This window comes from Phragmites australis, chromosome 20, assembly GCF_958298935.1.
Source record: "Phragmites australis chromosome 20, lpPhrAust1.1, whole genome shotgun sequence".
Taxonomy (NCBI): domain Eukaryota; kingdom Viridiplantae; phylum Streptophyta; class Magnoliopsida; order Poales; family Poaceae; genus Phragmites; species Phragmites australis.
In genome coordinates, this window is record NC_084940.1 from 7,182,266 (window position 1) to 7,246,152 (window position 63,887).

The following is a 63,887-nucleotide window of genomic DNA, read 5'->3' on the forward strand; positions in this document are numbered from 1 at the left end:
TTACTTCTGACGTCCATGAGTGTTATTGGTAGTAGCATGTGCAAAACGAAGGGAGCCTAGAAGAAATAAATACTACAAATATGCAAACAGATAAGTCTCCTTGAAAGACAACAGGGATTAAAATAGTTCCTTAAGAATATCTCACCATAGTGATAAAAAAAGGCATGAAAGTATATACCTGCCCTAAAAAATGGCATCTATCTACCCAAGATGAAACTTGGAAATTCTAGTAACATAACATTGGCGTAATGCCCTTACATCGGGAAATGGACTACTTAGGCTGCTTTAACTATGTATAAGCTCAGCAAACACATAGACTGAACTTCAAAGCCAGCATAACATGTCTTGCTTTATTCATCTGAAAACAATGCATTTGATATATTTTTATAAATTTGTTTGAATTAAAAAAGAATATCACATGAAATGATACAAATGCATATAAATGGAGCATCACAAAGGAGCTTACTTTTCCAATAAATAACTTAGGGTTAGAAACATTTTTATAAATTAGTACATCACATGATAAGAATATCAGTGATTTTTTCCTGATTTTTTGGAATTTATTTGAGCATTAAAACTTGCTAGAAGTTATAAAAGTAGGGTTTTTTAGAATTTTAGTTAAATATTGGCCTAGATTTTTTGATCAAGATAATTAAAATGGATCGCTAATGAGCTCTAGTTTGCTTATAAAAAATATTTGAAATTTTTAGACCACTCTTATACTCTCAGATAAAATCGAGAGTTAAATGAAAAAACAAACACACAACTTACTAGCACATAAAGAGGGCAACGTACCAGCACGTACAACTGGACCAAGCTCTTCACATTCAGCAGGCAACACGAAGGTCTCATCCGCTGGAAGGGCGATGTGTAGCCTGATCGTATTTTTTTTGTCTTTTTTAGTCTTTCAACGGTGGGGCTCACAAGATTTTGTTAGATAAACAGACGACTGTAGCCTATTTCTATTATTTTTAAATAGACATGTGTTTTGAAAATATTAAAAGAAAAAATATAAAAAAAAATTCGTTGGTTCCTAACTGCAGAAAAACAACGAATGGAAAATAAAAGATAGCTGAGTAGTTTCCACGACGTATTGGGCTGCGGCCTGGGCATCATGCATGGAGGAAAAACGATCTAGCAAGGCCGACAAGGTTGTCCTTCTATACGTACTATTGGGCAATGCACAAGGTGCCCCTGCATGGGTTGGGCCCGAGGCCAGCGCCATTATCTCCCTGGCCCAGGGTCGGCCCTGGCTGTAAGCTTGCTTACATCAGTTTTTTTTTTCCTTATTTGGCAAGGAGAGTAATGAAAAAAAATTGACTACTACCTAGTAGTCAGTCTGCTCACACCTCCCAATACACATGTCTGTAGAATTCTAATATCGGGATCTCCTGTATCTTCTATCAGTTATTGAATTAAGTAGTTGATAGATATAGTATAACAATTGTAGTATTGTAATTAAATTTCATATATAATTACTAAGGTTTATAGTACCAAAGAGTTACAACACATCCTGTATATTACAAATCTGGCCGAGAGGCTAACAAAACACAGCGAAAAGCAAAAGCCTAAGCCACAAGCAGCTTAAGGTGCGAACACGACTTCTAAAACTATTTTTCATCCTCATCTTCACCTCCGGTGAAGTCGGCATCGATTTACTCATCTAAATGATAGCAAGAATGAGTATAAACAGTACTCAGCAAGCCTTATACTACTTTAAAGTGTTGATAGATGTATAAATAAGGTAATTTAAGGATAAGACTTTATGGTTTAGTTTTAAGCGTAAAACAGGTTTTATGTAGATATCCAGTTATATTCTATACTATTAACCTTTCGAAACAAAGGCAACCTTGTAACAAAGCTTTTGAAACAGTTTTAATTTCAGAAAACAGTAACAAGTTATATATGAGGGTTTTTCGGTTCTAAGATGGGCTACACCTCGCTCCGCAGTCCCTTTCAGCACATCTAATGTACCTCTAGTACCACATAGATCCTAGCAGATGTAGCCAGCAATCTCATCACATGGACATCTAATCCACACACTCACTCATCAAGACACGCATCCAAAGTCTAGTCAATGCGATTGCTGCTTTCGCATGTTCATGACCATGAACACAGCTATTTGAATAGGTTTACACTCTATAGAGGTTGTACACTATACCCACATGATATGCTCAGCCTCCAACTGTTGCAAACAGAAAAACAAATCATATCGTGACACTCCAATCACCTTTCTTGCCGAACTTTTCTACGAGATTTACCCCCCAAGCGCTATACTCCATGTAATGAAGACCAATCCCCTTTTTAAGCCTAGACTGATACTAGCAACCTTCAAACAGAGTGACAGATGACCATTTGATTGCTCGTTGCTCTCAGTCTCCTAGGATGATGTCCAACTTAGTACGGTGAAGGAGAAGTCAAGTCCTAGCCATTCAGGACGTATAGTTGCACGAGGTGGCTAAGAATGATGGCGCAATGACTCGATCCTTAAACAGTTAGAACAGGTATCTTCCGGCAATGAATCCCACATAGGTAACTCAAACCCCTAGGAGCATTCTCATCCAGAGTACTACTCCATCTGCCCCAACCAAATTGTTTTCACCTATTTTTACACATCACCCACCGTATCCCACACGACATCAAGGATTTCACAACCATCAAGGATTCATGGTATATGAGTTATCATTGATAACAGTAAATCTTATCTTCGATGAGAGGTGTTTCAAAAGCGATATCTCCGATGAGACGTATTCAATTCTAAGCATGCTATATATCAAGACATTGTATGTTATATATATATAATCTTATGGTGATATGTATTTTGGATAATAACATTTATGGCATAGCAAGTGTTTAATAGGATCAATTACTACAAGTAGTTTGTAAAACCATAATACATAGCACATGCGATATAAGTTCAGTTTTAGTTGATCATGTAGATTAGTTAAAAATATAGGTTCAATATGATCAAGAAGATAGGACTTGCCTTCTCTGAGGTTTTCTTCAAAATCTTGGTTGTAATTAGAATCTTCCTCGCTCCTGACGCTTCCCGCGCAGCACTCGTAGAATTCTGACAGTTCTGCAATTGTGACTACGATCATTAACGAGCTATACTATGAAAGAATCAAATAAAATCAAATAGAAAGCCAAATAACTCTTAATGGATATCACACTGTGATGGATAGATATATCTCAAATTTAGATGAATTTCAACGAAAAAATCGCTGGAATCAGAGCTAGAACGAAGAAGTTATGACTCCGAGAAGATTTAACCTAAAATTAAATCAAGAATATATAAAACTGCACTATTCATGAGTGGGGCCCATGAGTGGGACCCACTAAATAGTAGCCTGGGCCCACATTAATAGTGACTCAATGTGACCCATATGTACAATACCAACTAGGCTGAAATGGGCTATGATTGGGCCAGGTCCGGGCCTGGATGGGCTAGGCTGAGCTTGGGTTGCACAGTGTTGGGCTACACAGTGCTGGCTCGCTCGGGTTTGGGCCGGTTGGCTTAGCGGGCTGCAAAGGTGGGCCGACCCACTAGGGTGCGTCCTTTGGTGGCTTGGACGGCCTGGCTGGCCAGTCACTACTGTGCCTGGGCCTGGGCCACGTCCTGCTTGGCTAGGCTAAGCGGTAAGCGAATGGTGGCCTGGCCACACGTACACGCGGGCGCGTAGGTGCACGACGCTCGACGTGGCTGAGCGGCGAAAGGGATTGACCGACAACGAGGAATCACAGCGGAGCTGCACTGGCGAGCTTGCCGGATTCACACTCCAGCCAGGGGTTCTTTAAGAGGAGTGGTCGCTGGGCTTCTACACAACACGGCAGACTCGACTAGGGGCTCATCGATGGCGGGTTGGGACCGGGATAGCGCAAGATAGCGGCCAAAGTTGGCGGTGATGGCAGAAGAAATCTGGGTAGCACCTCTCCTGCTCTAGCGTGCTCTAGGCCACCTGCAATCCTATGGCTAGGTCCACGTGACTAACACGATGTGAAGGCTAGCTCAGGAGAGGGCTAAGGGTAACCGACGACGAGGAATTTTGGTGGCGGCGGGGAAAACTCACAGCCGCATGTGACTACGCGAAAAGATGGAACCAGGATGGCTATACAGTAGCTAAGAGGATACTCAAGGGGACGGAGATGCTTACCGAGCTCAAGGTTGGTGAGAATCTGGCTGGCAGCTGGTGATGCGATGGAGCGGTGGCGGCGAAGGCAGCTTGACTACCAGTGCGAGTGGGCTCCTGTCGAGCTTCTGGCCGATGGAGAGTGGCACAGGGATGGCGGCGTCCTCCTCGAGCTCCTGAGCAGCACATTGACGGTGGATCGACAATGGTGAACTGCAATGGCATGTAATGGCGGCGGTGGCAGTGGTGAATTGGGGAAAAGGGGAAGGAGAGGGCCCGTGTTGCGCTACTTATAGAGGAGAAGTGGTGTATTGAGACGGTGGGCGCGTGACGTCGGGCGGACGTTGATGGGCAGCACTGCAGCGAGGTGGTAGGGCGACGCCCACCATTTTTCCCGCGTAGGCGTGGGCACATAAGTCGCACTACGCAGTGGTATGGGCAGCGCAAGCATGGGCAGGGAGAGAGAGAGAGAGTGCAGAAGCGTGGAGGGTGTTATGACGATATTTCTCGAAGAAGGCGACCGGCGTGATGGTAGGGGCAGCGCGACACTGTGTTGCGCTGGAGGAGGGAGGAAGACATCGGAGGCGCGGACGCGGATGGCCGACACGTGGGCAGCTGAGCTCGTGCGTGGGTGCGCGATCGGGCAAGCTGGCACGCGGTGAGGCTGGGCTGGCAGCACGCGCGACGAAGGCCGGGCCGACTGGGTTGAGAAAGAGAGAAGGGATTGGGAGATTGAGCCCGGGAAAAAATGATTGAAATGGAAAAAGGGAAAAAGGGAAAAAAGAAATAGAGGTAGAGTTTTGGAATAAATTCAAAAGAGGGGTTTTGAATTTTTATTTGAGTTTGGTCCAGTCATAAATTCAAATGGGGACATTTGAAGTTGGATTTGGAAGTAACACTCTAGGATTTGGAAGATGATTTGAATTAAATTGGATTTGAGCTGAATATAATCTAAGAATAGATTTGAAATTGCGAGACATTCAATTTCAAATCTCCACATAAAGAACCATAAACCAACACATATGAACCAATTTAATGCAGGGATTATTTTGGAATTGGTATATAGAAAGTTTAAATTTAAATAAATATGTATTAGGTCTTGCTAGGTCAACTTAATGTTAATAAATATAGATAGTACAAACTCAATCAAAATCACCTAAGTAGCGTAACGATTTGTTCAGTCTTACTTGGTGTGGGGCTTGGGTTCGAGTCTCTGCACACGGGCGCGAAGCTAAAACAATTTTTTTCACTCTGCGGTACCAGCAATGAAAGGGGCTTCACTGTTGGTGGACATATTGGGCCAGCAGTGAACTGCCGATGTACTTATTGAGTCGGCAGTGAAAGTAGTTTCACTGCCGGTTGTCCTAGTGAGCCGACCTTCCTTGTGCCATCCGCCAAAACGCCTCCCGACGCCGAGGAGCCCACACCGCCGAAGGTCCACGAGCCCGTGCCTGCTGTCTGCGTCCTCCTCGACATCGTCGTCCTCCTCCGCGCTGTCATCGCTGTCCTCCTATCCGGTGCCATTCCCGTCCTTCTCGACGCCGTCATCCTCCTCCCCACCGCTATCGCCATCCTCCTCCCCGGTGCCATACTTGTCCTCCTTGACACCGTTCCCTATCCTCCTCGACGCCGACCCCGTCCTCAGTCCCCAACATCGCCTTCCTCGAAGTCGCCTGCCTCTACGCCGCCGTCTCGTCCCTGAGGTCGTGTGGACTGTCGCTATCGTCCCCGAGCTCCAATACATCATCGCGGTGAGTACTCCACCGCTCGCTGTCTCCCTCCACCTCCCAGATGGTATTTGTGGTTGTTGCGAAGTGATAGGTACTGTGAGGTTAATGGTTGATTTGGTAATTGAGTTCTGATTTCACCACTGGGTGGTTTAGTCAATTGAAATTGAGTCGAGTGAGCTCGGTTCTGGTGTTTAGAACTTTGGTACTCAGGCAATCGATTGGTGGTGGTGCTGTGTTAGTGGAGGTGCTATGTTGGAGGTGCTTATTGACTGTATTAATTTTTCCTTTAGCCGAATTGCACTGTGAGTATTTCGGTTTTCTCCTCCCTTTCATTCTACTCTCTGGACGGCTTGGTGATATGCTCTGTAATAATTAAATGGAACACTGAGGTTGGGCTAGATGTCTAAGTGCAATAGGTGTTAAATCTGTTTGTTCTCTATTGTTGGATCAGCATAGATTGCCCTGATAGTAGTGGTGCATTCTATTGTTCAGTCCTGTGCTTATTGTTAGTAGTCTGTACATTGTACATTAGCCACATTGATTTCTACTCTCCTTCAAAACGGTAGTCTTCTGTTACATAATCCATGTGGAACCCATTTAATTGGATTACCCAAAAATCCTTTGTATATTTTAAACTAAAATTCTTCAAAAAATGTTACTTTTATAGCTCGTAACAATTGTTAGTGCCTCAAATAAATTTTCAAAAATCTGGAAAAATTCTGCAATATTCTTCTGATGTTATGGACTAATTTTTAAAATTATTTCTAATCCTATGTTATATGATGAAAAAATAAGTTCATTTGTAATGCTCCATTTATGTGTATTTTTATTATTTTATGTGATATTCTTCTTTTAATTCAATTTGAATTCAAACAAAATTCAACTATCTCATTATTTTTATCATGTTGACATGCTAACCTTTTAACTACATTTCTGAAGAACGGTGGGCGAGCTGATGCATCTCTTGAACTATCTCATTATTTTTATCCCCTAGTTTACACCGTTCAAGAGACGCGTTAGCTCGTTCACCGTTCTTCAAAAATATAGTTAAAATGTTAGCATGTCAATGGGATAAAAAGAATGAGATAGTTGAATTTTGTTTGAATTTAAATTGAATTAAAAGAAGAATACCGCATGAAATGATAAAAATGCATATAAGTGTAGCATTACAAAGAAACTTATTTTTTTCATTATATAACCTAGGGTTGAAAATAATTTTAGAAATTAGTCCATCATATAAGAAAAATATTAGTGATTTTTTTTCCAGATTTTTAGGAATTTATTCGAGGCACTAACAATTGTTACAAGTTATAAAAGTCATTTTTTTGAAGAATTTTAGTTTAAAATATACAAAGGATTTTTAGTGAATTCAATTAAAATAGTTTGCACATAGATTATGAAATACGTAAAAAAATTTAGAATTTTTAGAGTAACAGAATACTATTGTTTTGAAGCAGAGTGGAAGCAAAATTTAATCAGCGTGGTTACTGTATATGCACGAGAGTGGACGGAGAGCTAGGCGGTGTCGAATATAGTACTGTTCATCATTTTCAGCAAATGATGTGTAAAATACATATATTAAATTTATAAATATAATAATATATTATTTATTTTGATAAATACGATCGAATATGTTGTCGCTACTTTTGGATTTTTTTCCCCCTCATCCTGAGATACCAATTGCCCGTGTCATGGATAACCGGTGCCCGTCCAGGTTTGCGCGGTCGAACGGGACGTCGACGAGGGAACTAGCTGACCACCCCTTGCTCACGGGCTTCCCGCTCCGGCCGGGGCTAGGCGCCGCGCAATGCCGGTCGGCGCCAGTGCCCTTGCTTCCTTTCCTCACGAAGCTCAGCAGCTTCTTGAGCCCCTTGGAGAAGTCCCTGTGCGAGTCGCCTGCGGCGGCAGCGGCGGAGAACATCGCGGCCGACTTTTCCGGGCTTCCCCACCGCTTCGTTGCCCGCGCCTGCTGTGACGACAGCGCCACGGTGTCGAACGGCAGCTCCGAGACGGTCCGGACGTGGCGCGCCGCATGCGCGGGGGCGAGCTCCTGCTGCAGCTGCCTCGGGGTGCTGGCCACGTTGATCGATTGGAGGTCGTGCACCCTCGGCGTCCGCAGCCTCGCCGAAGCCACCGCGCCGCCGGTGCCGGTGCCACGTTTGAGGAACTGCCTCGGCGTGGCGATGTCGCCGAAGTCTGTGGGGACGCCCAGGCTGTTCTGCCTCTGGTGGTGCGACCGCGCCGGGCTGCCCGTCGCGCCGGCGCCGCCGTTCACGGTCCTGCTCCTCTGCAGCGCCGCACTGTCCCATCTCAAGGTGCTCGGGATGGACACGGTCGGCGTCCTCTTCAGCTGAGCAATGGCAAGTAGCGGCAAGATCAAAACACGGCGAAGGTGCACCACCGAAAAGCATAAGTGAGCGAGCGTACAAGAAAAGGACCGCGTGGCGGCGTGGCGCCTACCTCTTGCGCGTCCCGAGCGGTGCATTTGAGAGCGCGCGGCCTCATCGGCTTGCTGCGCCCCGCGGCGCGCGTGCCCCGGGCCGCCTTCGCCGGCTGCTGCTCCGCCGACGCGGCCACGCGCCTGGCATCGCGCCGGCGCATGTAGGCGTCGTACTGCCTGCCGCGGCAGGTTCGCCCCGGCGCCCCAGCCCCGTCGTCCGCGCGCACGGACGCGCCCGCCTCCTCCCGGCGCGCGGTGCGCAGGAGCTTGTACGCCGCCAGCTGCAGCTCCAGCTCGTGCAGCTTCGCCCACAGCGCGTCGTGGCTCGCCATCATCCCGCGGACAAAAAGTCACAAAACCGGCAACCTCCAACCCGTGCCTGACCAGCTGCCCGCCGCGAGGTCGCTATATATACCTGCCGCGCGTGATCAATTCCCGCCGTCAAGGCGTGGCCGTGTCGGGAGCTGCGGTCTCGCGGGGCAGGCTCAATCAATCCAGGTTTACTGCTGGGCTTTGGTGAGATTTTACTACGAGCCGCTCGTCAGGTCGGTCCATTTGCGAGTGCGTTTGATCTGGTCGCGGCTGATGGGGATGCGGGAGTAGGCTGGTAGCTTGGCATGACCAGGTGGAGGATTGCAACGACGGCGGCGTACTTGGCAGGGCAGAGTCGACCCGGCCAAGTTCCGCCATCTCCAGAAAACTACGGGTTTAGTCAGAAGGACGCAGCAGAATTATGCTGCATAGGGGCCTGTCACAGATTGTGTCCCTGTTGGTCGTCGGGCTTGTCCTCGTTTGAGACCTGTGAATTTTTCCCGGTCCTTGAAGAACTGAACTATTTCCCGCGAAACTTTATCCTTGTTTACATGCTCCGCTATGCGTTCCAATTATATGCTCCGTCGAGTAGCACCATGCCATCATAGGCGAGCCATAGGTGTTGAGTAGACATGTCCTCGTGTGTGTTTGTGTGTGTACATGAACGTGTCTTAGTGATCTGGCGTATGTGTGCGAGAGTCCAAGTCTCTCGGTTAGGTAGTTGAGCTTTAGCAGCAGAGAAAAACTGAGTTCAGTTAAGCAGTCCGAGAGAGGAGGATGGAGTGCGTTGTGGCCAGAGGAATCGGATCACGTACATGTAATCGTGTGTGTAGTGGGCAAGCCAAAGTGCTTAATAAAAACAAAAGACAAAAAGAGGGAATTATACTTGACTCCCCAAAACAAACTCCCAGCGTAATCACTCTCTGATTATTCAGTTTTCTGAATACGCTGATCTCTTCTAGATTACAGTGAAGTAGTGCGGTGAGTGCAGCTGATCGGTGAGGACCTGTTCCAACACTTGGCATCAGAGCCAGTGTAACCGTCGACGATGTCCGACGACGGTTCGCTCTCTCCGCGATCCCCTCCGGCCAGGATACGCACCGAAGGCGATGGTGGTTCTGGCAGCCACATGTCAGGCGGCAATGAAGGCTCAGGCGCACACGGCGCCGAAGGGAGCCAACGGGAGGTGATCCAGCGAGTGGTGAGGGAGTCAAGCGGAGTACTGACGCTGCCCGTGCTAACGCGCACAAACTATGCGGATTGGGCTCTCCTCATGAGAGTCAATCTGCAGGCGCAAGGCACGTGGGAAGCAGTCGACCCTGGCACGGCGGAGTATCACGCAGATCGGCTGGCGTTGGCGGCGATCTTGCGAGCGGTGCCATCGGAGATGTTACAAGTGCTGGCGACGAAGAACTCAGCGAAGGAAGCCTGGGAAGCTATCAAGGTGATGCGCCAGGGGGTGCAACGGGTGCGTGAGGCAAATGCTCAGAAGATCCGGCTCGAATTCGAATCAATTCAGTTCAAGGAGGGAGAAACAATTGATGATTTCGCGATGCGGATCTCTGGGGTGGCAAATCGACTTCGGGAGCTCGGTGACGAGCTACTGGATGAGAAGGTTGTTCGCAAATTCTTACGCGTGGTGCCAGACAAGTATGCGCAGGTGGCGATCTCTGTTGAGATGCTGCTTGACGTCGCCACACTATCGGTTGAAGAGCTGACAGGGCGGCTACGCATCGCCGAGGAGCGGTGCACGCCGACTAAAACATCCTCGGGCAGCAAGTTACTTCTCACTGAGGAGGAGTGGATGGCACGCGCGAAGAAAAAGGAACAAGGCGAAGGGTCACACGGTGGTGACCGGAACGGCGCTGGACGCGGCTATGGCAGGTCGCGTGGGCGAGGGCGCATAGGCGGCCGTGGGCATGGCGTCCAGGATGGTGGTGCGCACGGTGGCGTGCGTGACCGATCCAAGGACAAATGCTACAACTGCAACAAGTTTGGGCATCATGCGAAGGATTGCCGCAAGCCTCGTCGGGAACGGCGAGAGGAGGTGAACATTGCGAAGGTAGACGAAGAGCAGCATACATTGCTTCTGGCTGAGGTGTGCGTTGATGGGCCAGTGAGCGCACCTCCTTGCTCCCAGGTGTTGATGAATGAAGAGGTGAAAGCCGGAAATGACGTGCAAACCGGCCTGTGGTACTTGGACACAGGAGCAAGCAATCACATGACTGGTGATCACGCAGCTTTCACGTCCCTGGACCAATCAGTTGATGGCACCGTGAGGCTCGGTGATGATACCTCAGTGAAGATCTGTGGTAGAGGCATTGTAACACTTCAGTGTAGGAATGAGGATCATCGAGCATTGACAGAGGTTTATTACATACCTCGTCTGAAAAACAACATCATTAGTGTGGGACAATTGGAGGAAGGTGGCTGCAAGGTGGTGATTGAAGATGGGTTCATGGAAATCTATGATCAAGAAAGAAAGTTACTGGCTCGGGTGGCTAGGACCGGCAACAGGATGTACAAGATGAGTTTGAACCTGACATCACCAGTTTGTTTGCTGACAAGAGGAGGTGATCAAGCCTGGACATGGCATGAAAGGTATGGACATTTAAACTTTCGTGCACTTGAAAAGCTAGTAAAGCTGCAAATGGTCCATGATATGCCTAGGATTAAACATGCTGAGCAGTTCTGTCAAAATTGTGTGCTGAGCAAACAGACTAGAACCCCTTTTCCACAGTCTTATGCATTCAGAGCTAAGCAAGAGTTAGAATTGGTGCATGGGGATCTATGTGGTCCAATTACTCCTGAAACTCCAAGTGGTAATAAGTTCTTTCTGCTGATAGTTGATGATTACAGTAGATACATGTGGATTGAGGTGATGAAAACTAAGAGTGAAGCTCTGAAATTTTTCAAGAAAGTAAAAGCTTCAGCAGAAAGGACTGCAAGTGTTAGACTTAGAGCACTGCGCACAGACAGAGGTGGTGAATTCAATTCAATTGATTTTACTAATTTCTGTGATGAGCAAGGAGTTAGGAGGTATACCACAGCACCGTATTCACCTCAACAAAATGGAGTTGTTGAGAGAAGAAACCGCACGGTGGTTGAAATGGCCAGGTGTATGCTGAAATGCAGAGGTGTACCTGGAGAGTTTTGGGGTGAAGCAGTGAAAACTGCAGTATATGTTCTCAATAGAGCACCCACTCGTTCTCTTGAAGGAAGGACTCCATATGAGGCTCTACTGAGGAGGAAACCAAATGTGCATTACTTCAGAATTTTTGGATGTCTGGTGCACATGAAGAAGCTTGGACCTGGACAATCAAAGTTGTCGGACAGGTCAGTCACAACTGTATTACTGGGCTATGAAGATGGATCCAAAGCTTATCGTGTGTTTGATCCGATTGCAAAGAAAGTACATGTAACCAGAGATGTTGTATTTGAAGAAGAAAAGGGTTGGAAGTGGGAAACAACTCTTGAAGATTCACTCCCTGCTGATCCAAACATTTTCACTGTTCATTATATGTATGAAGATGCTGCACCTCTGAACCCAGATAGCAGCAGCAAGGGACAACAGAGGGTGGCTTGTTCTGCTGGTGTGCCAGGCGAGCTACAGCAACCTGCCGGTCTACCAACACTATCTCCACCAGCATCAAGTCTTTCAGCAGCATCTTAGGCTTGGCAACATCTACTGAAGTATCGTAGGCTTGGCAACATCTATGATTACACTGAACCTGTCCAATTGTCGGATGAGTTGAACTTAGAAACTGAAGAACAGGCATATATGTGTCTTGTGGCTACTGAAGAGCCATGGACAGTGGATCAAGCACTCAATGAAGAGGTCTGGAAGAAGGCCATGGAGGAAGAATTGGAGTCCATCAAAGAAAATAAAACTTGGGAGTTAGCTGCACTTCCACAGGGATGTAGAGCAATTGGTCTAAAGTGGGTTTCCAAACTGAAGAAAGACCCAGATGGTAGAGTAATTAGACACAAGGCCAGGTTAGTGGCTAAAGGCTATGCTCAGCGATATGGTGTGGACTTTGAGGATGTGTTTGCACCAGTAGCAAGAATGGAGTCGGTAAGATTATTGATAGCCTTGGCAGCACATGGATGCTGGGAGATTCATCATATGGATGTGAAATCAGCATTCCTAAATGGAGACTTGGCTGAGGAGGTATATGTGCAGCAACCACCCGGTTTTATCAATCCAAGTCACCAAGGTTTAGTACTGAAACTGAGAAAGGCATTGTATGGTCTTCGTCAGGCACCTCGTGCATGGAACTCAAGATTGGATGCATCTCTGAACTCACTTGGTTTTGAGCGCAGCCCAACTGAACATGCCATCTATAGGAGGAAGAAGGATGGTAAGATCTTGCTAGTTGGAGTGTATGTAGATGATCTGATTATTACAGGATCAGACACTGAAAGAATTTCAGAGTTCAAGCAAGAGATGTGCTCAATCTTCAAGATGAGTGACTTGGGATTATTGAGTTTTTATCTGGGAATTGAAGTCAGACAGGAAGCAAATGAGATCACCTTGTGCCAGAGTAACTATGCCAAGAAGATACTGCAAGCTGCTGGAATGGCAAAGTGTAATCCTTCTGCAATTCCCATGGAGGCCAAGCTGAAATTGACAAAAGAAGGTTGTGGCTCACTAGTGGACCCAACAGAATTTAGGAGTATTGTTGGAAGCTTGAGATATCTATTGAATACAAGGCCGGATATAGCTTATGCTGTTGGAATTGTGAGCCGGTATATGGAGAAGCCCACTGATCAGCACAAAGCAGCAGTTAAGCAGATTCTGAGATATATTCAAGGCACTGTCAGGTATGGTTGTTGTCGGTGTATTTAGAACCAGGGGTCCCTAAGTCCCGAGGCCAGGCCGGCCATCCACCACATATCACCGCCCTGCAAGGTAGGTAGAAGCTAAGTCCCGGGAGAAGGTGCTCGGGGCCGCCGCTTCTGGTTCCCGAGCAACCTAGTTCCCCGATGATCCGCAGAGCCCAAATACCAAGAAGGAAGTGCTCGGGAGAGAGTGCTCGAGGCTGCACGTGGCAGCCCCCGAGGACTCGGTGCCCCGAAGGTCCCACCGAAGTGCTCGGGAGAGAGTGCTCGGGGCTGCACGTGGCAGCCCCCGAGGACTCGGTGCCCCGAAGGTCCCACCGAAGTGCTCGGGAGAGAGTGCTCGGGGCTGCACGTGGCAGCCCCCGAGGACTCGGTGCCCCGAAGGTCCCACCGAAGTGCTCGGGAGAGAGTGCTCGGGGCTGCACGTGGCAGCCCCCGAGGACTCGGTGCCCCGAAGGTCCCACCGAAGTGCTCGGGAGAGAGTGCTCGGGGCTGCACGTGGCAGCCCCCGAGGACTCGGTGCCCCGAAGGTCCCACCGAAGTGCTCGGGAGAGAGTGCTCGGGGCTGCACGTGGCAGCCCCCGAGGACTCGGTGCCCCGAAGGTCCCACCGAAGTGCTCGGGAGAGAGTGCTCGGGGCTGCACGTGGCAGCCCCCGAGGACTCGGTGCCCCGAAGGTCCCACCGAAGTGCTCGGGAGAGAGTGCTCGGGGCTGCACGTGGTAGCCCCCGAGGACTCGGTTCCCCGAAGGTTCGCGCAAGATCATTCAACGACCCGAAGGGTCCCGTCGTCAGGGTGTCATCCAGTCAAAGGCCCAATGCCGCATTTAATAGGCACGCGCGGTCTGACATCCTGACATCCTGATATTCTCAGCTGCGCACGCCCCAGTGTCAGACCCTGCCATACACTGGCAGGGGGGCGTGGGTCCATTAAATGCACGGGTCCCGTTCCGTTTTATCCAGGTGCCTCGGGATAACGTTGCCAAAATCGAAGCGCTCGGCCTGCCACCCTGCCCTGGCAGAAGAACAAGACAGGGTGGGCGCACCGGGCACCTCTGAGGCTACCCGGTGGGCCCCTTTCATGGCGCCCCGAGGCTCCCGCAGCGGCTGGTGGTCGAATGCGCGCCGCATCTCTCCACCGCCCCTGTCACTTCGCCAAGATGAAATGATTACGCCTTTCTCCGTGGCACCTTGGCATTCACGTCCCCTCTTTCCCATTCAGGATATGTTGAGGTCGGCGCGCCTATAAAAGGAAAGGATGGAGAACACTAGAAAAGAGAGAGGAAGAGCCCCCGACCACAAGACGACCAAGAGACCAGACAACCAACAATCTCCGGCGAACCAGGCCAAAGATAGATCGACAGACACTCGAACCAGCTCAAGTTAAGCTAGAACAGAAGAGCCTCAAGCTCTTTGTAAACAGTTCTCCCCTTAGAACCAGATATCTCCTTGAAGAATCCCCTTCAAGGATAAATATAGCGCTCATACAGGAGTAGGGTGTTACGCCTCCGTGCGGCCCGAACCTGTCTAAAACCCGGCGTACCCACTTTTCCTTGCATTAGGGTGATCGTCTCCCACCAGCCATCGCATTTATTTCCGTTCCCGATTATTTCCCACACAAGCTTTTCCAGGATCATCCCCCCGGCCGAATCTCTAAAAAGGGGTCTCTCGGGATCCCTGCGACAGGAGTTCACTCTCCGACATCTGGCGCGCCAGGTAGGGGGGAATATCCCTGGATTGTTTGTTTCACTTTTTTCTCCACAGGAAAAGATGGCCGGTGGGCACCGTCTCCAGCGTTCCGGCTCCACTTCCAGTAACGGAACGCTGCCCCACGAAGAAAGCCCCGTCGCTGCTGCGTACCCGCGGCAGCCGCCATCCACGCGTGCGGTTTTTCCCGCCCAAGGGGATCAAGGCGCTGGGCCCATCAGCGCCGCCGCCGCTGCCGACGTACTTTCCGACCCCCAGCAGGTGGTCGGGACCCCGGCCGCCAGGTCTGCCTCTGGACCACGTCGGGTGCCGCCTCGGCGCAGGCTCGCTTTCAGTGAGGCCAGCCCAGGGAGCGCGTTGCTTGCGGCACAAGCTCTCCTCAGACACCCGCCCATTCAGGCCACGCCAAACACTCCGGAAGGCCGGTGGATGCAAGATGTCGTCGCTTTGGTCGGCACTGCTCGTCGCCAGGTGCAAGCCGGGAGTCCTCGCGCCACTTCTCAGCACGGTGCCGCCAGAGCCGGCTCCTCAGCAGGCAACACCCGCACGGGCCGAGGGGTCTCCAGGCGGAGTGCCGTCCCCCTGGCCCTGTCCGGAGCCCGGGACCTTCGTTTGCACCTTGACGAGCAGAGGGGCCACGAAGATGCCCGAGTCATTCTCGAACGTCAGCGGGAGACCCGGCAGGGGGTTGGGGCAGAGGACCAGGCTTCCTCTCTCCCGGCCCACGACCACCGGGGATCCCCGGCTCGCCGCTTCTCGCCACCGAGAACCCCCGCTCGTGCTGCGGGGTACGGCACCGGTTGCCGTGCCTTCACCACCGAGCTCCGCCGGGTGAGGTGGCCTTCCAAGTTCCGCCCCGAGCTGCCGGAGAAGTACGACGGGTCCATCGATCCCGTCGAGTTCCTCCAGATCTACACGACGGCCGTCTAAGCGGCCGGAGGCAGCGAAAAGGTGATGGTAAACTATTTTCATGTTGCCTTGAGGGGTTCCGCCCGCTCTTGGCTTATGAACTTACCCCCAGGATCCATCAGCTCCTGGGATGACCTGTGCCACCAATTCGTGGCCAACTTTCAGGGCACGTTCGCACGTCCCGGTTTGGAGTGCGACCTCCACGCCGTCCAACAGCAGGAAGGGGAGACGCTACGGCGATTTATACAGCGTTTCAGCCAGGTTCGCAACACTATTCCGTGAGTGGCCCCCCATGCTGTTATTGTTGCTTTCCGGCAGGGCGTCCGTGACGAGCGGATGCTCGAGAAGCTAGGTACGCACGAGATCGAGACCCCTGCGGAACTTTTCGCACTGGCCGATAAGTGCGCCAAGGCTGCGGAGGCCAGGGCGTGGCATGCTCCTCGCCCCGCTCCCGATCAGCCAAGTTCTTCCCACTTTGATAAGCGGGAAAAGAAAAAGAGAAGGAAGCGCGAGGCAGCTCCCGTCGAGCCAGCCCAAGTCCCCGCTCACAGGGTACCGCAAGAGCCCGATCACCGGCAAGAGCGTCAGCCGGGTGTCGGTCGGCGCCCCGTCAGGGCCACTGCTCGGGCTCCTCCTCGGGCCTCTGTGCCCGCGAGGGCCCCGGCACCGGCTAGGGCGCCAGCTCCAGCAAGAGCCCCGGCCCCTGGCCGAGCTCCTATTCCAGCAAGGGCCCCCGCTCCCGCGGGGCCCGAGCCAGGTAAATGGTGTCCCATACACCTGACCAGATGGCACGACCTCACGGAGTGTCGTACGGTCAAAGGACTCGTGGAGCAGCGCCAGAGGGAGCGCGACGAGTCCCGCGGAGGAGGCGATACCGAGGTCGTCCCCAACAACGCCGAGCTCGGCTTCCAGGAGCCCGAGCATGCGGTCGCCTTCATCGACGGGGGCGCTTACACACCCTGCTCGCGCCGTGGCATCAAGGTCATGCGGCGCGAAGTATGCTCGGCAACCCCGAGCGAGGAGGCCACAAGACCCCTGAGGTGGTCGGATGCTCCGATCACGTTCAGCATGGCTGATCACCCCGTCAGTACTGCAGCCGTGGGACGGCTACCTCTGGTAGTGTCTCCCACTATCTGCAATGTTAAGGTCGGCAGAGTGCTGATCGACGGTGGTGCCGGCCTCAACCTCCTTTCCAAAGAGGCTTTTGAGAAGCTGCAAGTATCTTCCCGACGCCTAAAGCCGTCCCTCCCCTTCTGTGGAGTAACTCCCGGGCACTCCCTGCCCCTCGGGCAGGTCGAGTTGCCTGTCACATTCGGGAGCCGGGACAACTTCCGCACGGAGTGCGTCCTCTTCGATGTTGCGGAGCTCCCTCTCCCCTACAACGCCATCCTCGGGCGCCCGGCGCTCGCCAAGTTTATGATGGCCGTGCATTATGCATACCTTACAGTTAAGATGCCCGGCCCCGCAGGCTCTATCTCCGTGATCGCGGTCCCCCGGGCAGGTTCTTTCAGGTTGGCGACGGAGGAAGGACAGCCACTCCCGAATCCGTGGAACATCGAGCATCTTCGACGCTTCTACCCGTAGATTGTCGTGTTCACGGTTCAGGTTAGTAAGGCCGGGGGCTTCTCCCTGCCCGAGCAGTATGAAGGCTTCGCCCCGTGGGGTAAGTCGTTGTCGCCCAACCTTGTAAATATTGCACATTAAGTTTTTCAATAAGCAATCGCTATGTCAAAATACTTTTTATGGATTCCGTATGTTTAATCTGTCTGGTGAGGAGCTCGGTTGTGCGAGAAAAAGTTCGCTCTCTTTTTTTTTCCCGCTGACAAAAGAATCCCGATCGGTATGCATGCGAGCAGTCGCCGCTGACTTACGTCCGCCATGGTAGGCTGTGGTGTTCGGTGTCATGACAGGCTCCCGGGCACTACCGAGTTTCGGGGTGCTCCGGGTAATCCCATCGCTCGAGCTGCTCGAGTAGTCCGGAGCTCGGGCCCCCGGAGCGGGCTGTCGGTGCTCGGTCTGGTCTGTCATACCCGGGCGCCACCAAACCATAGGACCTCTGGGTTATGCCTCTGCCCGCTCTTGTCCGCCGGTTTGGGTGTTTGAGAGGTCTCGGGTCGAAAACGAGAGCAGTCTATAACAAGTACCGCACTGGCAGAGCGCACCAGGCAAAGAAATCCTATTTTTTCTCTTAAGTCACAGGCTGGCGATCGCAAGCAGCTCGGCCGCAAGGGCTTTAATGCCCCGGCCTTTGGTCGGCCCCAAGGGTCCTCGGGTGGTCCTACCTCTTAGGCTCGGGTGGTCGAGATCACCCGACCCTAGGAGCCTCGTATGCCTCTGGGCACTCGGGCACTCCGTTGAAAGAATCGAGTCTCCGGGCACCCGAGCTCGGAAGCACATCCCTCCTGGATCGATGAGCTGGAAGGCCGACAGCTGTCCGGTGAGTGGTTATATTCAAACAAGTCTGCTTTAAGTAAATTTATGTCCTCGAGTCACTCTCGGGGGCCCTCGCGGTTTAATCTGTTCGGTGAGGTGGCCTCCTCGCACGCAAAACACTGCCGCGTGACTATTTTTTCCCAGAATGACAGAACGGTTTGCAGAAAAGAGTAGCGTGCTCGCGATAACGTCTGACCGAAGCCCTTCGTGGTGGTCGTGGTGTTCGGTCCGCTTTTAAGGACCCCGAGCACTACCGAGTCCTCGGGTGCCCTGGGTAATCCTATCGCTCGAGCTACTCGGGTAGTCCGGAGCTCAGGTCTCGGGGGCGGGTTGTCAGTGCTCGGCCTGGCCCGTTTAAAGCCCGGGCACCACCGGACCGCGAGGACTCTTGGTCACATTCTCGCCCGCACGCGTCTCCCTTCTACTAACTGAGTGGTCGCAAAGTGAAAAAGTGTTCATCAGGCACGGCGTGTTCCGCGCGGGATCAATCCATCTCCCGGACAAGGAAGTCTCTGTCTTTGTTCTTAACTTAGGCAATACGGATTCGTGAGAGCTTGAAGGCCGACTATGCCAGTAACAGCGATCAAAGACAACTTCATCCTCGGGGACGGGAAGGTCGGGAACGGTCCGACTGAGTACTCCCCGGGGCTTCGAAGTAAAACATCGGAAGAAGCATCGAACACATAGAGAAACTGGAGTTGCGAGCCCAGGGAAAAACAGCCATTTAATATTTACAGGATACTCCCAAGGCATTTTCTAAGGGTTCACTCCTACATCTACAAACAAAAGGAAAGAGGCTACAAAAGATCTAGTCGGCGGCAGAAGCGTCGGCTGAATCCTCTGAGTCATCCCCGGGGGCTGGCGGCGGCGGCACCTCTCGCCTGAAGCCGGCCGCCACCTCAGCGGCGGTGCTCCGGACCGCTGCCCGGGCAACCTCCCCCTCAGCCTCGACCACTCCCTCCCGCGCCGGCTCCAGTGGGAAGTTCGGGTCCCCGCTTCGGTAGCAGGCCAGGACGTGCTCGGCCACGGCACGTGCCAAGCCACGTCCCTCCCGGGCAGCAAGTTCCTGGACTGCCCAGGGCAGGGTCTCGAGGCGCTCGCAGACCTGCTGCAGCCCCAACACTTGTCGTGCGGGGCCGTCGCCCTTCTTGTCGTCGACAAGCCGTCCAAGACCACCCTTCTCCACGGCCCGTCGCATCCGCCAGAGTATGTCCTCCAGCATATGCTCGAGGTTGACCCGCGAGACAAAGGCAGTCTCGATTTTCTCCTTGGCGGCCCGCAGCTGTGCCTCGAGTCCCTGGTCCCCGGCCGGATCGGGAGCACCGCCAGCCACGGTGGGGACGGCAGCCTGCTTCGTCTTGGCCACCATCTCGGACAAAGCGCGTTCGTGCTCGGCTAGTTCCGCCTCGTGCTTCGCATTCTCCTCCGCCCTGGTAGCCGCGGCGGCCGTCACAGCAGCAGCTTCGCCCTCTCGGCGACTCAGTTCGCCTTCTCGGCGACTCAACTCAATCTCCCGCCGATCGCGCGATGTCAGCGATTGCTAGGCGTATTTTCCTCGATCTGCGCGGCAACCTCGCATGCCGCCCGGATGGATATCATACCCTTCGGAAATTGTGTGGACACGCGTCCACTCATTTTCCGGTTGGAACATACTTGAGGTCTAGGTCCGCAAGGGCCACCCCTCGAAAGCTTGCCACATGGCGTCCGCGCCAGCCTTGGCCTCGGTCACGACGAAGGGCCCATTCGCAGTCTCCGTCCCATCGGCTACCAACGGGCCCGGGGGCTACTGTCGGTGTATTTAGAACCAGGGGTCCCTAAGTCCCGAGGCCAGGCCGGCCATCCACCACATATCACCGCCCTGCAAGGTAGGTAGAAGCTAAGTCCCGGGAGAAGGTGCTCGGGGCCGCCGCTTCTGGTTCCTGAGCACCCTAGTTCCCCGATGATCCGCAGAGCCCAAATACCAAGAAGGAAGTGCTCGGGAGAGAGTGCTCGGGGCTGCACGTGGCAGCCCCCGAGGACTCGGTGCCCCGAAGGTCCCACCGAAGTGCTCGGGAGAGAGTGCTCGGGGCTGCACGTGGCAGCCCCCGAGGACTCGGTGCCCCGAAGGTCCCACCGAAGTGCTCGGGAGAGAGTGCTCGGGGCTGCACGTGGCAGCCCCCGAGGACTCGGTGCCCCGAAGGTCCCACCGAAGTGCTCGGGAGAGAGTGCTCGGGGCTGCACGTGGCAGCCCCCGAGGACTCGGTGCCCCGAAGGTCCCACCGAAGTGCTCGGGAGAGAGTGCTCGGGGCTGCACGTGGCAGCCCCCGAGGACTCGGTTCCCCGAAGGTTCGCGCAAGATCATTCAACGACCCGAAGGGTCCCGTCGTCAGGGTGTCATCCAGTCAAAGGCCCAATGCCGCATTTAATAGGCACGCGCGGTCTGACATCCTGACATCCTGATATTCTCAGCTGCCCACGCCCCAGTGTCAGACCCTGCCATACACTGGCAGGGGGGCGTGGGTCCATTAAATGCACGGGTCCCGTTCCGTTTTATCCAGGTGCCTCGGGATAACGTTGCCAAAATCGAAGCGCTCGGCCTGCCACCCTGCCCTGGCAGAAGAACAAGACAGGGTGGGCGCACCGGGCACCTCTGAGGCTGCCCGGTGGGCCCCTTTCATGGCGCCCCGAGGCTCCCGCAGCGGCTGGTGGTCGAATGCGCGCCGCATCTCTCCACCGCCCCTGTCACTTCGCCAAGATGAAATGATTACGCCTTTCTCCGTGGCACCTTGGCATTCACGTCCCCTCTTTCCCATTCAGGATATGTTGAGGTCGGCGCGCCTATAAAAGAAAAGGATGGAGAACACTAGAAAAGAGAGAGGAAGAGCCCCCGACCACAAGACGACCAAGAGACCAGACAACCAACAATCTCCGGCGAACCAGGCCAAAGATAGATCGACAGACACTCGAACCAGCTCAAGTTAAGCTAGAACAGAAGAGCCTCAAGCTCTTTGTAAACAGTTCTCCCCTTAGAACCAGATATCTCCTTGAAGAATCCCCTTCAAGGATAAATATAGCGCTTATACAGGAGTAGGGTGTTACGCCTCCGTGCGGCCCGAACCTGTCTAAAACCCGGCGTACCCACTTTTCCTTGCATTAGGGTGATCGTCTCCCACTAGCCATCGCATTTATTTCCGTTCCCGATTATTTCCCACACAAGCTTTTCCAGGATCATCCCCCCGGCCGAATCTCTAAAAAGGGGTCTCTCGGGATCCCTGCGACAGGAGTTCACTCTCCGACAGTTGTACTTTCAGGAAGAATAGCCGAGAAGTGCTAAATCTTGTGGGGTATAGTGACAGTGATTTGGCTGGTGATCTAGATGATAGAAAGAGCACTAGTGGTTGTGTGTTTTTGCTTGGAGGAAATCTGATCACCTGGAGCTCACAAAAACAGAAAATTGTTGCTTTATCATCATGTGAGGCTGAATATATGGCAGCTGCAATGGCAACCTGTCAAGGGATATGGCTCTCAAGACTGATTTCAGATTTGCTTGGAGCTGATCATGACAAGTTCAAACTGAAGGTGGATAATATGTCTGCAATTGAATTGAGTCGAAATCCTGTGCATCACAGCAGAACCAAACACATCGATACTAAGTTCCATTTCATCAGGGACTATATCACAGAAGGAAGAATGGAAATGGAACATGTGAGCACTGATGGTCAGTTAGCTGACATACTGACAAAGCCCCTTGGGCGTGTGAAGTATGTTGAAATGAGGCAACAACTGAACGTCAGGGAAATTTCAGAGTTTCGGTCTGGCCATGTCTAAGGGGGTGATTTGTTGAGTAGACATGTCCTCGTGTGTGTTTGTGTGTGTACATGAACGTGTCTTAGTGATCTGGCGTATGTGTGCGAGAGTCCAAGTCTCTCGGTTAGGTAGTTGAGCTTTAGCAGCAGAGAAAAACTGAGTTCAGTTAAGCAGTCCGAGAGAGGAGGATGGAGTGCGTTGTGACCAGAGGAATCGGATCACGTACATGTAATCGTGTGTGTAGTGGGCAAGCCAAAGTGCTTAATAAAAACAAAAGACAAAAAGAGGGAATTATACTTGACTCCCCAAAACAAACTCCCAGCGTAATCACTCTCTGATTATTCAGTTTTCTGAATACGCTGATCTCTTCTAGATTACAGTGAAGTAGTGCGGTGAGTGCAGCTGATCGGTGAGGACCTGTTCCAACAATAGGTAAGTCCTGTTACTGTTGAGGTGCAGTGCAGGCCATGTAGACCTCAAGATCAAGTACAGGGTCGGTCCTTCTTCTCTTCGGCACATGTACCTCTCACGACGTCGATTGCTGAACTCTATCTTCTTCTTCGTCGTCTTCTAGAGTTGTGAAACGGTCTTGCAGGTTGCATGGCTCTCAGGAACTCTGACTATTAGAAGCTGGGTCGTCAGAATTGACACGAAATTGGACTCGGGTTCGGTACGGTGCTAGAAAGCATCAGTCTTGGCCGTTGCAGCCAGGATTCCATCAAATCTGTGCCTTATCGCTAGCCAGCCATGACGCACCTTTGCGCACATCAATTGGCTGCCCATGCAGAACTAACACATTTCATATGACCACTTTCACCATGCGAAACCTCTTCGCCAACCCTCTGGCATTATCCACTAATCAATCACCAACCGACCCAATGCTCGCGTGCCCGCCTGTTGATGCAATCTCCCAACCAGTGTCCTTGAAAAATAAAAAAGTCGCTGTCCTCGACCAATCCTGGTGGAAAACGCTGACCACCTGGAACTGAAAGAACAGCTAAACATCAAAACCGAACCCCCACCGACCGGTCAAGCTCACCAAACAACCAAACACGACACATCATAACCCCGAATCAAATCTAAGAAACTCGTCTTATTCCGTATAGCATTTGCACCAAAGTACAGTAGAAGACCTCGACAATTCAAAGATTCCGAACAAGAGCAGCGAAAGATAGGTTTTGGCCTAAATATCAAAATTCCTATTTCACAAGGGCAGCATGCGCTTCGGATTAGGACAGAACAGCCATCACGTCGGATGCCCTGAGCACGATGTACTCGCCGTCCTCACCCTTGAACTCACTTCCTGCATACTTGGTGTACATCACCTTGCTTCCAGGAGCAATCGACAAGGCCTTCCTGCTGCCATCCTCGCCCAAGGGTCCGGGGCCTACGGCTATTACCTGTTCCACGATGTATTAGAGACACGAGAAATGAGCTGGATGCTATAAGAATGTCAGGACTGATTCTGAACGAATCCATGGGGTTGCTGATACACATGTAGTAGTACCAAATGGAAAATGTATACAGTGCATGTTGGGAGTGCAGAAGGATGAAATATAATGTTGTGTGGTTGATCTTTTTCATGTTTTGTGAGGTGGCCAATCTTTAGTTACTCTTAGGCAGCTGCATCAGCTGCATGTTGAACTTTGATGTATTGTTTTTCTCCTAAAAGCTGACTACCGGTGCTGTGCCTAAGATGGTATTTAGTAGTTAAGATCTCACTTTTGTGGCAAACCACAAAAACAGAAGATAAAATAAAGAGTCTTAGGAGACTAAAAACTGCACACACTATGGACATAAGACTACAAATGCAGCATTTCTATAACCCAATTCTGTTCTCCCCTCCTTCCCTTACAGCTTGTAAGAATAACTAAACAATTGAAACTTATAACTTCACCCTTGATAGTTTCTACTCGAACATGCTAAAGGCGCTACTGATGCTCACCAATAAAATTTAAAAAGGGCCAAAATAATTCTGTGAAGTGATGCAACTGTTGTGCAGCTAATGTGTATATAACATGGAAATATAAGCAGTCATAATCAGCAGAATTGAATAAATTACTGCAAACCGTTGTGCACTTGTGCTATATCTATGTCTCAACTGCAATTAGGATATAGTCGCACAAAAAAACTGCAATTAGGATATAAATCTAAATCATTCATAACTCATGTGTAGACTTCTAAGCAAGCATAATATACTAAATTAAAACACTCACAGTTCCAACAGAAGGTTTCTCTTTAGTCGCCTGTGTCAATAGCAAACCGCCAGCAGTTTGTTCTTCAGCCTCAGCAACCTGGTACAAAAGGAAATAATTAAATTCAGTAAGTAAAATGGTATTGAAGATATGCTTGTCACAATTCACACTCAAACAGGAAAGAGCATAGCTGCTGCTTAGCGTGCAATACAATGCAGGTTTCCTCTTGGCTAGAGGGAATCTGCGGAGTTATTGTTCAATTTGATTTTTTGAAGGATAAGCCACGATGGAACACAATGCAAACATGCATTGTCTAATCTGAATCATCAAAGGATAAACTATCACAGGACAACAATCACAATGCATGCATACAGGACTGAAAATGGTGCAAATGTAAGACAAGTGCCAAGGAGATTGGCTCAGAATGGAACAGTGGAGGACTGACTCAAGCTGAAAGGAAGAGTGCTCTGGAGAGTATGGAAAGCACAAAATGAAGGAGTGTCTCAAGCAAGCTATGCTTCTATTGTCCAGACTTGACAAAGTACGTGAAGAAAGAATAAGAATAAACAGAGCATCTGCAAAAGACACCATGGAGCTTTTGGTCTAAGTTGTAACTTTCTTGCTCTGTTGTTAAAGGATGAATATTTTGTCTTCTATGCTTTATTATGCTGAAAAAGGTACAAAAGCACTCTTCTAAGCTTGATATAAATCGTGAGGATTATTTATTAGAGATGCCGCCTTTCACATATGGCCTACACAACTTTTGTGTGAAGTTGCCAAGCTAACTGTTGTATGGGGCAATATTTTCAAAAAATGCTTGCGCGAAATAGGAGTACAGTAACCGATGAGTCAGTATAGTGTCACAATATTATTATTCTTGGTAAACGCACCTTAATGAGAATACGATCATTCAGTGGCTTCAGATCTTTCACACCATCACTTTCGAGAATACCAATGATGTCATCTTCTTTCAAAATGAGATGATTAGTCTCATTGAATTCCAACTCTGTGCCAGCGTATTTAGAGTAGACAACTTGTGCACCAATCTGTAACAGATTATAATTATCACTGACAAATTACTCAATTAGTTCATATAGGACAGTACATCAAACAATACTGGTAATGAGGCCAGGGGGCAAATTGTCTTCAAGAACAGAAAACAATGATTCCGATAATTGAAGAAGATTGGACACAGTACAAAATCTCTCAGGCATGCAAGATATACAGCTACTTTCCTTATCCTTGTACCACGGGTGGCACTCCAGTAAAAGCACTTTTAGGTCATTGGTTATCTTTCATTTTGCTATTTCTAAATGTTCACGTACACAGATATAGAATTGTAAACATGTCTGCCTACACCACATAAACTTAGTTGTGTAAAAGCACATACCGGAACACTAATCTCGATGCTGTTACTTCCAATAGTTCTCCCCTCTCCAGCGGCAACAACTTCCCCTCCTTGTGGTTTCGACTGAACTGACACTGGAAGTAATATCCCTCCATCAGTTTTAGCCTCGGAGGTCTTGATTTTCACAAGTACTCTATCTCCCAATGGTTTTACGGAAGTATACTGCAAATTTCACGCAGATATATTAACACAACTGCAAACTTAAAAAGACAAGAGAATTGTGCAATATATTCTCAGAACTTAAATCTGACACATATAGATGAGCAATAAACGTTTGGTGCCCACAGTGACAAGCAGGTATGCACATGAGATATATAACAGTGTAAACGTTCTTTGCTAAAGCGAAAATGCCTCAAGCTTAAATAGAGTTGAAGTTCCATGAATCATAATAGGAGCATTTTCAGTACCTGCCTAAGGTTTACATAAACCTTGTATTCTTGAATCTTCTATAGGTAAGCTCCACCGAACTAAATACAGCCGACTAAATGCGCCCTGAGACAACAGACCGACAGCAGCAGTTTGTTACCTTGGGCGACACAACCGTGGCGGCCCTCACCACGAGCCCGCGGACCCTCCGCCCCCTCGACGCGGCAAGCGGCGGCGTCAGGCGGAGCCCGTCCAGCGCCTGCTTCGCCACCACCACCCGCGGGCCAGGCAGGTGCACCGACGCCATGGCAGCCGCTGCAAACCACTCCGTGTGCAGTAACGGCAAGCTAGGCTTGCGAAGCAGAGCGGGGCGCACGAGTCACGACACGAGCGCGAGATTGGGAGAGGGGGGAGGGCTTCGAGACGGGGGCTGAGCTGGCGATAAGGGTGGCCTTAGCTTAATAGCTTGTTACCTGCACGCGCCTCGCTGTGATAGTGTGAGACGCGCTTGGATTGTTGCGTTTAGGCGAGGAAGCCGCCGGATTGTTCTGTGATGATCTGAATCATCGGACTTCACCGTCAATTTAAGAGCTGTTGTAATCGACGTTTAAAATTAAATCTCAATTTTATTAAAATTTAATATTTTTCTATTAGTTATATAATATTTTTGGTTTCTTAACTAGCTTAATATTTTTCGATTAACTATACAATATTTTCCGGTTTAAAGTAAAGTCACGTAACTTTAAAGAGGTGAAGAGAGGATGCTGATGCTTTTGTGCTCACGGATTAGTCCCTGGCGATTTTGTGAGGCGAGTGGCTGGCTGACAAGTAGACCTCGCGGCGATTTTTGACCAGTTCTAGCTCTAGACGTTGGCGGGAGATGAGCCGAGGAGAGTGGAGAGATGCATGGGACTATGTGAACGGCCGGAACGAGACGGATGTCCGGTGAATGGTAGTGGCGGCGGCGGACGGAGGAGACGCTTTTGCGGTCACCTACACCGACGGGTGGACCTACGTCATGTGGACCCTTCAGTTGGGCACGGCGCATCCACTCCTTGAGATCCGTGACACGCCTCTGGATATCATTTAACCATTAAATGAAACTTGAGCTGCTCGAACGAACCGAGTCAAAAGAAAACGTAGCCAATGCACTTCAGTACAACAAAATCTACTGAGTCAGTTATAAACAGTCACGCATAGATGGTAAAAAAACTTCCCGTACAGGAATCCAAATCCACAATCGTTGAAAATCCTGACTTACAAGCAGTTCTCGTACAAGTAGATTGCCATTCATCGACGAATGATGTCAACATGCACTCGCATGCATAACGATACAAGAGGTTTACTCGCATGTCGTTCACAACGACGTGCACGGTATCGCCGGTGTCACGTAATAGCTTGGCTGAGGAATTTACTCCTATCATCCAGCATCTCCACGGGTCTGCTAACACTGTATGCACATCCTGGTTCCACATCACAAATTCTAGGCTTCAGAGAGGGAAACCTATAATGCTTCCCCTCCAGTTCTGCAATCCTTGGAGGTTAACTTGGGCGTTCATCCCTTCAATCAGATGATCTCCAAACAGCAGTTTGAGATCGGACCAAGATATTGGAGTAATGGATCTCACTACGTATTTAACAATTGAGACAGCATAGCATCTACGCTCTCAGGGCCGTCATTGTTTACACTGGGGATTATGTGCTCTGGAGATATGAACCTGACAAATTCTTGGAGTTCCGTGAAGCTGCTATGTTCACTGTAGGGCACTTCATATCTGTAGACAACGAAATGGTCGATGAAACTTTAACACAAACACACAGTAATCTATTATCTGGCATACATGCTATGACAGTAATCAACTTACAAGAGTTTTTAGTAAACATCAACCTCTTTTTATCAAATAATCAGGAGAGCTACGTATCATTTTATTAAAATAGAAAATAGCCGAACCAAGTACAAATCCTCAAGGGGAGCCCCTTGAAGCAAGACAGAAAGTGGTAGGAGAGGTTAAGCTACTCATGGTGCGCTACAGAATCCAAAAGAAACAACAGCTGAGGCCTCTATCATGCGTCCTAATCTTGCCACAAGCCACCTAGCCTCTTTGCCCACACCATAATCCACAGTCGTGCCTCATTTGAGATCTCTTGCAGGACTGTTCCAACACAAGATGAGGCACCCTCAAACACACAATTGTTATGGTGCTTCCACAGCCACCATGCGCCTAGGATGATGAGAGAGTTGAGCCCTCTGCGTCTTTCTTTTCCTGCCCTTCGATGTATTTGGCACCACCAGTCCACAAAAAACGTCATCTGTATCGGATAGTGCAAGCTGTTGGAGACCGACTTTGCTAAGGAGCCTGAACCACAAGTCTCACGCAAAAGCACAGGAACAGAGAATATGTTGAATGGTTTCGTCCTCTTGATCACAAAGTGGACATCTTGCCAGATGCGGCATTCCTCTCCGAGCTAGACGATCGGCCGTCCAACATCAATTAAGCACTGCCAACCATAAGAAGATTTTGCATCGTCTCGACGTCCAAGTTTTCCATAGTCTCTTCCAAGGCTTGAAACGAGTATTGCCGGTAAAGAAAGAGAGGTAGGCCAACTTTATGGAGAACTAACTAGAAACCGAGTGTTGCCAGACATGTAGGTCAAGTTCTCCCGACGTAAGCTCAATGTATTGGAGAGTATCCCAAATTTGGAGGTACTAAACCAGGGCCGCTGTTGAAAGGCCCCCCTTGATGTCACGCACCCAGTGACAGTCTAGCAGAGCCTCACGGACGGAATGCTGGTTTTGTGCTTGCCAAGGTACGAAGTCGACAAGATCCGGAGCCAAGTCCTTAAGTGACTTGCCATGCAACCACCTGTCAACCCAAAAGGAGGTGGAAGAACTGTCACCTACTAGGGAGGTGACCGAGATTGCAAACATGATGTTGGAGTTTGCATGAACATGCATATCAAGCCCTGCCCATGGCCGGTTTGGATCCGTCTTCCGAAACCATAACCAACACATCTGTAAGGCCCATCCCAAAGCTTGTAGATCATGTATTCCCAAGCCGCCCAGCTCTAGTGGTCGACATACCTTTTGCTAAGCAACTGCACAATTCCCTCCATTGGCTTCTTTGCGGCCTTTCCAGAGAAAATTATACCTTATCTTGTCGATGACCTTGATGGCCCATTTGGGAATATCCAAAGCAATGAGATGATAGATAGGGATCACTGTGAGGACCGCCTCAATAAGAATTGCACAGCCTACCTTCGTCATCAACCCCACCTTCCAGCCGAGCATGCAGTCCACTATCCTGTCTAGTCCACTATCTTGTCCAACAGAGGGAGGATATCATCCTTTGAAAGCTTCTTGATAGCAAGAGGGAATCCCAAATATATGCATGGGAACAAAGAGATTTCACAAGGAACTGTTGCTTGTACTTCCTCAATATCTTGTTGTTGGCATTGAATCGGCACAACAGAGCACTTCTGAACATTGGTCCTCAACCCCAATGCGTCACCAAAACGCTCCAAGATGCTCATGATCAAGCCAAGCTCATCTCTGTGACCTTAGAAAAAGAACCACATCATCCGCATAAAGTGAAACGCAATGACGAAGAGGTCGCGAGGCAAGGGGGAGCATGAGGTAGTCCTCACAGGCTTTGACGATTAGGGCATTCAGCACATCCATGACGATAATGAAGACCATTGGGGATAGCGGGTCTCCCTACCGAAGTCCCCTACGGTGGTAGATGACCTCATCGGGCTCCCCATTCATCAAAACTCTAGAGCTTGACATAGATAGAAGAGAGCATAGGAGCTTCCTCCAATGGCTACCAAAACCCACATGGAAGAGGACCTCTAGAAGAAAAGGCCAAAATACGGAATCAAAAGCCTTTGAAAAATCCAGGTTGAGAGTCCTGGGCTTCTTTTGTCGGTGCAAAAACTTCGCTATCTCTTGAACAAGCAAAAAGTTATCGTTGATGCACCGATCGCGTACAATGCACTTTGGTTGGCGGAAACAATTCCACCCAACCGAGGCGCAAGCCGGTTTGCCATTATCTTCACGACAAGTTTGGCGAAACTGTGTATTAAGCTTATTGACCTGTAATCCTTGACTCTGATAGCATCAGTAGATTTCAGTATCAAAATCAGCAGCGTGGAGTTAAGCAACCCCATCTTACATTCGTCTCCAAACTGCAACACTTGTAGAGCCTCGAGCAGATCCATTTTAATGGTTTCCCAGCAGCAGCGGTAAAACCTTCCAGTGAAGCCATCAGGCCCTGGAGCTTTGTCGGGAGGGAGTTGTTTCACCATATACCAAACCTCCTCCTCAGTGAACGGTAGGTCCAGTGAGGACAGATCATGATTCAGCTGATAAAAGGCTCCAAGGTCAAGTGTCCTCGACCAAGGCATAGCCGTACCGAGTAAACCATTGAAAAACTGAAACCGCTTGGTGCTTATCATCCTGGGAGGTGAGAAGGTGATCCTCAACTTGCAACTTTGCAATGAAGTTTTTACGCTTTCGATAGCGAGCATGTAGGTGAAAGAAACTTGTGTTGGTGTCTCCCTCCTTTAGCCAACTGATGCAAGAGTGTAGCAGAGCAATATTACACTCGAGGGACGCCAAACCAAGGCAATGAAGCTTCAGTTTGCAACGCAACCAGTCCTCGTCCTCCAAGAGCGCACGACTGTCCTGAGCAATCTCCAATCTGTGGAGAATCTCCTTGGCAAGTTAAAGTTGCAATTTCACATGCCTAATCTGTTTCTGACCCCAGGCTTGAAGCGTCTTTGACAAACGCTTGAACTTGATTGACAGGCGTTGTAGGGGGCAGGAGACATCCACCGGCGCTGCCCAAGATGCGATCATAGTCTCCTAGAATCCTTCCAATTGAGGCTGGAAACTCTCGAAGTGAAATCTCCGCTTTCCTTGGATATTTTCTTTGAGACCTAACCATAAAGGGCAGTGGTCCGAAGCTACTGAAGCCATACTTTGCAGGAGGCTGTCCGGGAAAATAAGCTCCCAATCCACTGTGCAGAACGCACGGTCAAGTCGCACTAGAGTAGGCGTCTCCCGCTCGTTGGACCATGTATACCACCGGCTAAGTAAGGCAAGCTCCTTGAGTTTCAACTCATCGAGAAGACATTGGAATCAACCCATCAAAGCTCGGTTTAGATTAGCATTTTTTTTATCTTCAACTTGGTAAATCAAGTTGAAGTCTCCCCCAATCAACCATGGTCCAGCACAAGCCACTCAGATGTCTCGCAACTCCTGCATGAAGAGGCCTTTTTTGCTGTCACAAGAAGGCCCGTATACGCCTATGAACCACCAATCTGGGTCGTCATTGCCAGTGAAGAGAACGGAGACAAAGAAGGTGTTTACCATTGTACTCACCGCCCGGCAAACAGCCCCCTTCCAAGCTACAAAGACACCACCGTGAGTACCATCGATCGAGAGGAACTCAAACTGGTTGAACTCAGACCCCAATAATGAAAGGATTACGTGGTGAGTGAGCTGCTGCAACTTAGTCTCTTGAAAGCATATGATGTCCGGCCCAGCAGACTCGACCATGTCCCGAACAGAGCTTTGACGTGCGGGCTTATTGAGCCCCGCACATTCCACACCCAGATATTCGACGACATCATTGACAACAAGAGATAACGACATAGCACCAACAACTGCACACTGTCAACATATGGCGGTGGCAAGATCTGTTGTCATCCTCCTATCCTCATCCGGCACAGCCCAGCCAAAAAGGGCGGCCAGAGCCTCCAGGTGAGAACGACTGAAGGGGTTCTGGAAAAGTTAGGCATAAGAGTCTAGAGCTTCTTGATTTGCATGTTCTTATTCTCCCAGTACACCTAGGCAGCGCATTATTCTAGTGGAGGCTTGGTGCTTCAAGGACGCGGGGTTTCTTCTAGTAGCCACGCGTGTGCTGCGCAGAGGAATGAAATCCGGCGGTAGCATGTTTAACCTCTGAAATATTGAAGTAAAAATGTACTTCATGTTTAACTAGGATGCATGCTGATGCCTATGGTTGTAAATGTAACGTCATGTCCGATTTTCTAAAGTTAACCCTTTAACGCAATAACTGAAGAAGGAAAATGAACTTAAGCTCTTTTTTGGGACAAATATAGAAGTGAGATAATAAGTTGAAGAGCATAGCTCAGTCAGTTAGGGTCCTTGTGGTGGAACCTGCCCACGGGTGCTCACATTTATAAAATAGCTATATATATCATTGATGTCCTTTTGATATAGAGGCCGGAAGTTGTACCTCATCTTTAAAAAAAGTTGAAGAGTAGGTACACTCTACTCTAGGAAAAAAAGTGTGAATACTAAACAAAATACTTCTGTTAGTATTTCTTTAGGTTTTCAGGACAAACATGAAGACTATTAGTTAAACACTTCCAAGATAGATTAACAAAAGAAAAAAGGAACAATTCCAGGATGTACCTGATGATTGATCCTTGTTGCCACCTTTTGCCTGGCGTCCTCTTCCTCCCTTTACCAAATGCCCAACCAGTAGGACAAAATGCCACTATGAGGTCAAACCGGCCCTGAAAGTAAAGTAATATCAGAAAATAAGAAAAAAATAACAGCCTTAGAAACAAAAGGAAAAATTGCACTAAGATCTGGTCTCTCGATGGGTGGCAACTGGTTGGAGTTTCGAACAATAAAGTTAGAAGCTTTAGCCAATGCACTCAAAAGAAAAGCTAAGCATAATGGAAGTAGTATAGAAATTTGTATGAGTCCTGAATCTATATGGTTAAGGAACCAGAATATAATTTCAAGCTCACCTTTTTAGTTTATTTTTTTCTAACTGGATTAGGTCATAGCAACATTTAGATATGAGCATCCATGAACAGTGATAAAGGTTTTGGATGTCATCTTCATAACAGCCATATATACTGTGCATGAATTGCAACTTGTATAATGACCAGTTAGAGTTATAGGCCTGCGGACAATATATTTGGGACTGAGCAACCAGCATACTCAGTACCTCCAGTACACCTGGTATGCTGGAAATGGCTGGCAGGAACACCAGAAAATGACTAATAATTAATAGAGATGATTCAAATACTCATGAGTCATGAATTGGTTTGAGATGCTAAAGCTGATGGGACTATGGGAGTGCTCCATCAGGAATTTCTGCAGTTAGTTGAAAGTTTTAACTAAATCCTAAGGATTTTCCCCCCAAATTCACCCGGTCTCTCCGCCCACACACGAAAAAAGAAAAAACTCAAAACAGGCCCTTAAGGAAAGATACATGCTGTCATAGGAGAGAATACTTCGCCTTACAGCATATTGGTTGCATAAAAATTTCATCCGCTTGAAGCTTGCTAGAGTCCACATGGGGACAACATGTATATGACTTTCTGCTTCATTGGCTGTAAACCAGTGCATGATTTCCTGAGGAAGCTCTAAGTGTTTCAATATTTGCAACTTTGCAGCTCCAACATATATTTTCTTATGAAGCAGACGAGCAACCTCCATAAACAGTCTTTCTTTCCCTGCGTACAGTAACAAATCATAAATCATGATGCCTGACTAAGGGAAACACTGAAATATCCAAAATAGCAAAGATGAGACAATACCAATTGTGTAGCTGCCAATCAAAAACAATGTTTTTGGATTGAATGCCTCTGCTTGGATGGCCTCGATGACAAATTGTATAACAATCTCTTGACTTGGGAAGTCATACTGCAAAACAATTTTATTCATGGCAGATTAGCCATGTCCAAAATTCGACTCTGAACTTTAGAGAAGTTGTAATATTTCTAGGAAAGGGCATACTCGTGGATTGCAGTAGGTTGTGTCAAGTATTAGAGTGTGGATATGAGAAGACTGCAAAACAGGATTGTTGGCCATCTCAGAAGAAAACCGAAAGTCTCCAGTGTGCAAAACAGCCTAAAATGAAGTGAAGAAAAATAACATTTTGAATAGTTGTGCCAGGTAGATGAGAGAGCATCTCAGGACAACACTTACTTTACCGTTCGGAGGCTCAAAGAGAATAATGATTGATCCGGGGCAATGGTTGGCATCAAAACATGTCAAATTAACTCCTGCAATAGTAATCTTTTCGTTCAGTGACAATACATGCAGTCTATCCCATGGGATACCAATCTTATGATGCACAAGACTTGCTGTAATTGATGAACAGTATATCTTCCCGTGACAAAAGCTTCTAGTCAAGCCTTGGTAATCTGATGACAACAAAGAAATCTGTGTTAGACACGGAACACAAAAAAGAGCTGCCTAGCACCATTGAAGAAAAAGCACCCATCTCATTAAACAAATACAATCAGTGATAGTGAGGACAACCAAAGACAATAAAAGGTATGTGCCAGTATAAAAGGTCAAAGTTAATAATTCAATAGCAACTCAGGTCGATAAAACACCTCTTAGATTAGCCTGGATGTTAGCACCCATTTGCTCCATAAGAGGCTGTTGGCGATTCCTTTTGCATGTGCGATTCCAAGTTCCGAATCACAAATGAAACTGGTAAACTAAGCCCCGCGTCTTGTTAATTGTTGCCTAGAATGCATCATTATACGTTTTTACATAAATTTGAAAGCAGTGTACAGTTTCCATCACTGCCACTGCTTAAGCACCAACAGCAGCAAAACACAAAACACTCCATAAATGTATGTTGATCCAAATAGTGCAGAACAGGTGCAACAAGGTCAGACCAAATGAATGTTCACACTGATGTTATAATGCCATACGGGATACGGCCAACAGTTACCCATTTACAAAACAGGATGAGGAGATAGTATTTCTGCTAGATAGCAGCAAACTATATTTAAGAAGCATTATGGGTTGAGAATTTTCATTACACCGAACTCAGAATTTTAATTTGATTAAATGAAGTACTCGACAGGAAGCTCTTATACTTGCTCAAGGTTTGATGACAACTCTTTCTGGATAAACATGCCAAAAGGACTAGTACAGAACACAAAACAGAAGTACAAAAACATTTATGATAAACCTTCTTTCAAACAGAGAAAACATGTATTCAGGAAGTTAGCCAATACTTAGATAACTTTCTGTATCAGTTGGCACTTGACACAGTTGGACAACAAAGTACTTGTACTTACGGTCTATGTGGAAATGTGTGAGAAACCAGTGGCAACAGTCGCCTCTTAAGTAGCGAAATGCATCCTGCAGCAACATATTAAGTTACGGAACATGCTGACATATGAAGGATAAACATTCCCTTCACTTGTGGAAAGAGATATCATACCACTCGAAACGGGGTCCCCGGGATGCAACACCAAAGAGGCATATCTTTTACCTTTCCTTTACCAGCATGAGTTCTTTTTGTGGTTATTTTAGCACTAGAATTTCTCTGCTCATTCAGATTAGAAGGCTTGTTGACTTTGCAGAACGTTCCTTGTCTTTGATCAGATGAAGACCATCGAAAGTATTCCGTAATTAACTTATTCCCATTCATTGGAAGTTTAGTCTTCTTAGTATTTTCTGAATGTAACACATCAGCTTCCATATCATTGGCATGATCATGTTTCTTCCGTAACTCACCTAGAGCATGGGTAATTTTCTTTCTTGGTCCAAGAGAGGTGATCCCCATACCGAGAAGGTCCTGCAGTCCATAGGCAGCAAATGTAAGTTCTTTTACTGAAAATAGAAGAGCCATTGAATCTCGTATACCAACCAACCAGTTCTCTCAAAAACGTAGATTGTTGAAAGAGGTAGGCCCTCAACAAGAACAAGCAAGAATGGCATGAAGCGTATGCAGAGAGAGAAAAAGAATCCAATTTACAAGAGATAGGTCCCATAACTTAAGAAATTATGTGTGTATGCTCTACACTTAAAAGATAAACTTCATCTAAAAATACTACAGAAAGTACCTCTTCCGTGAGCCACTGCAAGGTCTCCCAGTCAACTTCTTCTCTGACAAAAACTTCCTCATACTTGGATAACCCAAGTTTCCTTAACCATTCAAGAACACGGCTGTTTTCAACATTTTCTCCAGTGCAGGGTTCTCTTTCATGATTGGAATTGCATTCCTGGAACAGAGGTAACTCAAACATATGAATATCTTATAATATGTTGATTTTTTTACACCTCTCAATTGGGTACAGCTGTAGTATCTGAATATATGCACACACACACACCAACCACCCCACCCCCCTCCCACCCCCGCACACACTCTCACACCCATGCACACACACCAGACCTACACACTACACACAGTTTAGGCAACCGCGTCCCTAGTAAGATCGACGGAACCATCCAAGGCTCCACAAGCGACGGGCACGTCGCATTCCCATTGTGGCATCACGTGTGAGAGGCAACGATTTTTATTTTTGGGGGCATGCCCTAGTGAGACACGAGGGTTGAGCCTGGGGCTTGAACGCTCGTGGGTAGGGAAGGATCGACCGTTCCTACCACTGGGCTATCAGCCTGTTCTCATAATATGTTGATTTGATAGTAAAGAGAAACAACTACTAGGGATGCTATATGAATATCACATTTTCTCTGTATCCACACTCCAGGAACTTCATCAGTGGTTGATGTTACTCGGTAACCAGTAACTAGATAATAACAAGAATGTCTTCACTAACGATTGAGGTAATTCAAATAAAAAAGGCCCATTGCTCCAGTTGAGTCTTATATAATATATTTTCATGTTATTATGATAGGGAAGCCTGCATATTGTGGACACCATTCCACTCCACAATAAATACATTATCAGTAAGATATACTCTTTATAATCCCAGATAGGCAGGTAACGATGTACAACAGCAAATCATTGTGACAAAGATTAACACTCAGAAAACAAGCATACTAACAAGACCATCAAACAGAGGATTAACAGAAGAACAATGGTACCTTAAAGCTTCCTAACAGCAGCAACAATTTAACATGAATGTTTAATACAAACACTACACTAGCACAAAAAATGTGTAATTTGAGAATATATTGAAGCATGACCTTAGCAAGTTCATCTTCATCAAGACAATTGTTAGTATGCTGCTGGCGGAGCTCCTCACTCAAATCAGAGATATCCGATCCACATAGAGGGCACTGCACTTGATTATCTGACTCAAACCTCTTGGAATCAAATGTATTCTCTTCAATGGGAGATGCCCTGCAGTCCGAATGACCCTCCATACAACCCTCTATGCACAAGTTTATGAGCTCATTAAGCTGTGTCCCAATCTCAAAATCATCATAGCCATCACCTTCGAAATCATGGATCGTATGTGAATCCACAAGCTTTAATTCAGATGAATTCGAGCTGCAATGCCCCTTAAAAGCCTCAGGTCCACTTGATTTATTTTCCATGGTCTCATTTTCAGGGGTTGCGCAATGTCCTATTGTTACTTTCCTCTCTTGAGAAACCAAGTTGCAGACTCCCGCACCAAGCTCCTGGGCTTCATTGCAATTGCCACCGCCAGAATCATGGTTTGGTTTAGACATTGGAAGCTTTGACTCTAGAGAATCCAAGTGGTTATTCCCGTTATGAAGTGACTGAAGTCCATATCCACAATCAGATAACAGGCTAGCTTCTCTATTCACGTTCCACTCGTTGATGACAGAGCCAAGAATCCGTGAACCAGGTCCTTTTGAATCATTGGAACCTGCAAGTCTAAATTCACAGTTTGCATCTGATTCAAGATGCAATGGCCTAATCAACATTGAGCTGTCACCCCCCTCACGAGCATCAGAGCCACTCAGTTCCTTTCTCATGGTCGGAGGATCAGACTCAGAATTTCCTACCTCCATCATGGCATGCTCCTCAGGAACTGAGGCACAATGCCTGGAGCGAACAGCTTGCGCCTCCTCGCAATGCCCATCTCCCAAATCACATGCTGCACCACGCACTATAACCCTCGATTCCACCGGATTGGGGAAGGAACTGGAACCACCCTTGCAATCCCCATACCCATCCACTACTTTCTTCTCATTACGGTCTAATTTGAAGCCATCAGATCCGGACCTCGAGAGGCCGCAAATCTCTCCACCCACCAGTACCTCGGCATCGGGAACGCCGCCAGTAACCCTTGAACTGGCCGCTAGGGTTTCGGCGCCCGCCGGGGCCGTCGCAGCGACCCTCTTCGCGGGAGCCGTGCCACCGGAGAGGGGACGGTTCTCCTTCCCGGAGGACGAAGAGGGCTTGAGCTTCTTACGTGGGCGGCGGGAGGCGGCGCCGATGCCATTGCAGGGCGTCAAGGGGCGGGCGCGGCTCGCGTGGGGAGGGCTCTGGAAGTCGTCGTCGTCATCGCGGTCTCCGACGAGGGTGAAGGATGTGGCTGTGGCTTTGGGGCGTGAGGCGGAAGGTGCCGGTGGGGAGGGTTTCGCCGAGAGCTTGCGATTCGCCGGCATCTGCTCGTGGAGTCGTGGCCTTGGAAGGGTGGGGGAGAGGCGAAGTGGGGGAAATTTTCGAGGATTTTGAAAGGGGAGTGGAAAAGTGCGCGCGTCTGTCTGTGCGTTGAAACACGAAAGCATTTTTGGGCTTTGAGTATGGGCCGTGGGCCTTTGAGGCCGTGTCAGCGTGTCACCCGTCATCATGGGCTTGACGCTCGAGCGACTTCCACTGAGGCCCATGTAAAGTCTCATGAATTTTGGTAGGATGGACCCATCAATTTTCGGCTTGGTTGTCCATATACACTATTACAGCTTGGCTGAATATAAATGTACGGTTGTAGTTTGATTCGATAAATGTAAGTTCTTTGTATTTATTTATATATGTAGATCTATTTATTAATATTATAAAATTATTTTTATACTAATAAATAATCACAAATTTAACTCTTACAATCGCTCATACAGTCTCAGATTCGATTAATGAGACAAAAATCAGCTCAATCTATCCAAATAAATATAACCAACTAAATATTTTTTTAATAAATATAATTTCATTTAATTTTTTTTTAATATATATATATATATATATGATCCATATAAACAAGACACATACTGACATACAATCACACCCTTATTTTATACTAACATTGTACTCGCGTTTACGCACTACCGTGGACAAGATGGTCGCAGACCAACTCGCTGCATTTCTCAAATCAAGCAAAACAGGATGAAGTCATCAACCAAAAAAAAAAAATGTACCGAGTAATTTATTTTTAAAATAGCGCTGCTTTGTGAACCTAAGACCATCCTAAACGAGTCCTTTTCGTGATACGAAGAGATTCTCTTCCTTCCGTGTTTTAATATTTTTTTTTACACTTGTCGTTATGAATGGATTTCTAAGTTTATTTTTTAAAATAAAATTTTCTTTTTTTCTTTATAATTTTTTTTAAAAAAAACTATCAAAGATAAAATAAATAAAAATGAGAAAGAAAATTTAAAAAATAAAATGAAGAGAATATGATTAATGGTCTAACTGACTCCCTGTGAGACTTCAGACTTTGGTTCACTGCAATAAATAGGATGCGCCGAACCTTCTTCAGCGGCCCCGCGCATCACGAGTCTCACGTGGCAACTAGATATTTCTTTGCATTCGCCGGCTGTAATGAGAGGACAGCCACTTCGGACATCAGATATTTTTGTAGATGATGCAGTTTGTCAACTGTGTGCTTCCATGCGCTCTCAATGGTACGGTGATCCTAACTTGCATGTGCGGAATAGATATGTCCTTTTTCCAAACACCAGTATAAATTGCATGATCATACAATATTTGTTAAAGACTATATATACGAAGTTTGAATATTGACGAAGTCATTATATATATTTTATTATTGATAGAAATGCATATATCTTACTGTTGATAGAAATGTTACCTATTATTAAAAAAAATTCGCTTTTGCAAAACATATCAGAGCAAATATAACGTTTGATCCCTGAATGTTTGATCCCTGATAGCACGGAGTAAACCACTGAGACTAGGCTTGGTTCTCAAATATATAGGTCCTTTTGTCCTAATCAAACTCCTAATGGATATGTTCTTTTGATTAGGAACAACTAGCAAGATAGCCTAGGTTAATAGGGTAGCTAGTCTTGCTAAAATATTTTATCAAATAATCTTTAATTAAAAATTAGTCACTTTAGTTTTTTTATGAGATTAGTGTCATTTAGTTATAAAATGAATAAAATTAGAAGATAAAATAAAAAATATGTTAGTGGAAAATAAAATTATTTATGCTCTAAACTTGTATCCTATACGTATTGATTTGATTCGTATATGTTTTAATCAATTCTCAAAATCGTGCATAAGTTTGTCTACCCAACCAAAATTGAATAGGTTTGACTTGCCTATGTGCTGTGTCTGGCCTGCTGTCTACTTGATGTGATGACCTTGAGTTACACGGTGCTTCTTAATCTATTATCGTAGTAAGAATTTTGAAAAAAATTATTTTTTTATGAATTTTAGCTATTGATTATTTGTTTTACCTGGACTCTTTATTCATGTATTTAATTTTTATAATAATTTGTTTTTTATAAGACTATATTTGATATGTGTCCTTATTTTTTCTATTCTAATCCCAATTTAAATTATTATTAGTGTTATTTTATTTGGACTCTTTATTTAGATGTGTTACTTCCTAAACAGTATGTAAATCAAACTGCTACTCTTCTATATTTTTTAATTCCGAATTTAGGTATTTATTAATTGTATTTGATACAGACTCTTTAGTTTCCTAATTTAGCTATTTATTAATCGTATTTGATATGCTCATAGCAATGAGTAATCTATATCTTTTTTCTGATTAACATGTTAATTTCATGACCTTAAAAAGAACGTGTGGTTCCTTTTTCTTCTTAAATGATAATATATTGTGAGCAGCAAAATTTTGTTTTCTTTTTCTTTTTTGGAAATCCAAGGAAACTTCTGTTATATTCATATTTTAGTTACTGTTAATCTAAATGTCGTAGTTTAGAGACATAGTATACAATCAATAGGCTACGCTGTGTCAAAACATCTGTTTGCAAAATAAAAAACAGACTCCAGAAAATAGATATTATCTATTCTAGAAAGCAGGAGCGTTGGGATTCGAATTACAGACTTTCAGGGCATCAAGTCAGGCAAGGTTCTATTTTCATCTTCACTGTATCTCTTGAGGCCAAAAAAGCGAGGTTAGACTTGCAGTGACCTCCCAAACAAAGTCTCCATATAATTCCAAAAACAATTGCATGCATGTGCTTGGCGTTCTCACAAAGTTAGGCGCCAACGGCGGGTCAGGACTCCTGGCATTTGGCAGGAGTCGCACAGAAACGTCCGACGCCAACCGCAGACCTGCAGGCAGTCTCAGCGTCGTACTGTAGCACGGGAAAGAAACCGTGTTCGGCGCGACCGCGAAGCTTTACCTTTCGCTCCGGCCAGGTCCGCTGGTTTTCTATACCCGAACCGACGCGAGATCGACGGCGAGATCGCCGGACAGACAGAGATGCATGCCGAATCGCCCGTTGTCGCCGAGGAGCAGTGCGCCAAAGGGTCGCGACACGCCGAGGCGTGCAGGGACGGCAACGGCGAGTGGGCGCGCGCGGACGTTTCCTACACGAGCCGTGCCCCCTCGCTTTCACGCACGTCTTTTGCTCGCTTTCCTCCCAGGCTTGTGCTCTGAGCCCGGCCAAACTCGTACGCATCGTGTGCGCTGCCTATTTCCCGGTTCCGCCTCAGATCTTGTGCTGCGGTATGGGTATAATACTGTACAAGAGACGATAAAGTTTGGACCTTGACTGTAGGGAAACAATACAAATCCTCCAAAAAATAGAAAGCCATTTTGCTCTCTGAAACGAGCGCTCCTAGTCTTTCAACAAAGACCGAATCCCTAGAGGTTCTTTTTAGAGAACTTGCTTCCGAAATCAATCACGGACTGCTTGGCTGAAAGCCTGGAACTAGCCTGCCTTCATATTTTTCCCTGTCGCTTATCCAGGGAATCAAGGGAACCATAGTCCCGTTATGGAACTGATTCCTGTGAAATCACTGCAAAATTCATGCATTCCAAACATGGCCTAAGATTACAACGAACTATTTCAAACGACTGGTAATCAGCTCAGAACAGAGAGATACAGGAAAGCTTCAGACGCACTGGTCCTCAAGCTAAAGATGGAAAGAGGACTTACTGCAATACCACAATACATTACATAAATATATCTATGTTCATTCAATTAAACGGACCAAACATGTTCCGCTGAACATACAAATCCGCAACCATGGAGGAGACAGTGTAAATATATAGGAGAAGACAATGAAATAAAACAGTCACATAGAGTTTCAGTGCACTACACACACAATGTTCCATAACATGTCGAGGAAGGCAACCATCCGTTGCAATACAATGCAGTCACAGACCCAAACAGCGAAACTGCTGTGAGCACACAACTCCAGCAGCAAACAATCTTGCGACGAACGAACGGCTGCATGTATGTATCAATGTATGCTAATGGCCAAGAAGAATCACCACCAGCCACGTAATTCCTAACTTCTTACTAGTAAAACTGTGTAACCGACAGTGAATTATTCTTTCCTTAAGCTGAAACTACGAGCACCATCCATGAATCTCTACTGATCTTGTTATCTTTATTTGCTGCCTGGCTCATATCTCCTGCTTAGTTTTCACTTCCTGGCCTAGCCCGAGCCAAGATTTCTCACCGTTCGCTTGCTTGGACGCCTCCACAGAGTTGTTAACTTGATAAGGCGCCTTTGCGATGATCCTGTAATTGACGAGCACGAAAATGTCAGAATGCAAAAAGAACTTGAGGCCACAACAAATTCTGAAAACAATTATTTGGTTTCCGTTCGAGAAAATTCTAAACGCAACTCAGTTACCTGCCCTTTCTCTTCTCAAGGAACCTGTGAAGCGAATTCCTCCTCGCTATCGGCAGGTCTGTTACACAGCAAAAACATTTGTCACCGACACTGCAATATTTCAGATGGAAGCTACTTAGAATTTTGAGCTAACTTCTTGATCTGCATTTTTCGAATACAGTGTAGTTTGCATAACAAAAGTTCATGTATCCTTGAATAAGTTTTTTTTTTCTTTTCGAAAGACCTGGAACTAGTCCAGCTTATGTAATAATAAGAACAGGAGAGTTACAAAACATGCGCCAGCGCAAGTTGGAACCGGTCAGCAGGACAACTGATGCCGGTTTGAGTACTCATAGAGCAGCGATAAAAAGGAACTAGGCTAAGATGCAGTTAAAGTTGGGACAACTAAGCTTGCAAGGTCTATTGCTCATGCCGCGCTCCATGTACGCACTTCATCTTGAATCTCAGAGATGAGCCGATCAGCCGGTTTTTCGCGAGGTTGTGAAACCAATCTGCCACATTGTCAGTTGGCTGTATCCTTGAATAAGTTGCCGATTCGCAGTCTCATGTATGGTAGAACTGCAGAAGGAAGAGGGATTACCGGAGAGACTGTTCTGTGAAGGCGTAGGCAGGTTCTGTGGTGCTGCGCTGCCGCTGGCCTTGTTCACGCCGTCTCCAGTGTGCACGATTTGCAGCAAATCCTTGACCTTGGTGGGCGGGAAGTTGTCAAAGACGACCACTTTCCCACCGTAGAAGATGGTCAATTGCTGCGTCTCGTCTCCGACTACCTCCCTAGAAGAATCAAAAGTTGATACCAAAATCACTACCAAATTCCCTTTGACAAAAATAGTCCGATTGTATTTGTGAACATTAGTAACAATAAAGTTGTTCTTTCTTGTTGGGTGAACTGAACAGGGCCACTTGCTTTCTTCAGTTTACAAGTGTACGCCTGTACGGGCGGTTACGGATTTTATTTACCTTGGTTGTTCGCCGTTCTGTTGAGCGGTCGGGGCCACGAGTACATGCGGCTCCGTGGTGGCTTTCTCCAGGGATAGCTCGACAGAGTCTGAAGGGCGCGGCTCGGCCGTGGTCTTTGCGGCGTCGTTTGGCTCCTCGGCCGGCGAGTCGAGCGATGACAGCAGGTTCATGGTGGTCGGCGGCCGGAAAACTCCTGCAAAGACGGGTGGATACCTCTGATAAGCAAAACAGTGTTGCCGATTGCTCTGTTCCGTCATGTGTTTGTGGAACAGATTTTTCTTTGAGCTGCCGGCGCTTCGCTAGTAAGAGTACTAGTGCTCACTGAAACTAGCTTATGTGATGTACTGGGTTTTAAACCATAAGCCAAAATGAATGGCACGCATAAGGAGAGGATTGCATGGAAGAGTTAAACCATGAGAATAGCGTCGCCTCACCTGCTGAAGCCGGCGGTGCCACGCCAAGGCCGAGGCCCTGCAGGCCGCACTTCTTCTCCTTGAGGTACTGGCTCAGCAAGCTGCATGTGACGGCGAAGCTGGACTTCTCCCTCGCCGCCGCCGCCGCCGCCGCACGTCCAGCCATGGCAGCGCCGTGCTCCTCCCCCTCCCTTCCCATCCGATTCAACTCCCCAGCTCACCAGAAACAATGGCCAAAGGCGTCTCTCACTGACTCCCTCCAACTCCAAGTCCAAGCCTTTGCCCTTCCTCGGCTTACCCTCGCGTAGTTTTCCTCCCCTCGCGAATGGCCTTTGCCCTTTAATAGCGCGTGCCAAGCAAACGGCGAGTGGGACGAGGCGTGGTGGGGCAACAACAAGAGCAGCCGGGCGGGGGCGGGGGCGGGGGCGGAGGGGCGGAGGCTCGCATGAAACACGTGAGGAAACGGGCGGTCCCCGGGACGGGGGAGAGCGACGGGACCGGACGGCCGGGGCCGCGCGGGTCGTCTACGCTACGTCCGTGACGGCCCCTATCGGGCAAAAGGCGTGTCGACAACACGTGATTCGGGCGCGATCCTGGGGCCCGGCGCGCGGGATTTGACCCGATAGAGACAGTGAGCTCTCCGCGCGGCCCCGAGGGGCGAGACGGGACCGGAGGAGGACGTACTGGGCGACGTGCGACCTAACATAAGGGCGTGCGGTGCACCGTGCAGGGGAGTAGTGTACCGTCTATGCCCCGTGACGGATCAGGCACAAAATTTTAGAAGGGGCTGACCGACCCACGTCGCCCGTCCAGCCGCCTGAGTCGTTCAGCTCTTTAATAACCCGTCAATTTTTTTTATATTATTTGGTTAAATAGCGAGATATGATATAATAATTTTATTTATATATTTAAGATCAAATGATTTTACTTTTAGGTAGATGTTTATTTAGTGGGTAAGATGTAGTAATGTATATATTTTAGTATTTTAGGTCATCGTCAGTGTTACGAACGAAGTGAGATGATTTTGTTTTACTATTTTTTTAACAATTCTGTTTTGAATCTTTAAAAAATATTATCTGATTTCGAATCATTATATTCATTACTCTCTATTTAAACAGTTAAAAATAAAATAAATCCACTCCACCGTATCTCATCTCACAAATCAAACGCTGACCCTAGCGTATCGGCGTAAGTAGGAGAGCTCGCCTCTGAATCATTGGGATTTGCAGTTCGGGTTCTTTCTCTCCGTGGACTGTGCAAAGCTGCCGGCAAACCCCTTCTTCGGTAAAGCGAGGCTGCCGACGCGAAGGTGGTTTGTTCGGCACCGCAACACACGGTGTCACGGTGCATAGGCGGCATAGCGAACGCTGTGTTTGTCACGCTTATCACCTGGGAGATGAGAGACGAGCGCCGTGGCTGTCGGCAGCGACGTCGTCCGGCGGAGCCATGTGTAGTGCCGGTGTGCCACGACGCACCACCTCATCTGTCCCCTGTCGGTAGTCACACCATCTGACCTCCGACCGCTCTCCCGTCGACGGTGATGGCTCGCTAGACACGCACGCCTCACCTTGGAGCCGCTAAGCCGGTAGGCCGGACGGTCTCTTTCCAATGAAAGCGTCACGAGATTCATATGACCCGGCTCTCGGGATTATCCTGAGCTCCCAAATTTCCTGCCAGCCGGACCGGCTGGAGTACCTTAATTCGGCTGCCCAATCGGAGATATGCATTTCGTCAACTTCTTGTCCTGCGCCTAACCAAGGCTGCTTGTCGTTTCCTCGAGTCGAGTACTACCATTTAAATATTCGTCCTGAAGACACAAGTGTCAATTTAGATGTATGATCAGCGATCACGAGCATGGGAAGGAAATTATATAAAGGCGGGTCCTCGGCGTAGACCCCTGTCGCTACTCGACACGCGTCCCTCGTGCGTAGCCCGCGCGTGCTGTTCAATCGCGGCGTGAAAGACACGGATGAGGGTCTCGCGCAGGTTACGTTGAAAATGGATCTCATATAATTTTCTTCTATAAGTATGAACATCAGTCCAACAATACGTTAATCTAATCAGATAAAAAAATAATTACAAAGGAAAAAGAGCAGCATAAGAACTAAAGGAAACGGTATGTTCACAAGAAAGCAATACTGCTCCTTAATTTCAGAATGGAACAGACAGAGTAGTAAAGCGTGCATTACTACAGCGAAGTCACATGTTCCATGAGGAATTGAGGACAGCAATAGATCATTCCAGGGGGTCCCTTCCAGAAACCAATAGAGATAAGATTTCCGCTTGCTTGGCACTTGCAGTTGAAATCACATGCTACATGGTCCAATCGGTCGCTCTAAAGTTCATGTGTAGTTTCGTAATGGCTAAGTATCAGGTGCGATCTATTGCAAAATAATGCAATGAAAATTAGGCTAAAAGGCATTCACAATTTCAGATTCACACTTTGCAATATAACTGAAAAGATAATCAATAAAATAGTTCTGCATATCACAAGAATAATAAAAGACCTGTGCACATAATTACAATTCACATGAGAGTGCCTCATACAGTCGGCTTGCAAGAATAATCCACTAACGCAAGCATTCCTATTGCAACCATGAAACAACACCAGAAGATATACTAATTATCAACTTATGCCCACAAAAATTTAACTGCACAAAACATGGTGCACTATGTTAACAGTGCAGAGCTAAGGAGCTATTGTATCAGTAAAATCAGTAGAAACTCTGTTAAACAGTAATTTTTTTTTTTTTTAGCTCTTAGAGTGATTATCTGAAATTGGAGCTGAAAATACCAGTTTTTCATCACTCATTTTCGTCACAGAATCACTTACTCTATAGAATTTACACTGTAAAATTATTTTCAGCCACAAAATCACTTACTTAAACAATTTAGATTAAATAAGCTCTATCAAACAAACCATAAATCCCCTGCTCTCAATTCTTAGTGACAACTAAAAGTTAAAGAATCATAAATCCAGAGAACACCCACTGAAAATGCAGGACATCACGTATTGCTTAACAAATGGGAAAGTAAAAGACTACCTATTCACTGATGAGGATATTATTCAACTTGTCAAGAACGAACCAAAGAACAGAGATTCTTTAACATTCTACTGTCTACTCAACACAGTAAAGCAGAGTTAACTAAAACTGGCAGCCTAGCACTAGAAAGAAACGGACTCGCATGTCAGAAACACATCAGAATGACCCTTCCCCTTTCAGCATCTATCTTAGTTCTGAAAAACAAATGTGCTGCCAGATCCGAGCATAATACGACTATGACCAGAAGAACTGCTCAGCACATCAACCAGATCAAGACTAAAGACTTCGCAAGGCCTCTGTACCATGAGCTAGCACTGAAAACTCTGAGCAATTGAACCAGTACAAGATCAAGCATTCGTGCAGTACAGAGAGAAAGGCAGGGGTGGAGTCAGGATTGAATGGTAGGAGAGCCAAATTGTAAATATGAAAACAGTCATTATCTGATAATAAGTATGACATGATATATATGTACATACACTGACTCACTTGAAGCATATATAACAAGTATAACAACATATGTTTTTTGACACAAAAGAAAGCCAATTATTCTATCTACTAATTAGCTAACAAGTATCTCAAATTTGAAGGCGTGACTCCTCTCAAATTCTTGCTTATTTATATTGTGGTGGTGTATAATTATTCTGTTTAGAAATTTGCATATCAACTGATTCAATAATTTGATCGATAATCGTATTAGGATTTTCAGCACAACATAAACTTGAAACAACTAGCTTACAAAAACCATCGATGGTGCTTAGCCTGTTTATCGTGACTAAACAAGTCAATATGTAAAGGCTATCAAAACATATTAAAATTGGAATTTGTGATGTACCTTTCTAAAGTTCGTGGCTTCGCAACCCTAATACTAAATCAATGGCTAGTAGCGAGCAAAGCACATGCATGAGCGATCTATGGGCGGCAACAATACGAAGAAATAGAGAAAATAGAATATGCAGTACAGAATGAGCATAAATTGCTGACGATGGATAAAAGCCTTGTTTGATTAGGCTTAGAAGTGTAGCACATAGCGACATACTTAATTAAATACTTGATTAAATATTTAATTAATATGGAAAATAATGGAGGCTCTTATTGGTTAGTGGGGTCAGGTCCCTACGCGCCACCTTGTCTCCGCCCTGGAGAAAGGAGAATGACTTTCTCACAGATCGAAGACGGATGCAGAATGCGTGGTGGAGCATGTCATCTCGACGCTATCCCAAAAAGAGTCATGCACTGTCTATGCCTCGGTTCGTGTGCACTCCCGGAGATACGACACCACACCCGGCACGCGCGGCAAGACGTCGGATGGAGTGAGGCTCAGGATGGAGCAGCACAACGACTTGGAGGAGCACGCCTCGAGCAATGGTCTCGCCGGTATTAATCCGGTGAGACCCAAAAATTTTGATGGAGGATTCAGGTGGGGAGCACACGAACTCAATTCTCTCTTTATCGAGGAGGGGACGCACCTGCATTTATGCGCCAGGGAGAGGAGTGTCAGGTACCTATAGCCGTCCAACAAAAGGAGACTGTATGTGTGTGTGTATGTGTGTGTGTGTATATGTAATTTGCAAAATGACATATCCGTCCTATGAACAGGCGACATCTTGTGGACCTCTTTAGTCAGAAATAAAAAATAGTGTGACATGGCACGATCTTGCTCTTGCCCGCTGAATGGGCGAGATCTTCTTCTCGTCCAGTGGTTGGGTGACATTAAGGTATCACCCCATAAACAGGTGACACCTTGATGTGCTCTAATTCACTTTTGTTTGTGGCAGAATAGGCATTTGTGCATTGCAATTTTCTTTGTTGTCAGTTCGTCCAGTGCTATTAGATGTTTGTATGATATTTTAGATGCTCGGATTTGATGGAAACGGAAGGTTGAATACAATTATTTTAATGGGAGTTGCGACATACACGGTGACATATACGGTACACGATCATTCTAACCTAAACAAGTACCGTGTCTAAATCTAGCATGCCTTAGAGACTGTAAACAACATGATTAACATCTTGTCTATTGAGTGCAACGTAGGTAATTTCCCTTCCTCGCCACTTCCAATCCTGCCTCACGCGCCCGACATGCCCTCTTGTGCTTCCTTTCCCTTTCCACCTCACGGGTCTCCATCATGATGCAGTTACGCTCCTCCCTCATCTTCTGTTGCTTCTCTTGAATGCGCTTGCATGTAGCCTCCTTCTTCTCGTCGGCTTTCATCTCATGGAAACGTCTCCAAGCGGCGTGGTGCTCAATATGACGGAGGAATACATCTGTTTCTGACTGCTCAGTATACAACAACTGTAAGAAGTCACATAGTGCTGGCGGTGACTACAAGGAAGACTGAACTGTTAAGTGGTAAATCTTAGTTATTTTTGGAGTAGTTTGGTCATAAGTTATTACCTGGTGGTAGGAGCCAACATTGATGCTTCCTTGGGGTGGATCGTACTCGTAGTTGCGACACATGAAGAACCTCCTTCCATAGGTGTAGAAGAACTCGGAGGACTTCATCACCCTAAAAAGGTTTTCACACCAGCATATAGGCACTTCAACCCTATCATGTGTTGTATCCGGCATGTATTTTTTAGGAAAAAGATTGGACGTCATTTTTGTCGAAGTTGTCAATGTTGAGGCTAGTGATTTGGTTCTACATGTGGCCAAAAGTTCATCTATTTATACAACTGCTTTTGTGCTGACGCATGTACTAAGTCCATAGAACCTGGGAAAATAGTTGATTCTACGGTAAGGAGTGGCCATCAACTGAAAATACTACTTTTGAAAAGGCTACATCTGAAAAGGCTAGGTCTAAAAAGGTTACTTCTGAAAATACTACTTTTGAAAAGGCTATGTCTAAAAAGGCTAGGTCTGAAAAAGCAACTGATGAGAAGGTTTATTCTGAAAAGGATAGGTCCGAAAAGGTTAGGTATAAAAATGGAATACATGTTTACTAGTGTGACCAGTTCTAATAGAAGATGTTAATTTTATTATCACTGTTGGATGTGACTACAATATTACACATATGAATATCCATCACAACACGAAATAAAGATGACTAGAAAGAAAAGGACTCACAAGTCAAAAACACATCATGAGTCGAACTCAATGAGTCAATGAAGCTGACGATTGACAAGCACGAGGACATCTCCCATCTGTAGTTGAGCCAGAAGGACATGCTTTTGTGGGGTTGACACTTCGCAAACCAACGTTGTATTTCTTGTAAGTGTGCTATGTTTCGTTACACTTGCTGCACCATTTCACACGACAAACGGCTTCTACTTCGTTCATGTCATTACGGAGCCTCATCGTCCTGTGTCACCCATTCTCAAACGACTTCTACTTTGTTCATGTCATTATGGAGCCTCATCGTCTTGCGTCACCCATTCTTCTACTTCATCTTCTTAGGATCAGAGATGAACACACAATCATGCTCGGGATCCATCGCAAAAGAACCATAAATCGTGAAATCATAGACTTCATGGTTCCAGATGTTGAATAGAGATTCCTTCTTAAAGTAGTCGGATACATACCTCCGAGTCATCATCCCCGTCATGGCATACATGATAATCATATGTGAGCAGTGCTTGTGCAGTAGCATTGGCTTATAATAGCTACAAACACACATGTCATTGAAGATGGCGCACTCTTAGATAACTCTCTCACGCTTGCCCCTCCTTCCTTTGTCCTGCAAAGAACTTCATATCTCTGTTGTGTAGCTCTCATGTCTTTCACCCGATGCATCTTTGTCTTATCCATCTTGTATTTTATGTACTTAGTCATCTTTGTCCCATAAAATCAAATGAGAAAAGGCCAACGGTAGCACTTGGTTACTCCTATCAACCCCTATAGCGATTAAAATCTATCCCTTATACATGTTGATAAGGAAAGTGTCGTTGATGCAGAGAATATGACGACAATACTCGAAAGCTTTGATACATAGTCATAATACGAGGAAGCATCGCTACAGGATATACTTGCCAGGTTGAGACAACAATGGATACTTATCAATGTCGTAATACGTCTCTAGGTTCCTTCGAGCAATGGTCTGCAACAAGAATGAAAGATTATCAGCAATGGTCTGCAACAAGAATGAAAGATTATCATATGAAACTTTATAGGTTTCAAACATCATCTCAATTGCCTTTCTCTTCACCCTCCATGCCTTGTTGTAGCTGATAGCATACTTGTGCTCCTCATCAATTTGCCTAATTATGGACACTGGTTCGTAGTTTAAGTTGCTTACAAATTTGGGCGTATATCACATTGACGACAAAGGCTGATGTGATATTCATGTGGTTAGGCTTAAGTTCATCCAGTGTATAAGTGCAGTCCACCACAATCGACACCTCCCAATACTCAACGCACTTCCCCTTGAAATCGTGCACCACCACGTGCAATCCTCCTTCACGTACTTGACATCATATTCCTTCTTGTTTGACTTGATAACATAAAATTTTCATTGAAACGATATTGTCTATTGAGTCACAACATCCTTCATAGCCTGATTGGTAGGATCCCTAGTCCTCTCGGTCACCTCATTTTGTGTATGCTCACAGGACACCTGATTCTCTTTATTAACCATAAGGTTGTTAAAGTTGAGATTATTCCAGTCTGCATGAACAAAAACATCGTTCTCATTATCCGACATGTCATACTTAGGAGCTTCGTCAGCTTCAAGATTATCCTGCTCTATTTTTTCAATTAGAGAAGGGATTCATACTCCCTTATTTGCATTACCGGTCGGTTCAGTCAAATCATTCGATGAATGTGTATCATCCGGATTGCCATCCTCATTACCCTCATCCTCATCATATTCTTTCTCATCATCCCCTCCTCTGCGTACCCCCACCCTGCATCTCCCCATCCGCCTTCTTATTCTTCTATTGCATATGCAACATAAGTGACCAATATCTTTGCATAACATCATGCAAGTACATCCTCCAAACTTGATTTTCCCTGAGCGGATACACCTCCTAATACAAACAATCTCTCATATGATTGACCGCAATGCTAATGACCATCTCTTAAACCACGTGGTCTATTTTGAAACTCCGCATCAACTAGTCGTACAAGTGTTCGACACTCTTCTGCATATGTCTGAAGATACCCTTGCCCATTAACTCAAATACGGACAATACTGACCCTTCTGAACCATAAAATATTCCACTGTTACCGTAAAAAATCCTAAACTACCACTTATCTGATATATTTACCAACCATCGACATAAAACCATAACATTATTTCGACAGAATATAAAAAATACATAAAATTACATCTACAATAATGCAACATTTATTAAAAACATGGCCCACCAATTAATCTACATTGCAACAAAATATCACTAGGTTCCTACATCAAACACCTCTAAATCATACATCTATTATCTCAGTTATGTCTATACTATATCTAAATCTATATCTAATATCTAACATATGTCTAAATATTACATCTAATTTCAAAAATATATGTATAAATATAATCTAATTGCTAAACTATGTCTAACCCTAATTCTAAACCTAGATCTGCATTCTAACCTATGTCTATTAGCTATTCTAGCGGGCTTATAAAAAAAAATCATATATCTAACCTCTAACCTAGGTTTTAGTGACTATCCTACTGGATTTGTAAAAATAAAAACAGATAAAAAATATATCTTCTTACTCTGGCAAGGCTTCACCTCCAATTTCTCCTCCCTCCCCTCCCCTCCCCTCTCTCTCTTTCACCTCCTTCACCAGCGCTCTCCTCCTCTCCTCCCTCTCTCTCGGCTTGGCTGGATGCAAATGAGGCTGCTGCCGTCCGTCGGGTCGACGTAGCCGCATTTGATACCTGAAAGGTCTCGTTCGAACAGTAGGCAATACATTTTGGATGGGCTCACGGTCGTCTCTGCAAGGAAGATCTCGTCCGTTCACCAGGCGAGAGTAAGGTCTCGCCTGGTGAACGGGCAAGACGTGCCACATCACACTATTTTTTTTATTTCTGACCGGAGAGACCCACAAGATATCTCATGTTTATGGGACGAGACCTTACCTATCGCCCATTCATCAGGCGACGGGGGTGGGTGACAATTGTCGAGCGTCGGGCTTAATGTGCAGGTGTGTGTGGTTGGGTCGGAACTTTGTCCATGCCGCACGACACAGGACATTAGATGGGTGGGCGAACAGATGGACGGCGGATAGGAGGTGGGTTGCCCTCTGACATAGCTAGAGCAATATTGAGGATCCGGTTCTCTAGTGCACCAGACATCTCTGACTCAATTGGTCTTCACTTTGGTAAGATGCATCTAATTTGATATTATTATTATTATTATTATTAGTAGTAGTAGTAGTAGTAGTAGTAGTAGTAGTAGTGAGGTCTGTTAAAATAAGGAATATATGACTTTCTGCGCAACTGAATATTTGAAATAGGCTCAAGATAATTTATTCTTATGTATCGTGACATATTATGGTCTTGTATGCAACTTAACGGGTACATATAAATCTGACGTCTAGACTTTTATCTTTTTCATGAGCACTTCTCCTATTATTTTTGTTTAAGAGATTTTAAACCTAGAGCTTGGTTTTTAACATCTAGCTAGATAACCTGCGTTGCTCAAAAACTATGTATCTACTGTTCTTCTTTCTTAACTCCTAACTATATCAGAGCTCAACGCATACTTCGACAGTCCCACTTCTTTGATTTTGCCCATTCTTGGTTCGTTGGCAAGCACGGTCTTAGGCATATTTACAATGTATGGATTTTGCACGAATTTTATAGAAAATACTACCTCCGTTTTTATTTACTTATCACCAATTTTTTTACTGTAGTATTTTTGATCTTATATTTTTTCTATGAAGATTTATAAATAACTAAAACTTTCGTATCATTAGATTCATCGTGAAATGTATTTTATTAGTATTAGATACTTTTAAGTATTCGTAAATTTTTCGTAGTAAAAAATGTAAAATCAAAGTTGCTACCAAAAAAATTGATGACAAGTAAACGAAACCTGAGGTAGTAGTTCAATATTTGTTACAGTCTAAATGAATTTTCGTGTATAGGCTCGTGAAACTTAAGAGATCAAAGCCTAGCGACCTTCTCGTCTATGTGACCCTCCAATTCAAATCTCTACACCTCGATCTAAGCAGGCAGTCATAAACATTAATTATTTAAAACATTTAAGATAGTCTAATTTAAATTTATCTACCAAATTTGTGTCCTCTTAAAATACTGTACGTGTTACTTCAAGCTAGTTGTTATCTTTATGCATACCTTTGCATGTTGAGTCATAGCAAGCCTGCTTGAGGTGCAACCATCATGCTCTCTCGTGAAAAATCTTAATTGCATTGGATGCTCTACCCACAAAATTAAGGAGTAGATGTTTTTTTTTAGTCTTTCTAGATTTCTCTCTTTTCTTAGCGTGTGTCTTCAGTTAGTAATAGTCGCAAAGTGGCCTTGAGATTTTCAGGCGCAAAACCAGGCCGTGCTGGCCCACCTCATGTGTCATCCCACTCTAGTCCACTCGTCAAGACATAGAAGCTCGACAGTTTGGCAATGGTGGATTGGCCGCGTGGATCGTCACGTGGGAAAATGCCGGCGTTGGAGACGATCGTACGTGCCATCGCGGATGGTGCACCTTGGCCATCTCGTAGGCAACCGCACAGGGGCGCGAGATGTGTGGTTGCCAGCACCGGTGTCCCCATCGCTTAAGCGTTGGATCCAACGCAAGGTGCTTCCCTTGCCCCGGAGCGGGGTTACTGAACGGAGCGATGATCATGTCTATCCTGATCCGTGACCGACAATATACTACTCTTTCCTATGCTGCTTTCAGTTTCAGTAAAACCTGTACTCCTGTGCTGCCTGTTTGCCTTCAGTTTCATGAGAGATGCTGGCCATGGCGTTGCGTCATTGAGAAGCAGAATAGAACTGGTTGACGACACGCGTGCACGAATACCCATTGCAAAGGCTCTCTGACTGAGTGAAGAAAGGCAGAGGCCACAGGAGGATGGAGATGAACATATAACTAAGGTGGTTGCTAAACTTACGCTTCAATCGACGATCTTTTCAGTCCATAGGTCCTGTCATCGGATGTGGATCCGATTAATGATATATTGTATTCAACCTCCGATCAAATTTATGACTGTTTGTATTCATTCCTCTCCGTTGTTCTTTCTCACACGTTCGCCTCTTGTCCCGTGACTCCTGTCCCGTCCATCTCCAACGGCGTTCTCACCGTTGGATCTACTCCATAGGTCCCGCTGTACCATGACACCACTGCTCTATCTTGGCGTACTGGTGGTCCTCCACCTCCCAAAAGCCATTCTTCGCTAACTTCAGTTGGAGGTGAACTTGCCTAAAATCTCGTCTAATTTCAGACATATGAAGAATAAGAAGCGTGTATAATCGCCAGGGCGAGCTCCAGATCCGGGTAATCACTCTGAGAATATCTGGTTAAATCGAGCCTCGAACAAATACGATGCAACGATGCGTTCATGTCCTGCCCCTCCGACAAGACGAACCTTTTGGATCGTCGTCATCCAAGCACCTAACGGCGGGCCTAGACCAACCCCGGCACCGCGCACTTGGACAGGTCAAACCGTTGCACGTGGGCCCGGGGCAGCAGAATCTTTCCACTGCCAACTGGGCCCCACCTTCCCAGGTGCACAAGGACACACCGGAGTTCGGAGTGCCACCCGCCGTCCGAAGCTGATCAAAACCCACCGCGGCAGCTTTGTCATTCCATTGCCGCCGTCGTGGTTCCGCCCCAACTCAACTCCACGGCCGCGGCGCGAGCGCCGAGCGAGCAAACCGAGCACTCATTGCTCGCCGCCGCGCGCACCACCCGCCAGCCAACGCCCGCCCTTTTTAAACTGCACCCGAGCCCGTGTGACGAGCTGCCAAATCCACCGCCTCCGTCGGCGCGCGCTTCCTAGTCCCTCCTCTCCCCATGGCCCCCGGCGCCCCGGTCCGGACCACCCCACCCACCGCCCGGTAGATCCCGCCCGTCGCCACCAGATCCGATGGTGGAGACCGCGGTCGCCGGCGCCGTCTCCTCCCCTCGCGCCACGGCGGCCGCGGTGGCCACCGCAGCGGTCGTCTCCTTCCCGCGACGGGGAGGACCGGCGTACCACCACCGGCGGTGGGCGCCGGCGCTGGTCGCGCCCTCGTACAGGGCGTGCCTGGTGGTGCTCTGGGTGGTGGGATTTGCGCTGGTCTTCCTGTGGCAAAGCACCTCCGTGGGCCGCGTGCGGCTCTACACGCGGCCGCCCATGCCGAAGCGCGCGCCGTCCGCGGCGGCGTCGATGGGGCAGTGGGTGGCCTCCCCGCCCGTGTACGATCTGAGGGAGTTCGGGGCAGTGGGGGACGGGCGGACGGTGAACACGGCGGCGTTCGAGGCGGCGGTTGCGGCGATCGCGGAGAGGGGCGGCGGGAGGCTGATCGTGCCCCCCGGGTGGTGGCTCACTGCGCCCTTCAACCTCACCAGCAGCATGACGCTCTTCCTCGCCGCCGGCGCTGAGATCCTCGGGATCCAGGTGAGGCTTTTCAGCTGCGAGCTGCATCAGTTTTGTGGACTTTAAGACGTTCCTCTGGGGTTTAGTCAAATTCTGACTAGCTGTGGAAGTATCTGCCTCGGGCAAGTGTAAAGGAACGTGATTGTAGCGTCGTTCAACCACATAATATCCATGTTTAAGAGCATTGGTAATAGCTTTAAGGAAATTGTATTCATTGAGGACATTTTTCTATTGCTATTTGCGAGTCAAGGATTGCACGTGATTGAACTCGATAAATATATCTCCTGGACAAATAATACCGTATTTTGTAACTTTTCTGGTACTGTTTCGGCGAAGGGCAAGCAAATAGTTGTCTGCATAGATATCTGCTTCCCCTTTTAAAGATGTATCAAAATTTGCTATCAAGGGGCTGTTTGATTAGGAGCCAAAGGGGGCCGAGCTAAATTTTGGCCGTGCCTGAAAATTTGGTCTTGAGGCCAAATTTTGTCATGCTCCGAAAAAATTTGGTCGGTCAAAATTTTTCTATAGCGTTTCTGGACAAATCTCGGGTGGCCAAATCGTCTGTCAATTTTTTTGGCCGGCCAAATTTTAACTTGGCCTCGAACCAAATGCTATTTTGACGACCAAAATTTGGCACTGCCCTGATTTAGCTTCTAACCAAATTTTGGCTTGGCCTGCTGGGGCCAAAAACCAAACAGCTCCCAAGTTCGTCTGAAGAAAATTTCTCTCTTGTTGTCTAGTGTAGTTCACGTTGAACTACACTTTAGGACTTGCCAAATACTGAAGCTGCACACTTGAGCAGGTTTTTTTTGCTAAAGACTGAACTGACCAACTTGTCTAAGTTAGACCGTTTGGTTAGAACAAGTGTGGTGGGTAGTTCGAACTTATAACGGATAAGTTCCAAGACTTGCTTTATATCCAATACTTGGGTTCACGCTCAACTAATTTTAGTCCATTGCTTTCATGTTTTATCTGCCATATACACTTTATTTCATATGCTGCTGCTGTCTCCAGCATGGACCAAATGAGGCAGAATCCACATATATATAGCATCATCTGATAAATAGAGTTAACCCATTACCTTTAGTTTTTGCCTAGGAATCCATCATCCATATTTGTCTACATCTAAAATTGTTCAATGATACACAATATTAAGCAATGATTGACAAGGAAGGTACTTTGATATTTTTTAGCATTTTGTTACTTTGTAGTCTAGAAAAGGGACTAAAATGATATCTTTTTGTATCATCATAGGATTATCTCGACCTTAGGTAAAGCAGAACTAGGGTTTTCTTACTTATCGTTTTACTGGCACTTTTTCAGTTTGGTTCACTTATTTACCAACTGAGTTAACATTCGGGACTTCTTTATGCTACTTATTTATAAGGATGAAAGATACTGGCCATTAATGTCTGCATTACCATCATATGGGTATGGAAGAGAGCACAAGGGGCCTCGATACGGGAGCCTTATACATGGCCAAGAGCTGAAGGATGTGACTATAACAGGTAGGTTGTATTGTTGTTCCTTGTCAGATTAACTTCAAAAAAGAAAAATTCTCCTGTAGTTTATCATTTGGATTTGACAACATGATTGACAACTTTTGAAGGACCGTATTAGTCCACAGGAATCCACTTTTACTCTTTTAGTGATTGGATATCTAACAGGCTGTTTCTGCCATGTAGAATTGTGTAGCCTCATACTGCAGCTTATGTTATGATACCCTCTTTTCAGATATAACTTAATACTGACATTTGTTTAGATTTCTCGTGTGAAAGCATCGGTGTCAGTCGATTTCATCTTACCTGTATGTCTAACATTAAAAAAATCTTGTTACTGCTAAATTATTGGAACTTCAAATTATATTTGTTTCGTGCAAAAACATCTAATCTCTAGTTGTACTGGAAAGAAATATTTTCATGTTAAGAATACATGTGGATGTGAAGCTATGATTCTAATAGGGATAGGCCAAATATTGCTAAATGGTATCACTTATCTCATCCTTTACAGGAATGACGTGTTGCGAGTATTGTTCCTTTTTGCAGGTCTTTTGTCCTGAAATATTAAGCATTTTTGTCACCTGACATTTGTTCTTCTTTACTCCTGTGTTATAGGTCACAATGGTACCATAAATGGACAAGGTCAAAGTTGGTGGATAAAATTTCGCAGGAAACTCCTCAATCACACAAGGGGGCCTCTTGTGCAACTAATGCGGTCACGTAACATTATCATTTCTAATATCACACTGCGTGATTCTCCCTTCTGGACTCTTCATACATATGACTGCAAGAATGTTACTATCTCAGAAACCACCATCTTGGCTCCAATTGCTGGGGCTCCAAATACTGATGGGATAGATCCAGGTTATTTCCCAACTTGTCGTTTCAGTCATAGCTTTGTCCTGTCTTCACGTCAACCAACAATAGGAGCCCAACGAACTTGCACATCGTATCCATGTTGTCTTGGTGTCCTTTGTATCTTTGAAGGTAAATTTATGCTTCATTAATCTAACTCTTTCTTCTTCTTACTGTGTATGCAGATTCTTGTGAAAATATGGTGATTAAAAATTGCTACATTTCTGTTGGTGATGACGGAATAGCTATAAAGAGTGGTTGGGATCAATACGGAATTGCTTATGGACGCCCATCTGCAAACATTATTATTCAGAATGTCATAATTCGCTCCATGGCCAGGTAAGAAATTTGATCATTTGCTTAGGCTGTTTTGATTCGTTACTATAATATAATTTTATTGGACATGTTTTGAAATTGTCATTGGTGAATGAATGTCGCTTCTTGTCCTGTTCACAGTGTTGCTGTAGAATATGTATCCGTTTGTTAAGTACTTGATTTGTATATTTCTGATACATATTAGTATATTACTTACTGGTTGTTATGATGTTTTTCCTTGTTCTTACAATTTTGTTTTGTCTACTAGGATCATTAGTTTACCTACACTAGCACTAGCTATATAGGACTTGTATAGTTATATTCTATATGTGATTTATCTAATTTTCGTTTTACCACTTGTAAATCAATCACACCAGTATTTGAACTTTGAAACCAGCGTCATAGATTGTACGTTTGATCTGTTTTTCATTATGTGAACAGTGCTGGTGTATCTATAGGAAGTGAGATGTCTGGTGGTGTTTCAAACATTTTAGTGGAGAATGTTCACATCTGGGATTCACGGCGAGGCGTGAGGATAAAGACCGCCCCTGGAAGAGGGGCCTATGTAAGCAACATCGTGTACCGGAACATAACCTTAGAAAATGTGCGTGTCGGTATCGTGATAAAGACAGACTATAATGAGCACCCTGATGAAGGCTTCGACCCAAAGGCTGTTCCCATCATTGGGAACATTTCTTACACGTCAATCCACGGGCAGCGCGTGCGCGTACCAGTCAGGATACAGGGGAGCACAGAGATCCCTGTGAGGAATGTTACCTTCCATGATATGTCAGTTGGTATAGTAGACAAGAAGAACCATGTTTTTCAGTGCTCCTTCGTCCAGGGGCAGGTCATTGGCTATGTTTTCCCTGTGCCTTGTAAGAATCTGGACCTGTACAATGAGCAGCGAGAGCTGGTTAAGCAATCAACATTGCAGAACATCTCTGACATCGACTACAGTTTTTGACACGGCAGTTCATCGCACTGCACTATTGCTGTAGGAGTATTCACAGCTCATTCAGTCCTTTCTACACATTTAGAAGCAATTTTTTCGTAGCTGTTTACACCTCACCTCGCAGACATGTATTTAAGGAGGCTCGACTTGTCTATACTGTCTTATAGGAACAGACATCAGAATTGCTCTCTTTTCACTTTTCAGCCCTGCATTATTACACACTAACTCGGTTACAAAGTTAACTGTGTACTTTTGATAGCAATCTGTTTTCTGTTGACTGCAGTATACATTTGGGCTTGTCCATAGATGTGGTTGTATGATGTACGTTGAACATTGGAGGATTCTTTCCAATTTTCCTCACAAAAGAACCAGTTTTGTGATTTTGTCAAAACGGCTTCAAAAGAAAGGATATACAGGCCGAAATCTGCTTTAGCAAAAAAGTATCGACTACAAACAAATAGAGGTGTTTGAATTTAGCCAGAACAGACGCCTTTTGCATGCGGAATGGAAAAGTGTCCACGTTTTCTTGCGACGGTTAAAGCAGTTTGTCTCAACATGTTTTTGGTTTGATTTTTATTTACTATGAAATCTGCCTTTGAAATTATCATAAAGATGACAGAGGTATCTAGTTTTGACTTGTTTGACTTCTTTTTCTTGTTTACTGTAATACAGGAGCTCTGCTATTTCATGTGCGAAGAAGATGCCTTATTTTTAAGAAAAAAACAAGATCAAACCTTACGACGCTCAGTTAATTAGAAAAAACTAGGCTAAAACCACAACCACAAATGGACATACGACATAGCTTAAGTAGGCCCGGAGCACTGTAAAACGACCCCATCCATGACAACAAGCCAGCTAAACATTGACCAACACACGCCAACAGAGAGCTAATTATTTAACTAGATGTGAAATTAATTAATGACACGTAATTATAATCAATGCTGGTCGGAATATAAATATGGAAATGAAAAATAACTTACATAATTCCCAAATTAATTCTAGTCCCAAATTAAAAAAAAATTCGATGGTTCCACGTTAATTTGGGACAATCACATTTAATTTCACGGACACTCAAAATTAATTTAGCTAATCTTTAAAATAATTGTAGTCCTAAATTAATATTTAAATCTCTAACGAAAACCTTTCATTGGTTCCATTTTAGTCAGAGATAAATAAAATTCAGAAATCAAATAAATTTATCACATGATTATAAACCGAAAAAACTAATGCTACAAAATTAAATCAACATAGAATCGTTGTCGGAGGGTGAACTCCTATCGCAGGGATCCGGAGGGACCCCTTTTTGAGATTCGGCCGAGGGATGATTCTGAATATGTTTGCGGGAGAAGTAAATGTGTGTAAATGCGATGGCAGGTGGGATGTAATGATCTAATGCAGAATGAAGTAAATGCACTGGAGGTTTTTAGACAGGTTCGGACCCGCACTGAACGTAATACCCTACTCCTGTGTGGGTGCTATAAATGCCATGAGAATGTCCCTTAGGGATGTTGCTGGTTACAAGAATGTTTGTCTATCCTAAAGCTTCGGGCTCCTTGTTCTTCGGTGGTCTCAGCTTCTGTGCTTATACTGAGTGTTCTTCTATCTTTGGTTTTCGTCCGAGAGTTGGAGAGCTGGATTCGACCTCTCTCTCTGTGTGTCCACCGGCTCCTCTTTAAATACCTGCCGGCTGTAGCGTGCCCCGAAAGGGAGGGCACGAGTTCCAAGGCGCCATAAATGGAAAAGCAGTCATTATGGGCTGCTGCGCGAAGTGACGGCGGGGTTGAAAACGCGCCCCCCGCCCGGTCTCGGCCGTCATGATGGCGTTGGCAACAGACGCCGCGGAGCGGGCCCACCGGGCAGCCACAGAGCAGTCCGGCGTGTCCGCCCGGTCTTGTTCGTCTGACACAGCAGGGCGGCAAGCGGGGCGCCTTAGGCCTTGTGATGCTATCCCGAGGCGCGCCGGATGACGCGGGATGGGACCCGCGCATTAAATGTCCCCACGCCCTTCTGCCAGGATGTGGCAGGGACTGACACCGAGCGTGGCAGGAGCAGTTGGAAGTGACAGGCCACGCGCCCTCTTAAATGTGGCATCGGGCCTTTCACTGGCTGACGCCTCACCGCTGGACCCCTGTGGGGGCCACCGGCGAAGGACTTCTTGGGCCGTTGGGGAACCGAGTGCTCAGGGGTCACTGTTCACATCCCCGGGCACTCTCTCCCGGAAACGCCCTCTTTTGGTCCTCGGGGAACCGAGTGCTCGGGGGCCACTGTTCACGGTCCCGAGCACTCTCTCCCAGAATTGACTGTTCAGATCATCGGGGAACTGAGTGCTCGGGGGTTGCTGCTTGCAGCCCCGAGCACTCTCTCCCGGAACTACTTTCCTTGGGTCCTCGGGGTACTCAGGTGCTCGGGGGTCACTGTTCGCAGTCCTGAGCACACCCTTCTAGGTACTTGGCTTTTCTGGTCGTCGGGGGATTTATGTGCTCGGGGGCTACTGTTCATGACCCCGAGCACTTCTCTTCCCGGCACTTGATCTTCGCAGATTATCGGGGAACTCGGGTACTCGGGGACTACTGTTCATGGCCCCGAGCGCCCTCTCCCGAGACTTAGTTGTCTCGCACTTCGGGGGGATCATCCCCGCGGGAGGTCGCCACGTGGCAAACTGCTGGTCTGGCCTCGGGATTCGGGGACTCCTGGTTCCTGATTCACCGACAATCGTAATTTTCAATAGTAAATAAGCACATAAATTAATTAAAACCAAAAGTAACTAAATAAATGGATATGCAATTACATTTTAAATGCAGAATTTAAATAAATAATTCAAAGTGAAGTAAAACATATGGAATTCGGTCCTTGAAGAAAAACCGAATTGCACGTAATCATAATGGATAAACAATAAATTAATATGGAAATTAATTAAAATAAATCAGCCCCAACTCAATCAACATTTGACCCACAGTTCTTATTCCCGGTGAAACGGGCCAGTATAGCCAACCAACTGCTCCACTAAATTGGCCCAAGGCATTAAGTTGTGGTCCATCGAAAAAATGGGCCCATCGATCAATTTCGCATGTCGGCCCAAAGGATATTGCCACCTCTGACCCCAAGGTTGTGCCATGGCACAAAAGTGCGCTTGGCCTGTTATCTTTTCGGTCTGATATGCGCTCTTGAGACTCGACTGTTGGATTAGATCGGACGGCTTGGGTTGCTCAGTGTTGTTTGTCCGAACCCTAAGGTGCAAAGACCGGTTCGGCAGCCCCCAAGTCAGAAAAAGAACCAAATCGACGGTGTGTGGGTGGAAAAAGCGGTGGTGACGGCGGCTGCGCATTTGGTGGTGGCAAGCGTGCCGCGGACGACGTGTGCTTAGAGGGCGGGC

At 46.6% G+C, this 63,887-nt stretch overlaps 5 protein-coding genes across 8 annotated transcripts; 1 reads left to right on the forward strand and 4 right to left on the reverse strand.

The window, feature by feature from the left end:
* Positions 1 to 7,398: 7,398 nt before the first annotated feature.
* Positions 7,399 to 9,216, reverse strand: LOC133901927 (uncharacterized). 2 transcript variants are annotated; one of them, XM_062343463.1, is made up of 2 exons: positions 8,288 to 9,216; positions 7,399 to 8,210 (listed from the first exon to the last, which is right to left on the reverse strand). In XM_062343463.1, exons 1-2 carry the CDS (start codon positions 8,633 to 8,635, stop codon positions 7,524 to 7,526), a joined length of 1,035 nt encoding a protein of 344 aa, XP_062199447.1. In that variant the 5' UTR covers positions 8,636 to 9,216; the 3' UTR covers positions 7,399 to 7,523. The 2 variants fall into 2 exon arrangements, with proteins under 2 accessions (XP_062199447.1, XP_062199448.1); XM_062343464.1 differs by having other exon boundaries at positions 8,321 to 9,211.
* Positions 9,217 to 23,365: 14,149 nt separating this feature from the next.
* LOC133901637 (20 kDa chaperonin, chloroplastic-like) lies at positions 23,366 to 26,721 on the reverse strand. Its single transcript, XM_062343055.1, has 5 exons — positions 26,417 to 26,721; positions 25,873 to 26,052; positions 25,373 to 25,528; positions 24,504 to 24,581; positions 23,366 to 23,687 (listed from the first exon to the last, which is right to left on the reverse strand). The coding sequence occupies exons 1-5, from the start codon at positions 26,561 to 26,563 to the stop codon at positions 23,517 to 23,519; spliced, it is 732 nt and encodes a 243-aa protein (XP_062199039.1). The 5' UTR covers positions 26,564 to 26,721; the 3' UTR covers positions 23,366 to 23,516.
* A 740-nt stretch (positions 26,722 to 27,461) lies between these two features.
* Positions 27,462 to 38,802, reverse strand: LOC133901228 (uncharacterized). Its single transcript, XM_062342518.1, has 10 exons — positions 37,202 to 38,802; positions 36,115 to 36,273; positions 35,490 to 35,846; positions 35,344 to 35,407; positions 34,232 to 34,449; positions 34,040 to 34,153; positions 33,841 to 33,946; positions 33,545 to 33,756; positions 32,699 to 32,802; positions 27,462 to 28,031 (listed from the first exon to the last, which is right to left on the reverse strand). Exons 1-10 carry the CDS (start codon positions 38,780 to 38,782, stop codon positions 27,884 to 27,886), a joined length of 3,063 nt encoding a protein of 1,020 aa, XP_062198502.1. The 5' UTR covers positions 38,783 to 38,802; the 3' UTR covers positions 27,462 to 27,883.
* Positions 38,803 to 42,418: 3,616 nt separating this feature from the next.
* Positions 42,419 to 44,716, reverse strand: LOC133901641 (protein TIFY 10c-like). 3 transcript variants are annotated; one of them, XM_062343072.1, is made up of 6 exons: positions 44,390 to 44,716; positions 43,956 to 44,148; positions 43,579 to 43,769; positions 43,429 to 43,489; positions 42,999 to 43,056; positions 42,419 to 42,883 (listed from the first exon to the last, which is right to left on the reverse strand). In XM_062343072.1, the coding sequence occupies exons 1-5, from the start codon at positions 44,565 to 44,567 to the stop codon at positions 43,014 to 43,016; spliced, it is 666 nt and encodes a 221-aa protein (XP_062199056.1). In that variant the 5' UTR covers positions 44,568 to 44,716; the 3' UTR covers positions 42,419 to 42,883; positions 42,999 to 43,013. The 3 variants fall into 3 exon arrangements, with proteins under 3 accessions (XP_062199056.1, XP_062199054.1, XP_062199055.1); XM_062343070.1 differs by lacking the exon at positions 43,429 to 43,489 and having other exon boundaries at positions 44,390 to 44,713; XM_062343071.1 differs by lacking the exon at positions 42,419 to 42,883 and having other exon boundaries at positions 43,017 to 43,056; positions 43,429 to 43,769.
* Positions 44,717 to 56,045: 11,329 nt separating this feature from the next.
* Positions 56,046 to 60,666, forward strand: LOC133901315 (probable polygalacturonase). The gene is made up of 5 exons (XM_062342627.1): positions 56,046 to 56,911; positions 58,278 to 58,398; positions 59,005 to 59,253; positions 59,430 to 59,583; positions 60,001 to 60,666. The coding sequence occupies exons 1-5, from the start codon at positions 56,399 to 56,401 to the stop codon at positions 60,524 to 60,526; spliced, it is 1,563 nt and encodes a 520-aa protein (XP_062198611.1). The 5' UTR covers positions 56,046 to 56,398; the 3' UTR covers positions 60,527 to 60,666.
* Positions 60,667 to 63,887: the final 3,221 nt, after the last annotated feature.

Excerpts from the sequence above, each read along its gene's own strand:
- LOC133901637 (XM_062343055.1), bottom strand. The coding sequence starts at position 26,563 with ATGGCGTCGGTGCACCTGCCTGGCCCGCGGGTGGTGGTGGCGAAGCAG. Across the intron at positions 24,582-25,372 it reads ATGATCGTATTCTCATTAAG|GTTGCTGAGGCTGAAGAACA; the intron begins GTGCGTTTACCA and ends CTTTTGTACCAG. Across the intron at positions 23,688-24,503 it reads AGAAACCTTCTGTTGGAACT|GTAATAGCCGTAGGCCCCGG; the intron begins GTGAGTGTTTTA and ends ATCGTGGAACAG.
- LOC133901641 (XM_062343070.1), bottom strand. The coding sequence starts at position 44,567 with ATGGGAAGGGAGGGGGAGGAGCACGGCGCTGCCATGGCTGGACGTGCG. Across the intron at positions 44,149-44,389 it reads GGCACCGCCGGCTTCAGCAG|GAGTTTTCCGGCCGCCGACC; the intron begins GTGAGGCGACGC and ends CCGTCTTTGCAG. Across the intron at positions 43,770-43,955 it reads CAGAACGGCGAACAACCAAG|GGAGGTAGTCGGAGACGAGA; the intron begins GTAAATAAAATC and ends TGATTCTTCTAG.
- LOC133901228 (XM_062342518.1), bottom strand. The coding sequence starts at position 38,782 with ATGATGACGGGTGACACGCTGACACGGCCTCAAAGGCCCACGGCCCAT. Across the intron at positions 33,757-33,840 it reads GATTGGCAGCTACACAATTG|GGAAAGAAAGACTGTTTATG; the intron begins GTATTGTCTCAT and ends TACTGTACGCAG. Across the intron at positions 32,803-33,544 it reads TTTTATGCAACCAATATGCT|GGCCGGTTTGACCTCATAGT; the intron begins GTAAGGCGAAGT and ends CTTTACTTTCAG.
- LOC133901927 (XM_062343463.1), bottom strand. The coding sequence starts at position 8,635 with ATGATGGCGAGCCACGACGCGCTGTGGGCGAAGCTGCACGAGCTGGAG. Across the intron at positions 8,211-8,287 it reads CGCCACGCGGTCCTTTTCTT|CTGAAGAGGACGCCGACCGT; the intron begins GTACGCTCGCTC and ends GCCATTGCTCAG.
- LOC133901315 (XM_062342627.1), top strand. The coding sequence starts at position 56,399 with ATGGTGGAGACCGCGGTCGCCGGCGCCGTCTCCTCCCCTCGCGCCACG. Across the intron at positions 56,912-58,277 it reads CTGAGATCCTCGGGATCCAG|GATGAAAGATACTGGCCATT; the intron begins GTGAGGCTTTTC and ends CTTATTTATAAG. Across the intron at positions 59,584-60,000 it reads ATAATTCGCTCCATGGCCAG|TGCTGGTGTATCTATAGGAA; the intron begins GTAAGAAATTTG and ends TTATGTGAACAG.